Below are 72,089 nucleotides of genomic sequence, written 5' to 3' on the forward strand. Positions count from 1 at the left end.
AAATAGTGTCAAAGGCTGCACTCAGATCAAGGAAAATGAGAATAGTAATTAAACCAGAATCAGCTGCCATAAGGAGGTCATTAGTAATTTTTATAAGTGCCGTTTCTGTACATTGGAAGGGACAAAACCAAACTGAAATTGTTCATACAGATTATTTTTAGATAAATGAGAATGAAGTTGGATAGCCACTATTTTATCAAGAATTTTGGAAATGAAGGGTAGATTAGAAATAGCCAACAGAAAAGCATAAAGTAATTCATTTAGACATATAAATCATTATCATATGAAAAGGTTTGGTTGTGGACCAATTAGTAGGGAAGAAAACTTTTATGTTGAATTCTGAGAGGTAAATGGTCTGATGAGGAGGACAGATTGTCAGGAAGACGGAAGAAGAAAAAAAACCTCCAGAAAACCTGGAGGAAAACAAAAAAAACAATCTGCAGGGGTTCAAAGGTCAAAAGACCAGCCAGCACCTGCTGGCCATTTTACCTAACAGAAATATGCTTAAATAGTTCCACATTGTTTCAACAAGTTTTAATATTTATTATAACCTCGGTTTTAACCAATACAAGCAGTCAAGAAAGTAAAAGACAGTAGCATATCACCTGCATGATGCAGAAACAGGGACAAGAAATACCACCTGCACTTGAGAACTGGCAATCGACATGAAGCTAAGCATGTTTGGGCCCTGCCACTACTTGGGTGGGAGACTAGCTAGGAAAAGCTTAGGTTGATGCAGGCAGAGGAGTTTGAGGCCAGGTAGGGGCACTTATCCTGTGGTCCATGTTTGGATCCAAATGCCCCAGTGCCCAGATGGGGACACGGAGCTGTAACTACGGCACCATCCTTCAGATTTGGTGTAAAACTGAGGTCCCGAATCTCTATGGTCATTAAAGATCTCAGGAGATCTTTTGAAACGGGTAGGTGGTACCGTGATGTACCAAGTAAACTGCCCACCACAGCCTGGTCATTTTGGGCGCCTGATCATCCCTTGTCTCTTATAACCCTCAACCCCTTACCATCTAAATTCCTAATATGTGGTGAGCATAGTGGAATAAGAATGGCTGCCATGACATCATCAAGGTGGATGCTGCACATTGGTGGTGGTTGAAATGAATCCCAATTTTGAACTGCTAGAAAAGTGCTAGACAAAATGTAATTAATTATATGTATTATGTCTTTTGGTGGCGGCACGGTGGTGCAGTTGGTAGCACTAGTGTCTTGCAGTTAGGAGACCCAGGTTCGCTTGCCGGGTCCTCCCTCCGCGGAGTTTGCATGTTCTCCCCGTGTCTGTGTGGGTTTTCACCTGGTACACCAATTTCCTCCCACATTCCAAAGACATGCCGGTTAGGTGTATTGGTGATTCTAAATTGTCCCGTGTGTGTGCTATGCCAGGTTTGTTTCCTGCCTTGCGCCCTGTGTTGGCTGGGATTGGCTCCAGTAGACCCCATGACCCTGTAGTTAGGATATAGCGCAGGGCTATTCAATTGGCGGCCCGCGGAACACATGCGGCCCAGAATCAACCTCCGAGTGGCCCGCCCGTGGTTCCACCCATAGATAATAAATTAATATATATTATTCATAAATTGTTATTTAATATATATATATTATATTAATATAACTATATAGTACTGTATATTAATATAAATATAAAGTATTTATTATGTCTATGGTCCCCTAAAACGCGCATTCCTACGTAAATTACGTAGCCTGCAACACGCAAACAATGCAGAGCGTGCCGGTAGTAGCTTAGATTACTATCAATATGTCTTTCCCAACACTGAAACGTAAAATTGCCAATGAAAACCGTAAGTTTAACCCTGCCTGGACTGACAAATACTTGTTTATTTTACCGCCACATCCAAACGCCAAACCGATGTGTTTAATTTGTAATGAGTGCGTTGGAGTATTTAAAGATTACAATGTGCGGAGGCATCATGTTGAGAAACACCACACTTTTCGCACCAATTTTCCAGAGGGTTCTCAAGAGAGGGCTGCAAAAGTGCAGAGTTTGATTGCATCTTACAACCGGAGCAGTACTACCATGGTGCGGTCATTCACAGCCCAAGAGAGCTACTGCAGCATCCCTTCGTGTTTCCTGGATACTGGCAAAAAAGAAAAGGCCATTCACAGACTCTGAAACCGTGAAGGACTGTATGCTGGCTGTTGTGGATGAGGTGATAAATGACGATAAAATTAAAATGAGCGTGGTATCTGCTATAAAAAACGTACCCCTGTCAGATACTTCAAACATTCGTAGGGTTGAAATTCTTGCTGCAGATGTGTATGAAACGCTGTTAGGAGACCTGATGAAAGCTGATACTATGTCTATAGCAGTAGATGAGTCCACAGACAAAACTGATACTGCTCAGTTGTGCACATATGTCCGTTTTTTTGATGGCAAATGCTTCCGAGAGGAGCTGCTCGGCCTACTGCCGTTAGAAGGACACACAACTGGCGATATAGTCTTTGGGAAAATTTCCGTCTTTTTAAAAGACAGTGGTCTGGATATGAAGCGTGTGTGCATGCTTGTGACAGATGGGGCTCCGTCCATGACAGGGAAAGTGAATGGTTTGGCAGCACGTTGGTCCGCTGTTGCACCTCAGTTGATCTCCTTACACTGCATTGTGCATCAGGCGGTGTTGTGCGCAAAACTAAGCGGGGCGCTCAGAACGACAATGGACAGCGTTATGACTATACGTAATTTTATTCGCTCCACATCAAGCCTCCAACACCGCTTATTCCGCATGCTGCTGTCAGAAATGTCTGCTGAGCACTACGACCTTCTTTTGCATAATGACGTGAGGTGGCTGTCCAAAGGCAAAGCACTGGAGCGTTTCTGCGGTCTCAGAGAAGAGACCATAACTTACCTCCGCGGCAGCAAGCAAAAAAAGGCAGAAACGCACTTGAGTCGCATACTGGACGACAACTTCATGGCCGATGCCTGCTTTCTGAGCGACATATTCAAACAACTGAACGATCTCAATTTGGGACTACAAGGCAGAGACAAAACTGTCATCGACCTTGTGGAACAGATGCGCATTCCAAGTTAAACTGGACCTTTTCGCAAATGATTTGAGCACAGGCCGAATGCTGCATTTTCCGACACTCCGCAAATGCATCTCATCCCCGCACAAATCACGGATGTGATGACAGGTTTCATTGCGATGTTGAAAAATAACTTTGCTGGTCGATTGGATGGACTTGATCTGCCCACAGAGTTGGCCGTTTTTGTCAGAGACCCGTTCACTGTTGCAATAGAAGGGCTAAGAAACTGGTCCCTTCCATTGACGAGGGGAAATTCACACTCGAACTTGTTGACATGCAGTCATCTGTAACCATGGCACAGGAGCTTTCCACTAACGGGCCTGCAATGTTTTGGACTGATGTCAACACACATCAGTTCCCTAACATTAAGAAAGTAGCGATCGTCATGCTCAGTATGTTTGGATCAACATATACATGTGAGTCAAGTTTTTCCACACATGAACTCCATAAAAAGCAACTCTCGTTGCTCCCTGACTGACCATACTCTCCACCAATGCCTTCGAATTGCATTGACAACTTACGAGCCTAAAGTCACTGCTCTCGTTCAAAACAAAAAATGTCACTTCTCCCACTAAGTCAGCAGGGTAACTGTAGCCTACAATACATCAATATAATGTGGGATGCGTAACAGAGGCATGCCTAATCACACATGGTGATTTAAAATATGTTCCCTCAGTGTTGTTATAGTTGTGAATACTGTGCACTTTTTATTTTATGCACTTTGAGATGTTCCTGGGTCAAGTGTGTGCAAGTTGTTTATTTTGTTTCAAAAGGAAACAATGTTATTTCTAATAGCCTACTATAGTGCACTATTTTGTTTTATGCACTTTGTGATCAGATAGGTCAGATATGTAGCCTAGGTCAGTTTTTTTTTCTTTTGTAAGTGGAAAAAATACCTCAGGGCTACCTCAGATTCTGTTAATTCAGCTCTTTTTGTATGCACCTTTTGCTCTGCAAACTGACCAAAGTTAAAAGAGAAACAACGAATAAACCTTATGTTTTTCAATAAATTTGTTTGTGTTGGTTTTAAAATTTGTCATTACGAGCTGCATTGCCGCTAAAATGACTGGCCCAGCTAACCTTCTTGGTTTGACAATCTGGCCCAACTGAATTTGTAATTGAATAGCCCTGATATAGCGGGTTGCATAATGGATGGATGGATGTCTTTTGGTAGTGGTATTTAGTGCTGATAGTGAGGCAATGATTAGCACTGCTGCTACAACCAAGCAGCAAATCCCTTCCCTTATCCCCGTTTTATTTTTGAGTTTTCTCCATTTACTAGTTTCCTGCTACACCTCAAACGCATACACTTTAGGTTAACTATCATTCCTAAAATGTTCTGGTATGAGTTCATGTGAACGCGGTGAATGGGAGTATGCCCCACGATGGACCGTGGGTTCTGTTTGGGATAGCCTTTGCCATAAATCAAATTTCCTGTGCGATATTTAACAAGTTTAATCTCAAACATTTTCTGCATAATCCTCAATTTATTTACTTAATCCAGTAGCATCGGGAGAACCAAAAACGAGCACACAGCCAGTGGCCTTTCTTAAATTCAACGCAGTCTCCTCGATTCATGTGTCAGCAGCGCTAACCGTCACGCCACAGCGCAGTCCTGTGCAGTTTTTGCTTCTTCTATGTTATATTTTTATTTTTCACACAAAAAACTAAACTTTTAGAAGATCGCCTTTTGCTATAAACACACACATTTCACACTGCCATTCTGTGAGCTCTCTGAACCTCAGTCTTTCTGCACAGCCACTCTAAATAGAGCTGCATTGACATCGAGAATTGCAATGGCAAAATTAAAATGAAATAAAGCGACATTTTAGCTCCAAAGGTAAGGGTTTAAAAGAATGATATGTTAACTTAATGCAGAAAATCAGTAACAGACGCGGCTGCAACTCCTAACGGTTAAGTTGACTTTAATAAAGATATACGGCCACTGAAATCCTCTAGTAATGGGTTGGGACACCCAGAGTTATTTGACTCTTTTCGTTACGTTCTGTTCACCCGTTCCTGTCTTACATCACGACTCCTGGAACCCTTTAGCACCTGCCTTGTTAGGGCAATCACATCGCCGCTGCCCGATCTGGGTTTTTTTACTTTGCGACATGAGTCCCCATTCGAATTTGTCTGGCGAACGCGCTCTCTGATTAATTAAAATTCATTTCACGACGCTGCCCGATTTGTTCTGCGCATGTCGAATGTTTTACGACAAACGTCACTCATCAGGTTTGATTTGTACTTGTGAGTCATTTTTGTGTTGTCATTTAACTCTTAGTTTAACTCCGTCTGTGAGTGGACTTGTTACTGGAAAAGTTGGCAACTTTTGAATTTCATAACGTCATGGAAGATGTGTCGCCTGAAAAAATTAACTCCAGTCGAATGAAAAGGGAGCGAAATGAAATGCGACGTGTGTCTGTGAACTTTATAATGGCCATCTACAGCTTTTTGTAAGTACATCACTTTTAGTTAAACCACTTCGTAATCTCGTGGTTTAATCGTAAAAATCACAGCATTTTCCGTGTTTGGGTTAATGGATTAATAGATGTATGTCATTTATTTCGTAACACCCAATTAGCATTTGGTAGTGTGTTTCTTTTAACATTTGTCCACATTTTTTTTTATCTTAAAAGAGTGAACGGCGTGCTAATTATTAAGCAAAACAATGTAATCGAGGTGTCGAATTAGGAATAGAATTAGGAGTGCAGGACTGACACTCGACCGGTGTAAAGTGTGCCATCCAAAGCCATCGGTATTTTTTTATTATGTTGATATCAGATTACATCAATGCAATAGTTTTTCCATAATAAAGTTAACAAAATACAATGATGAAGGCTATATTACATACAAGAGTAGCAACAACTAAGTTATTACAAGAAAGCAGGATGAAGATAATAGCATTACAAATTGTTAATGGATTACTTTAACCTTATTTAGTAGAAAAAAATGTCATGGTTGAAAACAGGCAATTTTAAAATTTATATCCAAAGCCATCAGAGAAGTGTGGTGTGCGTCTGATGTGGCACAATGACAGGCTGGGCACCTGCTGTTGTCACATGTTGTAAGGTTATAGAAGTTCACACACATACATTTAACTGAATATAATGGAGGAGCCTTGCTCCTTAGAGATAACTTATTTCTTATTGCTGCAGTTAGAAAAACAATGCCCCTTTATTGTATTTTTTCTCTTGATCCTACAGGATGCCTGGTGGTAACCAGCCTTCCATGTGGCTGAACAGATGCCAGTGTACCCGCATTCTGAGACACAACTGGATGTCCTTTTCTTCTGCTTTTAAGATTTCCAATTCGAGATGATGTGCAGTTCATGTTAAATTTGCTGTTTCTACAGGTAAGACTACTGAGGCTTCCAGTTTCAGAAGTAATTTGTGCACAATTCCTGCAAAGCCTCCCCATATTTATTACTTGATTGGTAATATTTTGCTGCCTTAAATACTGTACTGTATGTCTGCTCACTCTGTCCAGTAACTAACACGGCTTTTAATTTTAGACAGAAAGCCTCAGAGCGTGAATCCTCACAAACACAGAGACTGAGGTGCATCAATCCCAGCAGTCACTAAACAGGGATATTGTTCTGTTTTGCAAAATAACATTTATGTTCTTAAGTTACTGTGCTTTGTTGTTGGATTTTGAAAGAACCAAGACTTAATTTTAAATTAATACAAAACTAAAGAAGGAGTGAAAAACAAAGATGTTTTCATGTAAGTAATGACACCTGAGCACATCAGATTAGAAGTTCAGATATACAGAGATTATAACACAATGTCTACTGTATGTGTAATGTAAAAGGAAAAAAATGATGTTATATACAACATCCAACAAAAAACCAAAGTAATTTAAAAATATATTATTAATTAGACTTTACTCTAAGCAGACCTTTATCTTTTGTGATGGTTTACTTCAGTAATAATTGATGTACAGGTGAACCAAGCAAGGAGACAGAACAAGAAGTAAGAGTACACTTTATTAATGTTTGAACTCTGTGAGTGAATATCTACTGTGTTTATGTTTTTAACAGTTACAGTGAAGTAGAAGAGTCCGATCGTATTATGGGGCTGCAGTTAAAGAAGAAGGACGGAGAGATTTGTGCCATGTTGAAGTAGTGGCTCCCCCTCCTGACACTTCTAGAATCCTCCATCTCAATCCCTGCTCTGATCTGCTGTGCCTTTCCCAAGTGATCACGAGGTATTGGCCTTTTTGTCTCGGCCTCATTACACTGGCTGTCTGTCTCACTTAGAGTTGATTTTAAGGTTCTATTAAATAATTAGAAGGCTTTGAGTATTTTAGACCCAGCCTGTTTTTTTGAGTGTCTTCTCCCAACATTTCTTTTTTCAAATGTTACTTTGCTTTTTATTCCAAGATCAACCATAAAAACCAGTAGCTTTCTGTACTTGTACAACAAAATATGGAGTGCTTTGCCAATAGAGAAGTGCCAGGCTACAAATGTCAAGCATTTCGAAAAACTTCAACAAGCCCACTTTTCTAATTTGGCTTTTTCTTAGTTACTTGCATTGGTTGCAATAGATTAGAAATGGTGCTGTGTACACTTTGTTAGCTCAGCACTGCGCAGTGACCTCTGCGGTTTTTCTCTGTTGTTTTTTTCCAGTTTATTCCAGTGGTGCCCCCTGCGTCTCCACCATCTGTTAAATCAACTAAAACTGCCTGTGACAGAAGAAAAGTTCACAAGACGTCCTGAAATGGAATTGTGATTGGAGTGAGGTGGCCACAATTATGTATGCTGGGATGTGCAGAGGGGGCTGTGCGAGCTTTGGCTTGGGACCCCCACAGGTTTATTATATCCAGTATCCTTGAAAACTGCAAGTTTGTCTTTGTCCCCGGCCATTTGATCAGGCAGTGTGTTTATTACAAAGGACAAAGACCCCTCCATTTGCTTCTTATTTACTTTTATAATACCTTCAGTTTTCTTTGTAACTGTATATTTTTGTGGAGCATTTTTAGCTGCTCTTTTAAGCAAAGGTGATATAGAAATATTATTACTGAACAAATGTTAAGGGACAGATCAGGAAAAATGTCAGTTTAAATAGAACAGAATTTTTATGGAATATTGCTGGATAATAGACTCTTTGACTCTGAGCAGTATCTAAAATAGCATTTTTCCTTTTTTGACGAATTTAGTGATTCACTTTTATTGTATTCAAAACCTTGGCTAACATTTTTTTTAAATACTAAGGTAAAAATCTGTAAATATATTTGTGTTCTCCTTCCCTAATAACTTTTAACACTTCCCCTTGTTGGCCATTTTCATTGTAGTTGTGTTCTAGTTAAATGCATTTCCCATTTATACATCTTTATGATTACTGAATTTTCTACTCATAATATATATACAGTACATATACAGTACATAAATATGGGTGTGTGTAATTTGTTTTTGAGAAACATTGTTCACAGATCTTTCACTTTTATTTTTAAATGTACCATTTATTCCTTCAATAAAAATATACGATAAGTGTATTGTATTTCCTTTTTTTAAAGTTATAAAAATGAACTGGCTCTGTGTCAATATGGGTGAATAAGATCACTGACATGAGACAAGGAGTCTGCACATAAACAGTGGTGTGTTATGTTAATTAAACTTGTAAGAATGAATATCACTGCCCGCTGTCCACATGGTGTTCATCATAAACTGTGAACTATTGCATGCTGTTTAAATTCTGCTCAGTTAGTGGAGAATATTTTATTTTTCAGCTGTTAAATTCAGTTCAGTTTTATTATATTAATAGGTAAGTTGGTTTCTCAGCGGGTTTTACAGAGACGCCTTGAAATAAAATTAAAAACACATCACTAAGAACAAACATATTACAAATATGAACTACAGCAACAAGCACTTACTGTAAAAAAAAAATAGATCAAATAGATTGATTCAAGTGATAACAGCGCATTTCCTTAATTTAAGTCTGTGGATATAAAGTTAAACTTTTTTGTAAGATTAATAGCCATTGGAATAAATGAGGATTTGAACTGGTGGTTTTATGCTTTTCTTTTCTTCAGCATCTGACCTGACTGCACAACTGAGAACGAATTAAAGAATTTAACAAGTGGACAGGGACAGTCGGCACAATGCCATGCAACACAGTGTTAATTCTTTTCTTTTTTTGAAAAAGGATCATGTATTTCTATAAAACTGGTTGGATACATTAGGTTTTGTAAACCTGATGCCTTAAGACAAATGGCAATTTTATTATAATAATTGATGTCTAAAGATATTTTTAAACAAACACAATTTGCACATAAGAGGGAAATTGCAACAATAGATCAAAACGGAAAGGAAACTTTATATGATGTATTACGTGAATGGGAAAATAAAAACACTACATACTTTATATAACACACACACACACATACATATATATATAATATATATATATAATATATATATATATATATATATAATATACTACTACAGAATACCAAGGCTTATGAGAGAATAGATATCTACATATACACACATATATACTGTGTATATATATATATATATATATATATATATATATATATATATACACATACATGCATATATATATACACATACATATACTTGTTTGTATGTCTCTATATGTGTGTGTATAGCTTTGGTCACTGAGTACAAGGGAAAAAAATGAAATGTAGTCTATAAGTTATTAGATAGTAAAACATTAACGTTTTAAGAAGTACAGGTACATTGAGCACTACTGGAGTGGTTTCGGGTAAACTACATTTTAAAGACTGTGTAAAGCCGCTTTTCCACTGCATAGTACGGCACGACACGGTTCAGTACAGCTCACCTTGGTTCGGCTCAGTTCAGCTCGGTTTATGCTTCGACTGCAGTTTAGTACCGCTTTAGAGTGGGGGGATTATTCACGTGTCGTTAGAGTTGCGCGCCTCTACTGCCGTGACACCATGGAACTTTTACAACAACACGAGACAACGACAACACTTTAGCTCGATGACGCGCAAGGTTAAGCATCTAAAAAAAGCACATCACTAGCTAACTTTTATCACTGTTGCAAAGCATAAAATGAACTTAACTGCCAGTGTAACATTAAAATGCTGATTCTGTATATTACAGATCTTCCACATTTTGCAAAAAGTAAGCAACAGACCATCTGTTTGGACATTTAACCGTGCTTCAGAGTGGTGGGATGTGATTGTTCCCGGTTTTACAAACCCTCAGTGGCTGGAGAACTTTCGAAACTTCCGCGTGTCTGTACCTTTAAAGAAAAGAATAGCCAGTGACGCAGTAATGACGATTTTCTCCGCCAATCAGTGACCAGCAGAGTTTACACGTCACATTTTGGTAACGGTTTGGCACGCTTGGAACCTCGGCTGAGGTGGTACTAAAAAAAGGACCAGGTACCAGGTACTGTTCCCAGTGGAAAGCCCCGCAAAAGTAAGCTGTACTGAACCGTGTCGTGCCGTACTATGCAGTGGAAAAGCGGCTTAACACAACAGGTAAGTAGTACTAACAGCAGCTAAAATGTATATGGGTCATCTCTCGGTAGTAGATCCCTTTTGAAAGGCTACATGACGGCTGTGGTATAGAAATTACATTTTCTATGTGAACGTTCAAATTTGTGCCTCTGGTAATGTGCCTTACCGGCAATTAAAGAAAATTAGTTTTGTGTCCTCTGCAGTGTTAAGAGAGAAAGGCTTTGGTTTGAGATAAAAGGAAAAAAGGTGTAAAGGAAGGAAAGTTGCCTTTTTCTTTTATATAGTACTAGCAAAATACCCGCGCTTCGCAGCGGAGAAGTAGTGTGTTAAAGACGCAATGAAAAAGAAAAGGAAACATTTTGAAAATAACGTAACCTGATTGTCAATGTAATTGTTTTGTCACTGTTGTGAGTGATGAGTGTTGTTGTCATATATATATATATATATATATATATATATATATATATATATATACACACACATATATACATACATATATATCTACATATATACATATACATATACACACACATATATACACACACACATATATAAACATATATATACATATACATACATATCTACATATATACACACACAGCTATTTATATCAGTGCAATACGCTGCTTGTTAAACGGATAACTCCGCTCTTACGTGCAAGTCTGTGGATATTATGAACTATCGTATTTGTTCAAGTTCTATTTAAATTTTAAATAGAAGGAATTTTTATTTAGTCGACAGAAATATCTTTGGTAGGAATGGTAAAACAGACAGGAATATTATTCCTGAATAAATCAACTCAAACCTTAAACAACTTATAATATTTTGCTCTCCATAAAAATATATCCTGTCTAAATTATACAAGTTAGAAATAAAGTAAACATTAAAAGAACAAACATTCAAATTTCTTTACTCTTATGTAATTTTATATAAAAAATAAACTTAGATTTTAAATATCCCAAAAGATTTTGCTCTCCATAAAAATATATCCTGTCAAAATTATACAAATTCAAATATGAACATGCTGCATAACAAAACCTGGAAATATAAATAAAATGTGTTCCTTTCAGCAATAACAAATCAAATCATTCAGTTGTCTTTGCTCATATGTCATTTTAGAGCTGGACGCCTGGCATCTTTTTTTGGCCACAGGTTCGTTTCTGTTTGGTGTGAGGTTCTGTGTTGTGGAGATTCTCAGGATGGATTGCAGGTGCTCATCAGTGAGGCGACTCCTGTGTGCTGTTTTGTTAGTCTTTATCACTGAGAAGAGCTTCTCACACAGATATGTGCTACCAAACATGCACAAGGTTCGAGCCGCATGTAGACGGACTTTTTGTTCTTCAAAGTCACCAAAGCGCCGTGCAAACTCAGTGCGCTCAGTTTATCAGCAAAGTGCGATTTGGGAACACCGTAGTGACGACTTGGTTTAACATTACTTGGCAACAGGGAAAGTGGGGCAAGGTGCACTGGTGCATTTGTGTCTCCCATAAAAGCAGCTTCACTTGAAATCACTTTGTGATTGTGCACGGGTTAAAACGTCCGCTGAAGTGTCAGATTCTTATTTAATTCTTCTGCTTTCTGTATCTTCTGCATTGCATTCAGGTTACCCTGATGTTTTGTCTCATAGTGCCGTCTTAGATTAAATTCTGTAATTACAGCCACATTAGCTCCACAAATGAGACACACGGGTTCAGTAAACATATACTCAGCCTCCCATCGGTTTTTAAAGGCTCTATTTTCAGAATCAACTTTTCTCTCCAGCATCGTGTGAGCTAGCCGCAATAACTTGCAGCATCATAAGCTAGACTTGATTAACGCGTAAGTGTTGGCAAGGCAGCTGAAGCGCTGCATTATGGGATCTGTAGTTTATTGTGTTACCAGCGCTTCATATACCTGGGCCATTAATAACAATAATACAGTATATAAAATGATCTCGCGCGGATATAATTACGCCGGGCGGATGTGGCCCGTGGCCCTTGAGTTTGACACATATGGACTAAATAGAACTTGAAAAGATATATTTTTCAAATGTGATCGCGCAATTCAGATAGAGTTGACGCACTACAGCCTGCATGCCTCAATAAGTCATCCTCCCTCGCTCTTACTTTTTTACCGTTCATCTAATGAATACACTGAGTATGGCTTTACCAAAACAATCATTGATGGCGAATAAAGTATCCATTATTCGAGTATGTAGATCGGGTTATATATATATATACATATATCCGCGTATCGCAGCGGAGAAGTAGTGTGTTAAAAAAGCTAGAAAAAGAAAAGGGAACATTTTAAAAATAGCGTAACATGACTGTCAATATACAGTATTTGTTTTGTGAGTGTTACTGAGTGTTGCTGTCATCAAGGATTTGATTATCATTATTTCTTTCAATCAGGTTCGTATTTGTAGGATGTGTTGTGTTCAAGTTACATTCCGTGTTTGTCAATCGTTGTAAAGATGACAGGTTTCATTCATCGATTCGTTTCTTACTGCATCAATAAACAGCTCGTCTTCTTCTTTATCTGAGACCTGACACACTGCATGCACGGGTTTTTTACACTGTCTTCCTTTAGCGGGACATTGACTTTTTCCACCGTGTGCTTTGTTTCCGCAGTAGCTGGATTTATGAATATGCTTATCAGATGCTTCATATTTTTGCTGCCTTTTCAATTGTGTAATTGGTTTTGTTCAGCTCTTTGGAACTGTTGCCTTTTATCTGTGCACTGCGTCAGTTCCGTGAGCCACTCGGTGTACATGCATCGAAGGTTCCCAGCTGTGCTGGTGCCATCTCGTGCTATGTCCATGGCTGTATTTAATGTTACCTTAGTCCTGGCACTTAAAACTTTCTCTCGCAGTTTCGCTGAGTTTGTGTCAAACACCACCCTGACCATCTCATCTTCCTCTCCATAAGCACAGTCCTTCACCCGTGAATATTTACCCGTGGCAGTTTGCTATTGGATTGCCGCTGACGGACGGCCTTATATGGGCAGGCACTAAATTACAAGCGCCAGCGCAGCCTGTCTATGAACTTAATTTAAAGTGTAGGTTTACATCGTGCTTTGTTTCCAGTAGCAGAACTCGCTTCTTATTGTTTCGCTGCCTTCTCAATTATATAATGCATGTTTTCTTCAGCGCTTTTGGAGGTCTTCCTGGTTTTCTATGTACTGCGTGATTACGTGGGAGGCGTGATGATGTCACACGAAACTCCGCCCCACGGCGTTCAAGCTCATCTCCATTACAGTAAATGGAAAAACAGCTTCCAGTTATGACCATTACGCGTAGAATTTCGATATAAAACCTGCCCAACTTTTGTAAGGAAGCTGTAAGGAATGAACCTGCCAAATTTCAGCCTTCCACCCACATGGGAAGTTGGAGAATTAGTGATGAGTGAGTGAGTGAGTGAGTGAGTGAGGGCTTTGCCTTTTATTAGTATATATATATATATATATATATATATATATATATATATATTAGTACCTGCCAAATAGAAAGAGTACACAGCATGTAGTTCGCCCTAATTGCGGCTCATCAGGTGTGTACACCTAAGCTTTCTCTTACGGCGATTAAACATTGGACATCAACGTTACGCCACAAAGGCTGCTTCGTTTATTTTGCAGGAAGAATATTTTCATTATGGTCAACTAATGGGGAACTAAAATGAATAAACCGTAATGTCAAATTGTGCTGCATGCACAGTTCAGATCGGATCGTGCCGTAAAGTGATTTTTTTTGTTTTTTTTCATTAAGCGCATGCGGTGTGTGTCACTACCTGGGTCCCGTTCCTCGATCTGCATGCGCGTGCGTATTGAAATGCTACGTCATCACACACTTTACGGTGCTGCCCAATCTGTTTAACGCATGCGTGAACACTTTATGGCATGTTAGGCTTTCAATACGCCTGCGCGCAGATCGGGTAGGCACGCAGATCGGGTAGTGACAGGCACCGCAGATCGGGTAGCGACACACGCCATTATTACCAGTATGAGTACGCATGCGTGAGCAGCGGCGAGGCATATATAATACAGAAATTGCGCAGCGCATTTTAGACAAACAATGCGATCACAGACATATATAGACATTCACTGTGTTTCTCAGTCGACACGATACGTCAGCGCGTCAACCTTATTGCGAGTGGAAAAAGTGCCATTTAAATTAATGCAGGTAGACGTGGAAACCGGGTTTTCTGATAAAAAAACAACGTTTAAAACAGTATCGTTTACATACGACAGATTTTGACGAATCGTTTAAATGCAATTATTTATATCCATTTATACATTAATAATGGCAATTATTAAATAATAATTATTATTATTATTATTAAATAATTCCTCCCATATAAGTAACATATTTCTCGGACTGCCTTCTTCCATTTCCGAAACATTTCTAGACGCTCTGTTCTTACGCAACACAGTACTGAAGTATTGGTTAATGTCCGAGTCACCTCACGTATAGATTACTGTAATGCTATTCTATCTGGCATCCCACAAAAACTTATCCATCGCTTACAACTTCTTCAAAATTCTGCTGCCAGGATAATAACCTGCTGTTCTAAATCCACTGAACATATTACACCTATTCTCTCTCAACTTCACAGTTCACTACTGAATACAATACAAAATACCGCTCTTAACATTTAAGGCTCTCCACAGTCTTGCTCCCCAACCCCCCACCTCACTGATCTCCTACAGACTTACACTCCCTCTCCTTCACTCAGGTCCTGTAATTTCAGAGTATTCAGTCTGGCAATATGGTGCAGCCTTAGTTTATGGAAGACAGACACAACTAAAGACATGAACATAAAATGATGGTTGTCAGCTTCAAACTGTGTTTCCTCAATGTGTTCCTTGAGAAAAAACCTGATCAAGTTTGAGAAATATTAACAGCTAACAGCAATCTACATAGTTAGTGACTAAATACGTTTAGCCAAAACGTTGTTTGGAAGCTCACTTGTGCACATAAACGCATAGCTTTGCTAGCTTAGCCAGGCGTAGCTAAAGTAAAGATTATAAAACGGGATTTTCTAATGGCCAAATATAACCAAAACAATTATTCATCCTTACCTATGAAATGTAATCCCCCGGGATCTGGTTTGGAGCGTACAGCGGTTTGTAAAATCCCAAGCAGAACATGTGCGAGGCATCTTATCCATTACTTCACTCCACATCAGTGCCACTCGCAATATGGCGGCGACATTGACGTACGAATCTGCTGGTCATGAGGCGTCTAGCTATTCTCCATCCATCCATCCATCCTCTTCCACTTATCCGAGGTCGGGTCGCGGAGGCAGCAGCTTAAGCAGAGGCCCAGACTTCCCTCTCCCGGCCACTTCTTCCAGCTCTTCGGGAGAATCCCAAAGGCGTTCCCAGGCCAGCCGGAGACATAGTCCCTCCAGCGTGTCCTGGGTCTTCCCGGGCCTCCTCCCGGTTGGGCGTGCCGGAACACCTCACCAGGGAGGCGTCCAGGAGGCATCCTGATCAGATGCCGAGCCACCTCATCTGACTCCTCTAGATGCGGAGGAGCAGCGGCTCTACTCTGAGCCCCTCCCGGATGAGTGAGCTTCTCACCCTATCTTTAAGGGAAAGCCCAGACACCCTGCGGAGGAAACTCATTTCAACTGCTTGTATTCGCGATCTCGTTCTTTCGGTCACTACCCATAGCTCATGACCATAGGTGAGGGTAGGAGCGTAGATCGACTGGTAAATTGAGAGCTTTGCCTTACGGCTCAGCTCCTTTTCACCACGACAGACCGATGCAGAGCCCGCATCACTGCGGATGCGCACCGATCCGCCTGTCGATCTCACGCTCCATTCTTCCCTCACTCGTGAACAAGACCCGAGATACTTGAACTCCTCCACTTGGGGCAGGATCTTTCCCCCAACCCTGAGAGGGCACTCCACCCTTTTCCGGCTGAGGACCATGCTCTCGGATTTGGAGGTGCTGATTCTCATCCCAGCCGCTTCACACTCAGCTGCGAACCGATCCAGAGAGCTGAAGATCACGGCCTGATGAAGCAAACAGGACAACATCATCTGCAAAAGCAGTGACCCAATCCTGAGTCCACCAAACCGGACCCCTTCAACACCCTGGCTGCGCCTAGAAATTCTGTCCATAAAGTTATGAACAGAATGGTGACAAAGGGCAGCCCTGGCGAGTCCAACTCTCACTGGAAGCGGGCTCGACTTACTGCGGCAATGCGGACCAAGCTCTGACACGGTTGTACAGAGACCGAACAGCTCTTATCAGGGGTCCGGTACCCCATACTCCCGAGCACCCCCACAGGATTCCCGAGGGACACGGTCGAATGCCTTTTCCAAGTCCACAAAACACATGTAGACCGGTCGGGCAAACTCCCATGCACCCTCAGGACTCTGCTAAGGGTGAAGAGCTGGTCCACTGTTCGCGACCAGGGCGAAAACCACACTGTTCCTCCTGAATCCGAGGTTGACTATCCGACGGACCCTCCTCTCCAGAACCCCGAATAGACTTTTCCAGGGAGGCTGAGGAGTGTGATCCCTCTATAGTTGGAACACACCCTCCGGTCCCCTTTTAAAGAGGGGACCACCACCCCGTCTGCCAATCCAGAGGCACTGTCCCGATGTCCATGCGATGTTGCAGAGGCGTGTCAACCAAGACAGTCCTACAACATCCAGAGCCTTAAGGAACTCGGTATCTCATCCACCCGGGGCCCTGCCACCAAGGAGTTTTTGACCACCTCGGTGACTTCAGTCCCAGAGATGGGAGAGCCCACCTCAGAGTCCCCAGGCTCTGCTTCCTCATGGAAGGCATGTTAGTGGGATTGAGGAGGTCTTGAAGTACTCCTCCCACCGACCCTAGCGTCAGTGAGGTCAGCAGGCACCATCCCCACCATATCACGGTGTTGACACTGCACTGCTTCCCCTCCTGAGGCGCGGACGGTGGACCAGAATCTCCTCGAAGCCGTCGAAAGTGTTCTCCATGGCCTCTCCAAACTCCTCCCATGCCCGAGTTTTGCCTCAGCAACAACGAAGCAGCGTTCGCTTGGCCTGCGGTACCTATCAGCTGCCTCCAGAGACCCACAGGACAAAAAGTCCTATAGGACTCCTTCTTCAGCTTGCGGCATCCCTCACCCGGTGTCCACCAGCGGGTTGGGGATTGCCGCCACGACAGGCACCGACCACCTTGCGGCCACAGCTCCGGTCAGCCGCCTCAACAATAGAGGCGGAACATGGCCCATTGGACTCAATGTCCCCACCTCCCTCGGGGCGTGGTTGAAGTTCTGCGGAGGTGGGAGTTGAAGCTACTTCTGACAGGGGACTCTGCCAGCCGTTCCCAGCAGACCCTCACAACACGTTTGGGCCTACCAGGTCTGACCGGCATCTTCCCCACCATCGAAGCCAACTCACCACCAGGTGGTGATCAGTTGACAGCTCCGCCCCTCTCTTCACCCGAGTGTCCAAGACATATGGCGCAAGTCCGGCGACACGACCACAAAGTCGATCATCGACCTGAGGCCTAGGGTGTCCTGGTGCCAAGTGCACATATGAACACCCTTATGCTTGAACATGGTGTTCGTTATGGACAATCCATGTGAGCACAGAAGTCCAATAACAAAACACCGCTCGGGTTCAGATCGGGGCCATTCCTCCCAATCACGCCCTTCCAGGTCTCACTGTCATTGCCCCGTGAGCATTGAAGTCTCCCAGCAAAACAGAAGGTATGCCCTCTAGCACCCCTCCAGAGACTCCAAAAGGGTGGATACTCCAAACTGCTGTTGGCATACGCACAAACAACAGTCAGGACCCTTCCCCACCCGGCGGAGGGAGGCCACCCTCTCGTCCACGGGGTAAACCCCAATGCACAGGCTCCAGTGGGGGCAATAAGTATGCCCACACCTGCTCGGCCTCTCACGGGGCAACTCCAGAGTGGTAGAGAGTCCAGCCCCTCTCAAGGAGATTGGTTCCAGAGTCCAAGCTGTGCGTCGAGGTGAGTCCGACTATATCTAGCGGAACCTCTCACCTCGCACTAGCTCAGGCTCCTTCCCTTCAGAGGTGACATTCCGTCCCAAGAGCCAGTTTCTGTAGCCGAGGATCAGACCGCCAAGGTCCCCGCCTTCGGCCACCACCCAACTCACACTGCACCCAACCTCCTTGGCCCCTCCCATAGGTGGTGAGCCCATGGGGAGGAGGACCCACGTTACCTCTTGGGCTGTGCCGGCCGAGCCCATGGGTGCAGGCCCGGCCACCAGGCGCTCGCCATCGAGCCCCACCTCCAGGCCTGGCTCCAGAGGGGGCCCGGTGACCAGCGTCGGGCAAGGGAAAGCGTCGTCCAAGTTTTATTCTTCATCAGAGGTTTATTGAACCGCTCTTTGTCTCATCCCTCACCTAGGACCAGTTTGCCTTGGGTGGCCCTACCAGGGGCATAAAGCCCCGGACAACATAGCTCCTAGGATCATTGGGACACGCAAACCCCTCCACCACGATAAGGTGACGGTTCAAGGAGGAGGTCTAGCTATTCTATGTCTATGAATGCGACCGGGAGGAAAAAACGTTCTATAAGTGAACATATCCGTCGAGAAAGTAGGGAAATCAAAGCGAGAGACTGAGGCTCTTCTGTTAGCCTAGACAAAACCAAAATTACTGTCTTCCAGAAGAAAAGACAAGAAACTGTCCCGAAAATACCATCTCATTCCCACTGGGAAATGATCCACATGCACCTATCTGTGGATGACAATCAATACTACAGGGAGTCTATTGCAATAAAAGCGAGTAGAGTTCTCTGTGCTAACAAGAAGTTATATTAGCATTGAAGATCCCACTGCTGATTTATGATAGTGTAATCTTTCCAGTTATACTGTATGACAGTGAAGAGTGGCAGTGGGTCCCAATAACATACCCAGGTTGCAACAGGTGGGAAAGCAGGCCCCAGTGGAGACCCACCACTTGGAATCTCCACAGGAGTGCCAACCACCAACAATAGCTGCGAGGATGAGCTCGGTCATACTTAACAATAGAAAAGAGAGCCCTAGAATACTGGGGCCACCTGTACAACAACAGCCCAGACTCCAACTGCTTTTAGCCACTCCAGAGCCGAGAGTCAAACAAGAAACCGTGTGCCATCATCCCCTAGCAGAGTCTCTCACAGCACCGAACTAACACTGAACACAATGCAGGCATCAGCACAAGAAGAGCAGTGGACAAAATCAAAGGACGCTATGTCACCCATTGGCAACAAAATGTACAGCAGCTAAACAAACTGGAATGCTACCTACAGTGGGACTACACTTCAGAAACGTACCTGGTCACAACAACATACCCCAAGGACAGGTAGACACTAAGCCAGTACACTTAGTTGCCACAGTCTTGCAATTGGAAGAGGCCATCACCATTAAACATGGAGGACCAGATAAGAGATGAATAGCACCTCCTATGGCAGTAGCCCAAATACAACACTCTGAAGGACACAGCTTCACCAAACTATCAAACACCATCCTAGAGTCCCCAGTAGTGGAAAAATAAAACCAAGCTGATCATTGTGCTGGGTGAGGATGCCCGGACAGCAGGAGAGCAGTTAGGGTAACTTTTGCCTACCAGAGATGAACATAAAAAACAAAAGCAAGTCCAAAATAACATGGGTATGTGTGGGATGGTGTGTTCATGGTTTCAAGTATACATGTGTGTATAATTGTACAGGGATGTTAATGTATTTATGAATAATTATTATACTGATATATTTCCTACATTTCTATAAATGTAATTATTGCAATATTTTTCTCCTCTGCCTATATCTTCATGTGTTTTCTTCTTTATCTTTATATTCTAATTTTTGTTAGCACTGCTGTTTCTGCTTTGGCAAAATATATCAATTCTTGCCATGCCAGTAAAGAGACACCTTGAATTTTAAATGACGAGACAGACAATCAGACAGACTGACAGATATTTAACATAACAGATAACCTGCGCACCTGACTGGGAACTACCCTGTTTACACCCGTAAGCTGAAATAACGGGTGGAGCCTGAAAATGAGAGTGACATACGTAAAAAGGGAGCCACCTGGACTAATGGAGACTTGGACCGTGTGGGACAGTAGGAGCGGAGCGAGTGCAGAAGATGAGCATTTTGGGGACAGGCGCTCCACGTTTGAAGGCGTCCCCCGAGGTCCTAACAATAAGACGTCAGATGATGTCTCAAATTCCAAATAAACGGTCTTGTGTAGAAGCTTAGTCGTTAACAGTGTTTCGAGGAAGGCGTTCCTCTATTCCGTGGACACTGCATTAAAAACTTAGCATTGCTATTTGGGATTTTACAACCTTTACTGTAAAAACGTCCAGTGTCGGTGCTAACAGCCTTCCGTGACTGCTGTTATGGCTTTACTTTTTAGTGATTAAGTTGACGTTTGTTTTGCCTGTTTTCAAGTTTCCTATTCGTTACAATGTCTCTGTGTCCTTAAAAATCGTAGTGCTTACAGTTTTTGTTTATTTTTTAATGGGAACCAGTTAGTGATGAGCGAGCAACAAAGTGTTCGGGTGTTCGGTCTGAACACATCGCGATGCTCGTGTGCTCTACCGAGCACCCGAGTATAATGTAAGTCATAGGGAGACAACCGGGCACCCCCTGCTCTGAAGAGGGGAGGGTGCCTGGCCCATTGGAAAAGGTCAGAAAGTGACAGAAACACCACCCAAATGGACCGGGAACAACATGGGGACGATGTCTGGATGCATCTTGGACTCCCAAGTCGCTGCTGGGAACCAGTTTGTCCGAGTTGTACGCCACTTTTACAGACTGAAAAAACACGCCCAAAACCCCCCAAAAAATAAATTTTACAGGAAAAATCACGCTCTAAAACATTATATGCCAGTGCCTGCAGGTGAGCTCGCTGACGCTCTAAAACATAAGACCGTGCCTGCATATATAGCACCCGATGACGTGTTCCGGCCAGCCAATCACTGTAATGCCAGCATCTGACATGGCTACTGGCATTACAGTAAGGGCAGTACTTACCTGCCCCTTGACTGGCTGTCTACAACCCGCGAAACGTGGTCGCTCATCACTAAAAATAGTCTTTAATGAAATGTCAATTTTTTCGTGGATATTCATAATGGATGATGGCAGATTTGTAAAATACAAGTGCGTTCATGGTTTTAAAAGGACTCAATATCACATTAATCTGCTAGTATCCTGCTATAGGTACCTTAGTATACGTTAAAGATTTCTGTTTTGTCCACATGTTAAGAACTTTTTCAGAGCCAACTTAATATTCAAAGAGACGGCAGTAGCGCTGCTGCCTCGCAGTAAGGAGACCCGGTTTCGCTTCCTGGGTCCTCCCTGCGTGGAGTTTGCAGTTCTCCCCGTGTCTGCGTGGGTTTACTCCGGTGTCCTCACACAGTCCTAAGACATGCCGGTTAGGTGCATTGGCGATTCTGAATTGTCCCTGGTGTGTGTCCCGCGGTGGGCTGGCTCCCTGCCCGGGATTTGTTCCTGCCCTGCGCCCTGTGTTGGCTTGGATTGGCTCCAACAGACCGTGACCATGTGTTAGGATATAGCGAGTTGGATAATGGATGGATGGATATTCAAAGAACCCTTCACAGAATTAAATGATTCTTTGTTATAAGCAATGGCGCTACGGGAATCATTAACGAACTAGTATTTTAAGAGTGTTCCTTATAGACTCGTCCTGTAATTATGAATGTATAATTAAGACTTTAGCAATGTGCGCGCATTATCACTCCTTGTGTTTTGGTGCACCATGGATTTAGATTACTACTGATGTATATATTCAGTATATATGTGATTTTTAATTAAATAAGTAAATAGTTTGCAATGATCGAGAAGAGGCAGAAGCTAATAATTTATATTGATTTTCTGTTGGACATTCATTGGTTTTATTAAATTAATCCACATCTTATAACGTAAGGACCACCCTTCCATTTCTGCGTCAAAAAAAATAAATTCATTTTTCTATAATCCACTTTTATCTACAAGTCCAGTCTGCTCAACTCACTTACCAGAGAATCCATGCATTGTATTAGCGTACTTGTTACGACATACGGTCATCTACATTGGGGTGTTAATCAATTGAATCAGTAGCATATGGCACAAGATGGGCACCTGGACTGGACACCAGTTTATCGAGTTACAGACGCATTTATACATTCTGCTTAAATAAATCACCGCCTGCTTGATGGCTGACATACGAAGGATTCTTTTCTCACAAGTAAATGCTCATTCTAAGCCCCAACATGTAATGTCTTGAGCACATCAACACCAGGCTTATCACAAACTATACTACTTCTTTGTGAATGCACAATGCCAGTCAATTTAAATGTAATAGCTACTTTGGTTCGAGGAAATCTGAGTTATGGACTTTCAAGTGATGGTGGCTTTAAAATCTCATAACAAAATTCTGCAACGAGCCTCATTTAAATTGTATAGCAAAGAGCGAAGAGGAGTTAAAATTCGGAGAAATGTCACTTTCACAGATTTGATTTAGGGTTATCAGCATCTCAAGTATCGGAATTGCATATTCATGAGAACACTGCCCAAGGAGGAGGGTGGTGGAGTGCGGCGATACATCGCTCGCTATATAAAAGTCAGCTGGACCGGACACCGGGACACCGCGATCACGATGGCTTGGCTTCTTGTGGCTCCACTGGTGCTCGCGATCGTTCTGACGCTGTACCTGAGAATGCGCTCTGCGCGCAGACTGGAGGGGAACAGACTGCCGAAGTGCGTCCCCGCTTTGCCCATCATCGGAAGTCTGCTGAGCTTGCGAGGGACAAAGCAGCCCACATTCTCTTCCATAACATGCAGCAGAAATACGGAGAACTGTTCGCGTTAATGATGGGTCCGCACTATACGGTGATCGTGAACAATCATAAGCATGCCAGGGAGGTGCTCCACAAAAAAGGCAAGATCTTCAGCGGGAGACCCGCGACGGTAAGAATGACACATTATGATCTGCAACGCTCTTCATTTGTGAAAGGTTATGGGGTAAAACTGAAATATAAGAAATTTTAACAGACGCATTCATGACGCCTGTAAATTTTTTCGCGCAACAGTGAAAAAATATCAGGATGAAATTTGTAGTACTTTATGCGATTTAAGTAATAGTAGTAATAATAATAATAATAATAATAATAATAATAATAATAATAATAATAATATATTTTATTAATATAGCGCTTTTCTCATGCTCAAGGCGCTTCGCAGAATCTCATAAAAAACCAGCAGGTATATGTATTCTTCTTTTTTCTCTGAATTCATTGTCGTAATCTTCTCTATTTATTTATTTGGTTTGTACAATGCTATATACTGTATACCCTGCCGTTCTTTCTTATATTCTGTGAAGCGCCTTGAGCATGGGAAAGGCGCTATATAAATAAAATGTATTATTATTATTAACATTGGATAAAGATGTTTCCATTGGTTCCAGCAGACCCCCGTGACCCTGTGTTAGGATATAGCGGTCTGGATAATGGATGAATAGATGAATGGATGGATGTTTCCTGAATAGAACACTAAAACTGATAGATACATTATATTCAAAAGCATTAAGTAGAATAATCGACAGTAAACCAGAGTAAAATACTAAATTCAATACTAAAAGAAAAGTTTAGCAGATAACATTATTATTATTATAACACACACAAAAAATATCCTGAACATTTGGACAGAGAGGACGAGGATGCAGAATGTCTTTTTTTTTTAAACGCCTTTTAAGTTTTTTTTTTTTGTTTGTTTTTTTTTAACAATGAATGGAGTCAGTTGATCTAGTTATTTTTGGGTGGTCATTACAAAGTCTTAGCACTATACAGCTAAAGGACATGTCACGCATAGAGTGCAAGTTGGTATGGGGCGCAATAAGATTTGCCAGAATCAGAGGATCTTAGTGGGTGAACAGGAGCAAAGTGATGGAGAAGGTTAATGATGTCCGGTGCAAAGCCATTACAAGGGTTGTAGGTTAATAACAGAATTTTATATTCGATCCTGTAAGACACAGTGAGTCAGTGAACACGACGCAGGATGGGGTGTGATATGTTTGCTGTTGCTGGCTCCTGTTAGGACTCTTGCAGCAGAATTTTGAAGTAACTGGAGCTGTGATTTAAAGTTAGAAGTGGCTCCTGCCAGGAGAGTTACAATAATCGATGTGGGATGTGATAAAAGCATGGACAAGTTTCTCAGCGTTAGAAAAACAGAGGAAATAGTGATATGTAGTAGAAAAGTTTCTTAATGTGGTTTATGTGGACGGAATAAGCAAGAGAGGAATAAAAAATGACACCAAGATTCCTTGCATTAGAAGAAGGTCTGATGAGATCACCGTCAAGTGTGATTGAAAACGAGTTAATTTTCTTAATTGCGCTTTAGTGCCAATTTGCAGTTGAGTTTTGTTGCATTTTAATTTTAAAGAGTTCGGCTCCATCCAGGTTTCAATTTCACTGAGGCAAGTTGTGAGCTGGGGCGGCACGGTGGCGTAGTGGGTACTCCGGTTTCCTCCCAGTGTCCAAAGACGTGCAGGTTAAGTACATTGGCGATCCTAAATTGTCCCGCGTGTGTGTGTTTGTACGTACGTGCGTGTACTGTGGTGGGCTGGCGCCCTTCCCGGGGTTTGTTTCCTGCCTTGCGCCCTGTGTTAGCTGGGATTCGTTCCCCGGAAATATGTTAAAGTTATCTGTTTTTTATCTCCATTTTATGGAGCCTTTCTTTTTTTCCAGCTACACAGTCGCAGGCAGGCTACACACACTGGCTGAAGTCGGTGGCATGGCAGAGTTAAGCACAGCTACACCTCGTGGAGTTCCTGCCACGCTTTCTCTCACCCTCGTTATCACTGCATGACCACATCTCTGTCCGCACATCACATAAGTAACAGTAGAGTTTATACATTTTTGTTGTCCCGGCGCCGGAAACTGGCGACTTCTATATGCTGATCGGACCCGCAGGTAAGAATTTCACTGTACGCTTCGCACTTGACAACATTACAAACTACGACTACTGTATAGAACTAGGCTACTGCTACACACCAGAAGACGACTGTCCTGCATGAGGCATGTTGGTCAGGAATCGAGCAGGTGACGTTGTGTTGAGAAGTAGCAGCGTCCATTGTCCATTGAATCTTAACATCCATTTTCTAACCCGCTGAATCCGAATACAGGGTCACGGGGTCTGCCGGAGCCAATCCCAGCCAACACAGGGCACAAGGCAGGAACCAATCCTGGGCAAGGTGCGAACCCACCGTAGGACACACACAAACACACACTAGGGCTAATTTAGGAGCGCCCGGAGGAAACCCACGCAGACACGGGGAGAACATGCAAACTCCACGCAGGGTGCGAACCCGGATCTCCTAACTGCGAGGCAGCAGCGCTAGCACTGCGCCACCGTGCCGCCCCTGAATCTTAACATCACCTAGAAAATCATGTCACAGTTTTATCCGTGACGTTTTGAAGTGACCAATCAACAGTGCCAGTCGACCATTTATAGCTTTGTTTCGCCGTTAAAAACTGACATAGAATACTGTAACCTTATAGATGTGGAGTGTTAAACTGGAAGTCGGAATAGATTACGATATTTTATCCATGCTGACCTGTATGAGAAATAGTCTTTAAAGTTTTCAACTAGATAAAATCGTATGCTATATATACTTCATAAAATAGTGAATATGCTGTTTTACATTCAAGTTAAAAAGTCATCTTCTGGAGTATTCGTAGCTCTTTATATAAAAATGTGTATAAAAATACAAATTGTAGAAAGTGAAAAGTTTCTTTTCTTGATTTATTTATTTATTTATTTATTTTAATTAATTTTATTGCAATCCCTACAAAGCAATCAAGTTTTTACAAAAAGAAAAATTGAGTTAAGAACAGATCGATCCCCACCCCTGAGAGAGAGAGCAAGCCAAAAGCGTAAAATTTAAGGCTTGTAAACATACCAAAATTAATAAATTCTCTGTGCTTCATGTCCTTATTTTAAAATGTTACTGATTAGATCCTGCCATGTTTTGAAAAAAGTCTATACGGACCCTCTGAGTATTTTCCAATTTCAAATAATATTACACATCGGTTTCCCACTGACTTAAAAGAGGAGAGTTTGGGTTCTTCCAGTTTATCAGAATACGTCTGCGTGCCAACAGTGTAGTCAAAGCAATCACAATTTGTTTGTCTTTCTCCACTTTAAGCCCTCTGGAAGGACATCAAACACAGCTGTTAATGGGTTAGGAGGGATTGTGAGTCCAAGACTGTCTGAAAGGTAATTAAAAATTTTGTCTAGAATAATGTTAATTTGGAGCAGGCCCAGAACATGTGACCTTGTGAGGCTGGGACTTGATTGCAGCGTTCGCAGGTTGGATCATGCCCTGGAAACATTTTGGAGAGTTTTAGGCGAGACAGATGTGCTCGATATATAATTTTGAGTTGTATAATTGTATGCTTTGCGCATATGGAGCTCGAGTGAATTCTCTGCATTGCTACTTTCCACTCCTTTTCTGATATATTAATTGAGAGATCTTTTTCCCAGTGTCCTCTTGGATCTTTGAAGGGAGGGATTGTAAAATGATTTTATATATTGTAGAGATGGTGTCTCAGTCCTTGAGATTGAATGATATTTTTTCCAGCATGGATGAGGGTACAAGATGAGGAAAATCTGGAAGGTTCTGTTTAACAAAGTTCCTGATTTGAAGATAGTGAAAGAAATGTGTAGCTGGAATGTTAAATTTGGAATGTAATTGTTCATAGGATGCAAAGACGTTGTCTATATAAAGATCTCTAAGCAAGTTAATTCCAAATTTTTTCCAGATATTAAAAACTGCACATGTTTGTGAGGTTGAAAGAGGTGGTTCACTTGCAGGGGTGCCACAGACAGAAGCTTCTCCGTCTTAAAATGCTTTCTACATTGGTTCCAGATTCTAAGTGAGTGGAGCACAATTGGGTTATTAGTGTATTGCCGATAACGTGTGTTTATTGGAGCGCAGAGCAGGGAATACAAAGAAGTACTGCAGGATTTTACTTCTATTGTGGTCCAAGCCTGTGTATGTTCTTCTATTTGTGTCCAGGTTCTTATCTTCTGTATATTTGCTGCCCAGTAATAAAACTGGAAATTAGGTAGAGCCATGCCACCTTCTGCGTTTTGTCTTTGTAGGGTCGCTCTTTTGATGCGTGGATGTTTTGAATTCCAAATAAATGAGGTTATTGTTGAATCTAATTGCCTAAAAATGATTTATTAATGTATATTGGAATGTTTTGAAATAAAAAAGGAGCTTAGGAAGAATCTTTTCTTGATTTAATCTTTGCCAATTTAAAAAGTTTTTCTTTCCTAGGAAATTCTTTCTGGTATATATCCATCCATCCATTATCTAGCCCGCTATATCCTTACTACAGGGTCACGGGGTCTGCTGGAGCTAATCCCAGCCAACACAGGGCACAGGGCAGGAAACAAACTCCGGCAGGGCGCCAGCCACCGCAGGGTGCACACACACACACACCAAGCACACACTAGGGACAATTTAGGATCGCCAATGCACCTAACCGGCATGTCTTTGGAATGTGGGTGTACCGAAGGAAACCCACACAGACACGGGAGAACATGCAAATATATATATATATATATATATATATATATATATATATATATATATATATATATATGTAACGACTCGGCAGCAAGCTGGCGGAGTGACGCATATGGGTAATTTATGTAAATAGTTTGTGGGAATTTATGGGTAATTTATGTAAAGCTTATTGTTGTGTCGAAATTAACTTAGTAACCTAATTGTCTTTCTTGTTGTAAGTGTTGTATGTGTTTGTGCTCAATCAGTGGAGTGGGTTGGGTTATCGCCGTCCGGGGTTGTTGTTATTGTAAATAGTCACCATCAATGAGAAAGATGGCTCTGTAAATGACCTTGACAATGGCTATACAATGAGTTTAAGCTTTGTTTTACTGGCTATCTGTTAATAAAAAGATACAACAGGACAGAGCTGTATCATTGCTAAGATTCTATCTAAGCAATTATTGCGAGACACTCGGAGTCGTGCGGTGTATGGGACACGAGTGCTCGTTATCTAAAGAGCTGCGTGCATAACGCTGGCAATCCGCTAGCTGACAGCTTGGGAGAGGTGCACGCAGAGTTCGCTCTAAAATCTTTAAAGACTCCACCACGGTCGCTACAATATATATATATATATATATATATATATATATATATATATATATATATATATATATATATATATATATATATATATATCTTACTATATAAAAGCGGTCGGGATTGTCCTTCCGTCCGTGAGTGCTACGCAGCGCGGAGTTTCACACATGCCCCGTCCATTTTGCAATGCACGATGGGATTTGTAGTTTCGTTTTTCCAGGTAAAAGATGATTTTCTACTCCAGACTGTGCGATATCTTCTTCTTCTTCTATATTACTATATAAAGCGGTCGGGATCGTCCTTCCGTCCGTGAGTGGAAAGCGTAGCGTATTCCGCTTATCACAGACTTACTACTTGCAGCTTGCGGTACGAAGCGACATGATGTGAGCAGAGTTCTGGTGCTCCCATCGTTCCCTTTGCTTTTGTGCGCGATGTGCTGGAAAAATAAACAAAATTATGCCTCTGGAAATAATTAATGTTGATGGAGTACAAATGTCTCACCGCGTAGTAAATATCAGGGGGGTTCAAAGGGCGACCTCAATATAGAAAAAAGTTTAAATTTCATCACAAAAATAACAGAAACTACGAGTATTAAAGTAATACCGCTCAAATGCAATATAACCAAATTAATGAGTTTGTATAAAATATCAAATTGATTTACATATTGAATTGCCTTAAGAAGTGGTCAACTTAAAAGTCGGGTCAGCCTAGTATAAACTAAGTGGTGTGTGTGCTGTTTACTAGTACACATATAGTTGTTATGCGCTAAGTATATAAACATTTCCCTTTGCAATATTTCCAAATATATATTTTTATTCAAATTAATTAAATGTCAGTATCAACTAGAATATACTACTTCCCAAATTTTATAAATACATACAAACACAAGGCCGTGCACTATTATTTATTCATTCTTATTGTGCTTTAATTTTTATTGTACCCCTCATGATTATCTGTGTAGCCGTCTGAGACCATGGTAAAGGTGCTGTATAAGTTAGTGAAATGTATTATTCTTTGTTATAATTATGATTCAGTAGAATGGGCAGGCAGTGTGATTTTAATTATGCTCGTTGTCCATGTGTTCCTTGACAAATCAATTATTCATTAAACAGTTTTTGTTTAATCAAAAAAAGAAAAACAGACTAATACATCTGCAATGTAGGATTGAAAGCACCGTTCTTTGAAGAGAAAGATTTTTTTTTTAAATTTATTTTAGAGATATATTCTTCCATTCAGCAATGTGCCACGAGTGGGATTCGAACCCTATTCCTTGCGATAATTTCTGATAGATCATCTTGCAGAACAGCAGCTATAACTCAACTAATACGCACAATCCTTGGCGCCAGTGGGTTGCGCTGCTGCCTCGCAGTTAGGAGACCCGGCTTCGCTTCCCGGGTCCTCCGTGTGTGGAGTTTGCATGCTCTCCCCGTGTCTGTGTGGGTTTCCTCCAGGCACTCCAGTTTTTGTGTGTGTGTGTCCTGCAGTGGGCTGTCGCCATGCCAGGGGTTTGTTTCCTGCCTTGTGCCCTGTGTTGGCTGGGATTGGCTCCAGCAGACCCTCGTGACCCTGTGTTCGGATTCAGCGGGTTGGAAAATGGATGGATGGATGGATTGGTTGCATTATTTGTCCTGTGAGTCTGTATGTTTGTTTTTATGTTTCTTCTGCTGTACACATCTGAATTTCCTTTTGGGACTCATAACGTTTTTCTAATATAACCTAATCAGATCGGATCACGATATCAAGTGATTAATAGAGTGCTCTGTGTGCCAAAGTGAGTGAATGCAGAGGGCACCTTTGGCTGTCAAACCTTCACCATTCTAAATACACCAAACAGGCTGGCAGAACAAGAGGTGATCTGCAATGACAAGTGTACACCTTGATCTTTTCCAAACACCATTCATCCATCTTCCAAACTAAGCTTATTCAGAGCAGGGTCAAATGGCAGGCGAAACCAATCCCAGCCAACACCGGGCACAAGGCAAGGAACAATGGCATGTCAGCCCATTTCAAGGTGAACACATACATACACACACAAGGGCCAATTTAGCCAGTCCTTGCTCTATTCTTGTAATTCTTACATGTGTCTGAGGGGTTTGTTGCAGTTTGTTTTAATATTTCTTGAGCTTCTGTTAAAAGCTAAATATCCCCTGGGTAAGTAAAGTACTATCTGTGTAATAGGAGGCATCATTAATTAACAAATCCATTTTCTCAATGTGGTTTTTCTGATGAGATTTATGAAAATAGATGAACCCCTGTTGGTTAAGGACAGTATTACTTTTAAGAAAAAAAAAATAAATGAAGGCACAGTCTGGTTTTATATCTAATTCTTTTTTCATTTTTCATCTGCAGGTCACAACTGATATTTTAACTCGAGAAGGCAAAGGCATTGCCTTTTCAGACTGCACCCCTGCCTGGAGGTTTCACAGAAAGCTTGTTCACAGTTCATTCAAGATGTTTGGTGAAGGCTCAGCCTCTCTTGAGAGAATCAGTAAGTTGTCTATTGGTATTTTATATCTGCAGAGGGTTCATCAAATCGTGGCTGAAACAAAGGTGTGAAATGAGAGAGAGAGAGAGAAAACAAGGATGAAGTTTTTAAAAATATGAAGGAAATGATTGTAGCTAATACTTTGAAAGATTTCACAAAAACATTAGAAAGTTTTTATTAACACAGAGAACTATGGGCATGGAATAAATTACAGAGTAGTGTTGTAGACAGCAGAATTTTGAGGTCCTTCAAAATCTGACATGAGGTTATTTTAGAGAAGCTGGGTGAATAAGATTGGTGAGCTTCATTCACGACATGGCCTGTTCTAGTTAACATCACCCTAATCATCGCCTATATCCTACTCAACATCCACAGCAAACAGTCCCACAGTCCCCCTGATGGCTGCTCATAGTCTCTCCCTTTCTCTTTCATGATCTACTTTGTAAGATCCATAATCACCTTAATAGGTCTGACTCAAGCTGTTGACCTGTCAGGCCCCAGAGTCTTTTAATTAACAGGATTGGTTTGGAAGTCCTAATCATGATGAAGGGCCACTGGGGTGTCAAGGCCAGTACTTTTTTGGGATGACCTTTCCAGATCCAGTGTTCTGTATTCAAATCTCACACCCAGGCCTTATTCATGGTGGTGTTGATTCCTCCTTGGCCGCTCTGGCCTTCCTGTCACATCCTCAGGGATATGCAGGTTACGTTAGTTGGTGATTGCGTACATGAGCAGAATCCTATCTAGGGCTGCTGGGATAGGCTCTACCCATCCAAGACCTTCAACTGCATTAAGCATGTAGCATTAGCAGTATTATCTGCAAAGTTCAGCAAACATCTTGCTTGTCCAACTAACATGCAACATATTGCAACTCTTCAGCTCCACAATAAACCAGAATTCATTCAAATATGGAGCTCTTTAGGTGACATGCCCTGTGCACATGAAGATGTGGGCATGGCCTGTGAGTTAACTGATAAACAATTTAGATCAGCTAATATCACATTATAATGTGACCTTGAGAGATGCTCTGAACACAGTGGCTCCCTTAAAACAAAAGTGATCAAAGCACATAGAAACTCTCCCTGGTTTAATGAAAATACTCGAGCTCTTAAATTAGAGTGTCGAAAACTGGAGCGCAGATGGAGAACAACAAAGCTACATGTCTTTCAAATTGCATGGACAGAGAGTGTAAATAAATATAAAAAAGCCCTCTTTAAAGCTCGCTCAGAATACTATTCTACATTAATAGATAGCAATAATAAAAATCCTAGGGTACTTTTTAGAGCAGTGGCTAAATTAACAAATGGCAATTCAGATCAACAGTGCAAAATACCATCAGATATTAGCAGTACAGACTTTATGAACTTCTTCAATGAGAAAATTAAAAATATAAGATCCCAGATCTCAGCATCACAGTACAAACCAAATACTAGCTTAGCAGACCCTGCCGCACATTGCATTCAGCACTTTAGTAATTTTAATCCTGTAACTCACCAGGAAGTCTTAACTTTAATTACTAAAATGAAGCCCACTACTTGTTCCCTAGATCCAGTGCCAACAAAACTAGTAAAAAGTGCAATGGATGTTCTTGCAGCGCCTATTCTAACCGTTATCAATAGTTCATTACTGCATGGCACAGTACCTGATGCACTAAAAGTGTCAGTCATTAAACCTTTACTTAAAAAGTCAGACCTAGACCCACACATACTAAATAACTATAGGCCTATTTCAAATTTACCATTTCTCTCTAAAATACTAGAAAAAGTAGTCGCCAGTCAGCTTCAGTCACACCTTACGCATTACAATTTATTTGAGAAATTCCAGTCTGGTTTTTGCACTGGTCATAGTACAGAAACGGCACTAACACGGGTTGTAAATGACATTCTGATATCCTCTGATGAAGGAAACTCCACTGTAATTATGTTGTTAGACTTAAGTGCAGCATTTGACACCATTGACCATTCGATTTTACTGCACAGGCTAGAAAACGATGTTGGGCTTACAGGCCCGTGCTCACTTGGTTCAGTTCTTATTTATCAAATCGATTCCAGTATGTACAGAAATGTGCAGACAGTACTCCATCATTATACACAGAAGTTCAATATGGTGTCCCGCAGGGCTCAGTACTGGGACCTTTACTGTTTTCACTTTACATGCTTCCACTGGGATCTCTCATTAGGAAACATAATGTTAATTTTCACTCGTATGCAGATGACACCCAGTTATACCTTTCATTTAAATCAAATGAAGTTTCTCCGATGTTGTCTTTAATTAGTTGTGTTAGTGAATTAAAGGAATGGATGAATGAGAACTACTTGTCTTTAAATACAGATAAAACAGAGATGTTAATTGTTGGAGGGAATGACGCTGATCACAGCAATATTTTGTCGTCATTTAACTCAGTTGGAATCCCAATTAATTTTACTGAATCAGCCCGCAATCTAGGTGTTATCTTTGACTCTAGCATGTCATTTAAAGCACATATTACAAAGGCGTCCAAAACATGTTTTTTCCATCTTAAAAATATTAGGAAATTAAGCGCTTTCTAAATAAACAGGATTGTGAGAAATTAATTCATGCATTTATCTCTAGTAGGATTGACTACTGCAATGCGGTGTTCACTGGCTGTTCAAACTGTTCTCTATACAGCCTCCAGTTAATCCAAAATGCAGCTGCAAGAATTATTACAAGAACAAGAAAATATGAACACATAACCCCAGTTCTTAAATCTTTACACTGGCTCCCAGTTAAGTTCAGGGCAGATTTCAAAATCCTCCTTTTAACATATAAAGCATTAAATGGCCAAGGTATGGCTTACTTGTCTGAACTTATCATGACTTACAAACCTGAGCACACATTAAGATCTCAAGATGCCGGTCTGCTTAGGATTCCAAGGATTAATAAAATAACAGTGGGAGGTCGAGCTTTTAGTTACAGGGCCCCTAAACTGTGGAATGGTCTTCCTGCTTCCATAAGAGATGCCCTTCGGTCTCAGCCTTTAAATCCCGGCTGAAGACTCACTACTTCAGTTTAGCATATCCTGACTAGAGCTGCTGATTAACTGTACAGACTGCATCTCTGTTGTTAGTCATTAGCACTATAACATAAGTAACATGATAATTATATTTGAATACTAACCCTCACCTATTCTGTTTCTTTTCTCGGTACCCAAATGTGGCAATTGGTGCCACGCCCACCTGCCAAGTTGTTTGCCTGCCTATGGTAAAGTCATCCCTGATGGAGGATCACAGGAATCATGGGAAAGAGGGTCCTTTCATCGAGCAATGTTTCAGCCGTGGCATGGCCAAATGGGAGGCAGCTTGATGGATGAGGTCTCCAGGACTCTAAAATATCCAAACCTAATTATGTCATATCATCTACTGTTAAACCGTACTTCTAAAATTTTTATTATTATGCTGTCTTAAGGATTTGTTCTGTTCTGTGTATTGTATTGTATTGACCCCCTACTTTTGACACCCACTGCACGCCCAACCTACCTGGAAAGGGGTCTCTCTTTGAACTGCCTTTCCGAGGTTTCTTCCATTTTCCTACAAGGTTTTATTGGGAGTTTTCCTTGTCTTCTCAGAGAGTCAAGGCTGGGGGGCTGTCAAAAGGCAGGGCCTGTTAAAGCCCATTGCGGCACTTCCTGTGTGATTTTGGGCTATACAAAAATAAACTGTATGTATGTATGTATGTATAAAGCTGATGGAGATCTTATGGTTGGCATCTTCCTGGCGTATATATATCAGGGCCATCATTGGCATTGCTTTGCTTTAGGAAACAACAAAGAAGTAGAGTAGTAAATTGTAGTCTCTTTGTTAATGTTTTGTTGGGTGGAAATTACAGTAAAGGGGTGATAAGTTTCTTTTTATTGTTAGGAATGTCTAGATGCAAGTAAGAGTTTCACAATACTCTGTCCACACGACAGTACTAATACTACTACAACATACCTGCCAATGCACTGAACACCTTTAACACAACCCAAACTAGCAGCTGCAGAGTTTGACGTAACCAATGCCTAGAAGTCGTGTGATCCGACATCGGCGTTATGCCCTAGTGAAGACTGAGAATAGGGCAAGAAGGAGATTTAAAGCACCTCACTTTGTCACCATCAAGCGGCCCACAGGGGTTGCTCACACAGGCCTGACGAGTAAGCTTGCTATGATAGTAAAACTAGAGGAGGATTAAACATGGGTGGGGCTCAGGGTGGCCCCCATAAGCGGATGCTAGGATTCTGAATCAGATGTAGGCTGACATGGATCAGTAATAGAAAGTTGTGGATCAGACTGGCTGTTGTGTTCTTGATGGGCTGAAGCAACTTAGCGGAGATGCAGGAATTCAGCCAAGAAATGACTGGCATTAAGGTTGCAACGTCTATTGATTATTTCTTTTGAGATCTGTCTCTTGTCTAGTTGTCATTTCATTTAAATTTGTAATCCTTAATGAAAAGGTAACACTTTAGGCATTGCAAAAATGCATACCTTTTTCAAATACTTTTAAGTAACAAGACTTAAGACTTTAACAAAGGCAACTTTTGGTCTGTTTAACACAAGGCATCAATAAAGTGTTTATTCATCTCTACATTCTGGCCTACTAAAATAAATTAATTCTGGAGTGGTTGGAGATGATCTAAGTGAAACTCCTTCTCTTTATATTGCATATTTCAGTATAAGACCTGCAAATCCTTCATATTCACAAGTCATTTTACCAGAGTAAAATAAACCATGATGCATGGAGATGAAGAATCACTTTATTGACGCTTTGTGAGTGTTGTTAAAGCCAAAGGATGGCTATGTTAAGGTCTGTTTAAGGGCAGTTATTGTAGTACTTAACCTAAAGTGTTACCAAACAAACCAAGCTTCCACCTGGACTTGTACTGCCTTTTGAATACTGTATACAGTATGTCCATAAATATGAAAAAGAAGGCAATCCCTGCAGCAGGCTTCACCAGAGCTGTTTGTTCTCCCACCATGCAATGTGCTTTTCCACTCTCTATGGAAGAAATAAGCAGCTGGAGGTGCCCCAGCGTGTTTCAGCTTGTTTTTAATTTCCTTTACTTAATCTCCTGTTCAACTTGCTTTGAGATTATTGTTGGACAAGCTAAGGAGCCAGATATCAATCCACAGGACTGAGGTTTTGGTGGGCAATGCTGGCTGCTCAGGTTGTCAGTGAACCTTCTGCTCTTAGTGGCTCCATATGCAGCTCGCAAGGCCAACCTGAGCCATGAGCAACATGGTACATAAAAGCAAATGACTTTTGGGCATTGTGAGTCCTTCATAGTTCTTGGTATGTTCCAGCTAAATCCCTAATAAAATGATTAATAAACATAAGGTTAATTCAATGTGGATGGGTGGGTGTTTGCGTAAGTGTGTCTCGTGGACGATTATGTTTTATGCCACTTGTCGCTGAGACCACCTAAACAGTCCCCGCTCTGAATTGGGTAAAGCAGTTTCAGAAAGAGATGTGTGGATGGATGGTTGAGTTTGAAAATGACCCCTGGCTAATTTAGTATTTTTAAAATCATTTCAATATAAGTACCTTGCTCTTTGAAGAGATGCACTGAAATCATCTTTGCAACCAGTTTGGCTTAACAAACTCTTTTGTGTCACGGAAAAGCACCAGCACGGTGCACGATGGTGCAGTGGTAGAGCTGCTGCTTTGCAGTTAGATGACCCGGGTTCGCTTCCTGGGTCCTCCCTGCGTGGAGTTTGCATGTTCTCCCCGTGTTTGTGTGCGTTTCCTCCCAAAGACATGCTGGTTAGGTGCATTGGTGATCCTAAATTGTACTTGGTGTGTGTGTGCCCTGCCTGGGGTTTGTTCCTGCCTTGCATCCTGGGATTGGCTCCAGCAGACCCTCATGACTGTGTTTTAGGATATAGTAGGTTGGATAATGAATGACTGACTGACTTATTTGCCTGGGATTACCTTTGTTATTTAAGGCATGTTCTTCTGGGTCTTCTGTACTTTTTGGGGATTCTTGTACTTCAGAACATTTTTGAAAATATATTTTTATTTTATAAAGATTCTTTATCTGACCTTTAGGTTTTACAAGCCAAAAGTTGACAGATCCTTCCATCTGCAACGCTTTTTGTTACAGTTTTTTTGACATAATGCTGCCTTAAAATAAAAAAATGACATTAAAAAAGAATCTGAAAACCAGCTGGGAAGGGATCCTGGCTGAAACATTGCACAGACTGTATGGACTGTTTTACCTTATCTGAGCTGCACTTTATTAATTATTATTACTATTACTGAATCTCAGAACTGCCACTTTACTGCTCCATTTCTCCACTGGTGATAGTGACTTCAACTCCTCACTTTATTCTACTGTCCTATTCTACTTTCATTTTTATCACTCCAGGCTGTATGTTGTTAGCTTTTACACAGAATATCGTAGTACGCTACAGGTTTGTATTTATTGTTCTGTATTGTTGTAGTGCTCTACGGTTACTTATACCATTAATTGTTAACATATCACTAATAATTTCACTACACTTGTACACTGCCCTCTCTCAATTATTACTTTTCGTCATGACCTGTCCAGTGATTTAGAGGCTGTTGTTTTCCCTCTTTCTCTAACTCAGTCTCCAAGGAAGCTAACTCCCTGTGTGAAGTTCTGACAGACAACCAGCATGTCTCCATCAACATGGCCCCAGAGCTGACGCGGGTCATCACTAACATCGTGAGCATCCTCTGCTTCAGCTCTTCTTACAAACATGGGGACCCAGAGTTTGAATCCATGCTCAAGTACAGCGAAGCCATTGTGACCACTGTTGCTAAATACAGCCTGGTGGACATCTTCCCATGGTTGCAGGTATTGATTCATTAATTGAAAAGATACCTTGTTTAGAAAAACACAAAGACTAATTAAAAATTGTATTAATTCATATTTGTTATTTCTGTGATATCACTGCTGGATCAATAAAGGATCTGTTGGACCACAGCATAGACAAAGACAACTTGCTCTTTTAGTTTCTGCTAACATCCTTTAATTATCTCCTGGAAAAGAAAATCTGAGCAGCCAGAAAACACGGCAAACTGGACTGTGAGATGTGTGCGCAATTGAGAAACTGTAATGAGAGTCAGTGTCTAAAAACTTAAGGCATGCTGCTGCCAAGAACAGAAGACGTAAACTGTAGGATCAAGAAATAACAGGAGCCATTAACTAAAAGAGAAGTCTCCAGAATTAAGATGCTAAAACCCTAAAACACAACAGGAATAATATGAAATGGCATCTCCGGGATTATTGTGACAGAATGAGAAACATCAGGACACAGCAACATGAATCAGGCAAAAGATCAAAAATATATTCAAACTCAAAGATACTGTAGATGACAAAGTTGAGATGAACCTAGCATTAGATGCTGAAATGAAAAAGTACTGCTAGAGATTCAAGTTTTATCCTGTTGAATGATACTTGCTACTTGCGTTATTGTCCCATAACACAGAAGCAGAATGCTGTAAGTCATGAAACAGAATATATGAAATCTTAAGAGCGCAAAGACAGAATTTGTTTGAGGGATGAATTCATAACCTCAGACAATGTGCTGAATGCCACATGGGGTTTTAAAGTGAAGCATCTCTGACGTTGTGCCTGGTCCCACCGAGCAGGCATCCTCTAACAGTAGTGCAGCACGTCCTAACAGCACACTCATCAAATGCCTAAAGTACAAAATGCTACTTGAAACTAAATGATAAGACAAACTCAACACAGATGTGTAAAGAACAGCAGGGCATGACAAGCTTGGCAAAAGCACAAAGCCTAACTTCATCCAGAAGTGGCCTGTTCTGAGCTTTTCATTTACAATTTTATTCTTTTAAAAGGAAGACAAAATTGGACTCACCTGTGAATTATGCACTTCATGCGATAGGATGCTCCTAACTGGTGTACTTTATTCCATTTTTTCCCAAAGCTCTTCCCTAATAAAGATCTACAGATTCTGAAGAAGAGTGTAACGGAGAGAGATAAGCTTCTGAATAAGAAATACAATGATCGTAAAGTAAGTAACTAAAAATTCTTCTGGAGAATTTGTGGAACTGTGATAGTTAACTATTGGGGAAGAAATGCAATAACCTGCGATTTCTTCACAATCAGCTTTGGTTTTTTAAAACCTTCCAATAATGCTCACTAGAAAACAGAGAAGACAGAATGCAGTTTTTCAAAGCAGCGTACAGTATTTGCTTTAAGTCCTCTTGTCTAGATGAGTCCTAAGGCTGATCATGGTTTGGTGTAGTAGGTAGGATATGATATTTATAGGGAAGTAGTCAGGCTGGATCCCTCAAGAAACATCCTCACTTACAGACATCACTTAGGCAGGTAGTGAAAAACTTTACATTGGCCTGCCATCACAAACATTTACATTGCACTGATGCAAACATAAGTGAATAATCGGTTATATTTCAGCTAGGGTGTCGTCTAGGGCTGCTACAAATGATTATTTTATAAACGATTAATCTATTGACTATTTTATCGAATAATGTAACCACTAATTATGTCCAAATGACTCAAACAGGCATATGGTTGTGTTCTGTATTTGAATATTTATTGATTATTAATTAATTGAATAATTTGATATGTAGAATTTGAGAATACCAGGATATGAAAAAAAATGACAAAAATAACTTCAACAAGACGACAAATAAAAAAACAATACCAATAGAATTAAATAAAAAAAGCCTAGAGAAAGAGCATGCGCTGATACAGTGCATTGCCACACCTAAAAGATATCTATATTTGATGAATAAAATAATTGACAAAACAGTTAAAGTTGAAACAAGACTTAATACTGTAATTGGGCTTTTGTTTTGTTTTTTACACCTCAGTCTGGCTCACTTCACACACATGTACAGTATTGTTTAAAATCCATCTTAAACAGAGATGTTACTCACAGACGGGTTGCTAGGCCTACTTGACATAAAGTTGGTTAATTGATTGTAAAGTATACATGATACCAACTGAAAGGCGAAGGAGAGTGGCAACTCCTATCTTTTGAAGAGAAGACTAAAAAGGTAAAAACAATTACATTTCTTTTGCAACCACAGAGCATTTAATAATTATGAGTTAAACTTTACAGTAACCGTTCATTTTTGTATTGCTAACTTTGGTGCAGCTTTATACTTTGTTCTTAAGTGGCAATTACTGCCATTATCACATTTAAAAATGTATTATTTATTAAATAGTGATGAGCAGGGCTTAAAATATGCACATAAATCCATTCAGTCATTGAAAATCTTGATGTCAAGTGCTTTGAGAGGGTATTATATGAATAAAAGTATTATTATGTTCACCAGCAACTTTTCACTTTTTCCAAAAGAAACCTACTAGATGTAGGCGACCACATAAGTGTGCATTAATAATTCAATCAAAAATCCTGTGCAAAAAAGTACTTTGTTTCAGATGTTGGAGTAAAAGAGAAAGCCTTTATCTTCTTTATCACTTCATAAGCGACATTCAGTAAAACTCGCACGTTACTTCATCAGTCTGTCTGCGGTGACTTCAGAGAGCACAGCCCAGAAGCATTTCAGTAGAGACATGCTGATATTCATACCTTCTTAATGTTAAAAACAGGATTTTGCTGAGCTGTATGGTCTGCACGACTGAAATCTACAGTGCAGTAGAAACTGCGTTTCTTTTCAAAACAGTCAACTTCCCAGTGGCAGCTCCTCTGGGCTGCTGTGCTGCAAACTCTTTCCAGTTTGGATCAGCTGAACAAGGATTTAAAAAGAAAATCCGACTGAGACAGCCTGGCCATTTATTGAATGTGATTTAAAATGTAATCACTGAAGAAAAAAGTAAAAACAACTTTATAAAGCTGACTTTTGTTTATTTAGGATGTTACTGCTGCTCAGTTTGGACAACTGTTGATAAGCAGTTTTCTTTCAGACCCACGAGGGTCTCTCTCCTCACTGCTTCTTGCTTCCTCCGTTCCTTCTCTTTTCATTTTGATCTTCTCCTCCCTAACCGACTCGCGCTTCTTTTAATTAAGAGGGGGGTCCATAGCAGCTGCAGCACATTAGCCACAGGAACAATCACGGATGTGGGTAGTCCCTCAACTGTGCACTGGGTGAGAAACGCCCACACTGCAGATCGCCCTGCGGCTTGCTACAGCCACCACGCCCCCTCACTAAGCCGCGAGCACGGTGATTATTTATTTAAAACAAAACTGCTGGCCTTTGCTGCGCGAGCTGTGGACCCATAACACCACAAACCTATATTCAGAAACATTTTACTTAAGCACACTCACCATTAACAAAAGTAGTAACAGACAAGTGCATTTAGCAGACAATTTACCTGCTCTGCCCAAATAAATACCACAGCTCTAACTTTTGTCGCAACGCTGGCCACTAGCGTGAATTTCTCAAGTTAAGCCACTTCACGACAATATAAGAACTTTTGTCAAACAGCTAAATACGAGAATAACTTATGATATTGTTGGCTTGTCCTGTGCTGTACTTCCTTAATGCTTCCTCTTCAGGCGTTCATGTATTGAGCTGATGCTGCTGTGGAACAGAACACAATAATCAAGCAACCACTTTGAGATTTTCAGGTGAAATTCACCACCACAGAGGTGAATTTTGCCCAATGTTCTGAAGAACCATCTTCCACTGAATGTCACTAAGATTAGCGTCGTCAAAAACAGGACAGGGACACCACATGCCTGTGCACAATGTGCTGGAAGGCCAGGAACAAGTAGTCCATTAAGCAAATATAACTTGACTAAAATTTTCAGTTGATTACATCAATTAGTTATGGCAGCCCTAGTTTCTTTCTTTGCTCAAGCAAAGTTTTAAAAAGTTTTATTATCTTTTAAAAACATTTTTTTTACATTGCATGAATTCTATTTATGGCTTTGTTCTTCCAGTGTTTCATCTATTGATTATTGTGTTGATAATTATTTCTGTGGCTCCAGTATGTTAATATTGTACAGTATGTGTTATCTCCATTTGTTATCTGCCCTGTCTCCTATATGTGGAGTTTAAGGAGGCAGTGATACTGGCCTCTGCACTAGTTAAGGTGATGCCATTGTTACTTGTAAGACTTTTGAAAGTTGTGTGTCATCACATTAAATATGCAACACTCTGAGGCCGGGTTTATACTTCACAAGATGCGACGTGTGCTCCAGTGGATGTTACTGCTACGCAAGTGTTGTACTGTTTATATCTGTGCGAGTAATTTACGTAAATCTGATAAATTCCAACAGGTGGCAGTGCGAGATATCATCACGGTGAGAAAGCTTCGCTGTGATGTGAATTGCCTTAAACATCCATTAAAGCAGAGGACACCCTGCCACAATATTTCTGAAATTGATGTTTAAAGATTACATCCATCAATCCAGGGATGGGCCCATTGCAGGAAGCATTGGGCACAAGACAGAAACAAAATCCCTGGACGAGGCATCAGGTCATCGCAAGGTGAACACAAGCACTCCCATACACTAGCATCATTTTAGCGTCACCAAATCCCCAAATCTTCATGTCTTTGGAAGGAAACCGACGCACACTGAGGAAGCCCACCAGGAAAACATGCCAACTCCAGGCAGGGAACACCAGGGACGCGACTCCCTGTGAGGTAGCAGCAGCTACCCCCACATGTGTAATTAACAACAGTATTCACTATTTAAATGACGTTAACGATTTAACTGTAAAATGTAACATATACTTTAATGCATTTCATCATGAAAGTGATAGCAAATATAAATCTAAGGACTCTAAATGTGCAGAGAGCTGGAATATCATAAATTTAAGATGTTCTGTGCGACAATCTATTGCTGCTTGCCGCTGCCCTCAGTTTAGGAGGGAAAACCAGAAGCATGTAGCGATTAACAATTGGGTCAGTTTTAAGATGACGTTTACGACAGTCTGCTTTAATTATAAAATAAACGACGAGGTTAAAGTGGACATTTTGAGATTAAAGCCGAAATTTCCACTTTAATCACAAAAAAGACCTTTTCACCAAGTCCTTAATTTTTTTTCTCAGTGGCTCAAATACGCTGCAGTATATTCTGATGCTGTTGTGAGACTTTTAAAATGTATTGTGTCATCACAATGAGGAATATGTGACGCTTGAATATAAAATGCACCACGAATGCCTTTGTATGTCGGCATTTTACTTCACCACATTGAAGCGCACGTGTCGCATTTATTTCTGAGGACGTGCTCAGACGATGCGTCAAGTAAATGCTGGGAACGTGTGGCAGCCATGATGAGTACGCATTCCGAGTATAAACTGGCCCTAAATGTCAGCCTCATGTGCTATGTGGTGTCCAGTATTATTGGGTTTAGACAGATATATTTCATTCTACGTGTCTTTAGGCAAAACCAGTTTCCATGTGACTAGAAAGACAGACAGAGAGGATATGAAAGGCACTATATAATAGATTGATATGAATGGCACAGACAGAGAGAAAGATACTCCTGCTTCTCTTTCTAATTAATTTAGATTTATATTCTCATTGTAGATTTATATTCTCATCCTTAAAAAGCTTTTGGAGATGTTATTTGATTCCTAAAGTCTTCCTGAGTTTTGTTATGTCTACTTTAGGCAGACTTTAACGCCGATGAAGAAAAAGACTTGATGGATTCATTTCTGCGAGCCAAGCGCAATTTAGAAAACAATGACATGCATGCAAAGGAGGTGGGCCTCTCAGATGACCACGTGCTTATGACCTTGGCAGACATCTTTGGGGCCGGAGTGGAGACTACCACTACAGTCATGAAGTGGATGATTGCATATCTGATCCACTATCCAGAGGTAAGCATGTAAAGAAGTGACAGATCACATATTTATGCAGATACTTTTTTCCAGAACAAGTAGAGCTGCGTAAAAAAATGACCTTTGTTTGGTGGACAATTGTTCGGATCAGTCTTGGAGTTGCAGAATGGCTGGATTGTGATCTTTGTGCGTGTCTGTCAAACATGATAATGCCTGCACACTAACTGGAATGTTGGCAGTGGAACCCCTCATCATAATGCCATGTTCTGCAATATAGAAATCCAAAGCTCACCCAAACAGGCTTATTGTTGTAGGGCAAGGAACAAGGCTGTTCTTGACAGGTTTAAGTCTTTGCTTTTTAAACTCAGTGGCTCTATTCCAACTGACTATAGTGACCACTAATATTAAATCCTAAAGCTTTCACTATAGCTAAATATTTCCAGAGGGTCAGGATGCTTTATTGGTGCAAGTCTGATAGTAAGAGTGGACCAGTTTCAGGGTGTATGGGTTCAAAATTCTCTAAAACACAGGAAGCAGAGGGTTATGGTGCAAGGAAATTACCAGAATGAGCGGATGTTAAATACAGAGTCCCTTAGGGGTCAGTGCTGGGACCGCACTGGAAATAGGAATGATCTGGATAGGAATATGAATAACAAACTGGTCAAGTTAGCAGAAAATACCTGACTTTTGTGAAATGGCAGATGATCCAAAATCAGCAGAATTATTACATTATGGGGGAAAAATTTGAGGCTGATGAAATTTATGGTTTATAAATGTAAAGAATGGCACATAGGAAGTATACACGTTAGGTCTGAATGCACACTTGAAAGCAACCCTCATAACAAAGGCCATGGAGTTATTTTTAATGAAAGAACGATTGTGTGGCTTGAAACGGAATAAAAATTAGAAGGACTGAAATTTCCATACTTTTACAAAAATATACAGTTCAGAGCTTGAATTTCATGTGTGGTAGATGGGAGAGTGGTCCTAAAGGTAACAACAAATGAGGGGCTTTCTATTGGCTGTGGGGGGATTTCAGAGTGCTATTTATAAAACAATGACATTATTTTGGACTATTTGATTTATTTTACTATGTGTACATTCTCAATTTATTCACTAACAGTTTTTGGCCAATACTAAAACAGTAAACATTATTATGTCATGCCACGTGTAGACATTAGTAAATATCAAAATAATTCAGCTATTTGAATTTCCACAAGCTCTTTAAAGCTGATTTTATGGTATTTAAATCAGGTTTTTGGCTTTGGTGCTGTAAGATTGCATCTAGGTATGATGGAGTTCTTTTCTGCGTAGTAACTCCTAATAAATAGTAACAGCAATTGTTCTGCACGACCTTAAACTGGATATGCAGGGTAGAAAATGCTGGAGGGAAACTGCAGACATGTTCATAACAAACCGTTATTTTATCACAGTGGTGTACGGTGCTGTTTTAAATCACTCAGCTTACTCAACAGACAGTTGGTTTGTCTGAAATTGCTTGTTTTTTTTTTCTCCTAATTCTAATAATGGCATAAAAGAGGCAAATTTTGAAAGTGTAGCAGGACTCTCCTGCTCTGTTTAGTGAAGCCATGCTTGATTTTAATGTAACAGATAGGCTTTGCTGAAATTCAAACCCTATAAGCACTTCTTGATTTGTGCAGCAACTGAGATGGCTTCTCTCTTTTTCTCTTTCCACCGATGGCAGGACATGTTGCCTACCATTTACCACACCTTTTTTTCCCATCTTTTATCCTTTCATTTCTTGCTCTGAGTTTTTAGACGTAGTGTTTGGAGCAAGTTAGTAGAAGGCCCGGCTCTTTGTTTGTAGAGCTGGAGGGAAGAAGAGAACCCTTCTGGGTTACTATGTTGGACACTCATTAGCTTTCCCCTTTATAGATTAAAGTTGGGATTCAATAGAATAAAATCAAATGCCGTTCAGCTTTCCTTGTGTATACAAAAAATAAAGTGCCAGCTAATCACGACAAAAGCATTGCAACTTGTTTACGTTTTTAATATGTAAAAGTCCAGGTACTGTAGAAGGTTTTGAAAGCAGGGGCCCAGGTGTCCATGTCTATGAAATAGGCAGTGTTGTGCGACACTGGGGTGTGCAGTAAGGCTTTATCTGTTCTGAATCAAAAGTTACATAAAGGCTCTAAAGATGTGGAAAAAACAAAAGAAAACTTTTACGATGGAACATTACAACAACTGTGATGAGAACAGGCCCTTCAGCCTATCAAGCTCTTCCGTAGCATCAAATAGATTTTTATCAAAACTAGGGGGCTTCGCTCGCCCACACTAGGCATGTGCTACGTGCCAGCCAACTTCGTGGCTCTGACACGATCGCTCCTCCGAAACCCCCTCTTAAACGGTGATACAGTGAGAAATACAAATAGGTTTTGTTTTTTTTTTAACCTCCCCTTTGCTCGATCAGCTGCTGGATTGCTGCTGCGCCATGTGATCTGCATCTCGCCAGAGAACTTCTGTCATATCACCTGTCATGTCCATATATATTCGATCTCTTTTTCGCTTTCACCTTTTCATCAATATCTCATTGAATTTTGATTCTGTGTTTGGAATTACATCGTGACAATGCAACGTATAACTGCCCATGAGTGAATAGCATTTCTTTCTCTCTACAAGAAATGTGTCTGACAGTAGCATTCACACAAATGAGAAACAATTAAACCGTATGCATGCTTGAAATTTTCTCTTGCGGGATTTGACTTGAATCAAACAATAATTCTTTTAATTCTCGCGGATACGCCTCTTCATTGGGAAGAAACACTACTTTTTTTTTTCCCCTGATGGCAACATGAATTAGACGATCAACAAGTCTCTGACTTAAAGTTTAAATATGAACAATATATTCGATCTCTTTTCGCTGTTCTGTTATTTCACCAAGTAATAATGTCCATTTGTTTGAGCTAATGCGATCTTTACTATCCTTGTTTTGAGATTTTCAAGTTTTCGTACTTCCATTATCTCTAACCTGCTCTGCATGTGTACCACACCAATGTTTTTGAATCCCTTACGACGTTCTACTTTGTCATCTACTTTTTGTCTTTTATTTCTGGCCCTGGGCGTGGCTCTCTCTCTTGGCACAAAGTCTCGTCTCGCATGACGTGAATGTATCTCTGAGAAAGTCACGTCTCGTCTCCTTCCAAACTTCCAAGATTTTTTTTTTTTAATAATAGAAAGATATTTTTGGAGAGATCAGCGATTTGTCCTTTCCAGTGCTCTTGATTTAAGTGGAGCACAGCCCATCCTCAGCCGAGTTCACACTCAACTCCTCTGTCTCCTCAGATCCAGAAGAAGATACAAGAAGAGATGGACAACATCATCGGGCTGGACAGCCGACCCACCCTGAGAGACAGAGGAAGACTTCCATACCTGGAGGCCACAATCCGGGAGGTTCTGCGCGTTCGGCCTGTGATTCCTCTGCTTCCCCATGTAGCTCTCAAAGATTCCAGGTACAGTGGAACCTCGGTTCATGACCATAATTCATTCCAAAACTCTGGTTGGAAACCGTGAACCGAAGTGTTTCCCCCATATGATTGTATGTAAATACAATTAATCCCTTCCAGACCGTACAAACTGTATGTATATATTTTTTTAAGATTTTAAGCACAAATATAGTTAATTATACCATAGAAAGCACAGCGTAATAGTAAACTAAATGTAAAAACATTGAATAACACTGAGAAAACCTTGAACAACAGAGAAAACTAACACTGCAAGAGTTTGCGCTATAGCGCTACAAACCACTCGCTAAAAACACTTTTTTTTAATGAGTTTTAAGCACAGGGAAAAAAATGAACATTTGAAAAATCCTTCATTTAATAAACCACCAAGAAAAGTAACATTGCAACAATGCATGCTACAAACCGATCACTGTAAACAGAAGTGGAGGTTAAAATCCAATAGAAAAAAGTCTTCATTTAATACAAGGTTAAAACAATGCTCGAATCTGTCTCTTTAAAAACAAGCCTTATGCATCCAGCCGTCTCTCTCTCTCTCTCTTGCGTGTGTGTGTGTGTGTTTTGTTTAATTCAATGAATAAAAAATGTATATCTGGGACAAATGTGAATATGTGCATATAGACAGCACATCTAAAAGTGTGGAGAAAAAAAAAGTAAGTTACATTCAGTAGAAGAATGGGGGCTTGTCACTTCTCTGCCTCCCCACCATATATTTATAAACCTGTAAGGCCATTAAGCTAGCTTCACTCGTCTACATTTTACAAACGCTGCCATATATGACAAGTCAATACCGTCTATATTTCTGTATCACTACCTATAAGAGGCATTCACCCCCTTGGAAGTTTTCACATTTTATTGTTACACAAAATTGAATCACAGTGCATTTAATTTGGCTTTTTTGACACTGATCAGCAGGAAAAGACTCTTTAAAATCAAAATGAACACAGAGAGGTCAAAATTAAACACAACACACTAAATAACTAATCACACAAGTATTCACCCTCTGACACCCCTACACCATCTCTGATATATCTGACTGGCCAACTGACTGTCACACATATGCACCTAAAGACCGGACGCTGTTAACAGTTGTAGATATTCTTCATGATATTGTAAGTTGATGCTTTCATGTTCTGCACCATCACCACCATCTGTTTCAGCGTAGTCTATTGATACGCATTTAACCAATTTGCCGTGTAACTGATCGACAATTTTCGCAACAATACGTTTGACTTCGTTTCTTGGTGCTAGGATTGCCTCTGTACTCATTTCTTCCGTTAATAACCTTTCGGAAGGAAATTCTTCATTAAGACTTGGACATAATACGTCTTCTTTTATTGGGAACTTAAAGTGAGGAAAATGTAAAAATTTACAAGAGCTGAGAGCACAGGAACTGGGTCTGAGAAAAGCATTCACGCCAATGAGCGGTGAGAGGACCGTGGGAGTGGGCCGTTAACCTTAAATGGTTGAGAGGAGGACGGGACCTGAAAAACACTCTTGGCAATAGTCTTGTCTCAAGATAAACGCCTTCCTAATAACATTTTAAAGGATATCTGTTTTGAAGCTCCGTCTTTGTGTACATTTTCTTTGGTTTGGGTGCAAGGCAGTCAGCCAGAGGTGTGCAGCACCAGGTCAAAATATAAAGGTCAGCATCATACACGTACTGGTTGGTCAAGTTTATGAGTACATCAAACAAAGGACGGACATTCTCATTTATGTTTCTATTCACTTTTTGCCCAAACAATTCTTTTGTTAATTGACTAAGAGTTTAATGTTATGTTTTGTTTTTGATTTTTTTGATTTCTACGCCACTTTCTTTGAATTCCAATTTTGGTTTCACGTTCTTGCCTTGCTGATTATAGCATCACTCTCCCAGGATCGACCTTTGACTGCTAATAAAATGCCAATCTGAACCTCCGATTCCATTCTTATTTAGTGAAGTCACTACATCATAACACAGTCCTCCCAAACTTCCACTTTAAAATGGCAACATGTTTTGGATTCTCCCAAGCGGGGCCTTTGTGATGCCCAGGAGGTCTTCTGCACTCTTGCCGTTCCTTCATGGCTCCTTGCTGTCTATGGCACCTGTAAGAGCTGCTGGGATTGCAGCCCTTGAGCATTCAGTCTCTCCAGCTTCCTCTCAAAGCTGTTCTGGTAACCCCAAGTAAGTTACTTCCATATCCCTTTGTGTCACTGAAGGATTTACTACCCACTGGCAGTGCCCTTCTTCTTGACAGGCATGTACATTTGCATTCCCAGTGTTAATTAACTTCTCAGCATGTTCTAGTGTTATAAGAGGTCCAACTTTCTGATGTTCCTTTAATTGAAATAAGTGTGACGCCATCTCAAGTACATTATGGGGAGACGGAAAGGAAGGATGTGGTGCGCAAAACGGACAGACAAGACGTGACAAATCAAAAGAAAGACAAAAGAAAATGAACTTTGTGTTACAGATGGCTAGCCAGTGTTCACATTTCTCATTAATTTTAACAGTCATCATCTAATTTGAAACACATTGTACTAAGAAATGAATGCTCAGCAGTCCTCCTTGCCAGCTTGATGCCAGCTCGTTGGAGGAAATGCACAAGTTTGAATTGAATTATTATTTTGTTTCTTTTCTTTTTCAGCATTGGTGAATACACGATTCCCAAAGGAGCTCGAATTGTGATCAACCTGTGGTCCATACATCATGATGACAACGAATGGCCAGACTCCGACAAATTTGATCCTGGTAAAAAAAACATTAATAACCCTCTCCAGTCTGCTATCTAACAGAATAACCAAACAAAATATGCTGACAGCCCTTCAAATGGCTCTCAGGCTCTCTCATTACGTGGCCCTCAACTGGCATTTGCTTTGCTCTCAAAGGCTTAGTTCTAAGATTTGATCTTTTGCAGGAAACACAGCAGATGCTGATATAGGGTGACATTTTGCTTTTGTATTTTAGGACACAATTAACAGTGTGTGCCAGACATTGCTCTCTGCTGGACTGGCACTTGACCTTAAGCCAAACGCTGGTGAGAGACCCTCTGTCCCTCCGTGACTCTGCCATGAACAAAACAGAATTGAGAACGTTATTATATACATGTACAGTAATCCCTCGCTATATCGTGCTTCGACTTTTGCGGCTTCACTCTATCGTGGAATTTATATGTAAGCATATCTTACAGTTTTTCTCGATTGGTTTGGCTCATTTCTTGAAACAGAAATTACATTCTTAAAACTATAAGATCATTTGGCCAAACAGTCTTACAGTTCTGCGCAACATTACAGCTCACTAGCAAAAGGTCATATCTTTCCCAAAACTGTTCATACATGCTTCAAAATAGATTCCTTTCCCATATAAAGAGTCAGTACCATCAAAATGTCAAAGATCTTTCTCAATTCGTTGGCTCATTTGCATTCACTTAGTGCGTTTTTCCAAAATAACCTGGATGGTTTAGCACAACACCATGGATCACCTGCAAAAGCTCGTATCTCTCCCAAAATAGTTTACCCATGTGTCAAAACTAAATTCCTTTCCCATTTAAATAGTTAGTGCCCCCAAAATGCATCGTCCCTTTGGCATCGTGTAAGCACTGCAAGTCAAAATGCCTAGATGTTTTGTCACTATGGCAGAGGTCTAGCCAACAGAATACAATTATGTATAAAACTGAAAAAAGGATTTTACAGTAAGAGCAGCCTCCAAAGTTTGACATCAGACACACTGCACTCCTACTTCCAAGGAAATTGTAATCATTTTTATTGACACACATAAAGTAACTTCCATACATTAGAGTACATAAAAATGTATACAGTATTCTGTACATGTACGAAATATAAACACAAACAAAAAACAAGAAAAATTATATCTAGCCTACAGTAGGGCTTACAGTAAATAAAGTTTCACAACTAAGGTAACTTTCACTGGTTGTTGTCGTCACCGTCCCTCTCCTGGCCACCATCCTCATCCTCCTGGCCATCCACGCTGCTCTCTGTTTGGCCATAGATTCTCATCCACATCGCAGCGGATATTTTCCCTTGCGATGCAGCGAGGAAGAAACGGCGAATGTCTCAACCATCCCCTACACTGATCCCCTGTAATGTCCTCACATGCAGCATCCATTGCATGGAGCAGGGATCTCTGGTCTTGAGCCTGATGTTCATAGACTTTCCACCTCCAAGCGGAAAAAAATTCCTCAATGGGATTAAGGAAAGGAGAGTATGGTGGTAGTAGCTCCATGAGCATCCTTGGATGGGTGGTGAACCAGGCCCTGATGAGCGCCCACGGTGGAAATTTACATTGTCCCACACGATCACATAGTGTGGTAGGTGAGGCCCTTCGAGACCTCTCTCATTTTCTGGGACCAGATGTGTATAAAGACGGTCCAAGAAAATGAGGAGCTTTTGAGTGTTATATGGGCCTAAACTGGGGATGTGTGTGGCCACACCATTCTCAGATATGGCAGCACACATTGTTAAATTGCCCCCTCGCTGGCCTGGGACATCCACCGTGGCCCGCTGACCAATGATGTTACGGCCACGCTCTGCCCTTGGCCAGGTTGAAACCAGCCTCATCGACAAATACAAGGATGTGAGATGTTTCATTCCCTTCCAATGCCATTATTCTCTACAATAGAGTAAAAAATCAAATCAGTCATATAGAGGAGTCATACACAACAGAAATAGAAAATTACATGGGATTGTTCTATGTTCTCCTCCACAAGTTCAATATAGCCTGCTACTGGCCACTACTCCAGTGGTTCCAAACCTGGGGTACAGGCCTATGCAGAGGCACTGCAGGGAGTATTTGACACAAAGAGGGAGAAACACTGTTGCAGTTTTTAGGCAAAATGCTGTAGTCAGATAAAGCTGGATTCTAAAGGTAAAGAGGATACTGAAAACCAAACAAATTGGGAACCACTGCTTACTGTAATGTTACTATAATAGACAACCAATAACTGACTTACATGCACATACTGGTACCGCAGCTCTTTCACTCTGTCAGAATTCCTCTCAAATGGTACCCTGTAAATCTGCTTCATGGTCATCTGATGCTTCTTCAATACCCGGTCTATTGTGGAGATGCTGATAGAGTTGACATTTTGGAATATGGCATTGTCTTGAAGGATTGCATCACGGATCTGTCTCAAAGTGAGAGCATTATTTGCAATCACCATGTTACAGATCTCTTGTTCTTGTTGTTCATTGAGAAGTTTTCTTCTGCCACCCATGTGAGGTTGTCGTCCAATCCTAGACGTAGAAGTCAAAGGACAACACTGTATGACAATTGTAATGTATGCGTATTTGTTACAGAATGAGTTACTGTACTGTAACATCATATTGCAACATCACATTGAGGTAATATATTACAGTACTGTAGGCCTACACACACACACGGAATGAAGAGTTTATACATGTCTTGCTTTACAGTATGCACAGTACTGTATACTGTAATGACTCCATCATTGACTGAGTACATACCTGTTTTCCCTCGAAAGGTTTGGATGATGGAGGAGACAGTAGAGCGAGGCACATTAGGCTGCACTCGCGCCCAGCCTCTGCCATTGTCAGGCGATGGTTAACCACATGGTCTACAATTGTGGCCCGAATCTCATCCGGGACAGCATGGTGTCTTCGTGCTCCTCGGCCTCTTCCCCCTATTCCACCACCACGCATCCTCACTCCTCCTCCTCCGCCTCTTCTTCTTCTTCCTCTTCCTCCTCCTCCTCCTCCTCTTCTTCTTCCTCGAGCAGGAGGTTGCCCTTCTTGATTTACTTGGTGAGGTACCTCCATGTTCAAATGGTACTGGCCCTAGCCAAGCTCTATATATACACGTTTGGCAGCATTCACAACAATAGACAGCACCTGTCAGGTAACTAAACAAACTGTTTGGTTGGTCATCTGAGATGTGGGAAACTCCTCCTTCGTTGGTCAAGTTCTAATTTCACCTGATTGTCAATTACTGTCATGAATTTATCAAATGTTCCAAGAAATTCATATATGGTGTTCATGGTATTATGTTCTTGACTAATTTTGACAATTGAACAGACTATTGTGCATATGATGACTTACACGATGAAATCATGCTGACATGTTTTGGAGAGAACAACCATTAGACTGAGAATCAACTAATCAGTTTAGATCAGCAAGATCTATTTATTTGGAAAATGTGCTAAATGTGGGCTTATTGTGCTAACTGCAGGCTACTTGTACTTAACCATTTGCAAAGATGCACTGAGACACTTGAGACATGTACTAAGGCATTTGCAATTTGATGAAATCAATGAGAAATGCCATTCTGTTGTGAACATTTGCAAGGTGGTTTGGAGATCTGTCCATGTTATTTTGAGAATGTCATCTCGGTTTCAAGAAATGAGCCAAACCAATCGAGAAAAACTGTAATATATAACGACGGATTTTTCGCTGCTTCGCGTGTTCTGCGGACAATGTGTCTTTTTACTTCCTGTACATGCTTCCTCAGTTGGTTTGCCCAGTTGATTTCATACAAGGGACGCTATTGGTGGATGGCTGAGAAGCTAACCAATCAGAGCAAGCAGTTAAGTTCCTGTGTGCTGAATGGCTCAGCGACGGAGTGCTGAATGCGATTCTGCGGCGTTAACCAGCAAGTCTCGTCTCACTCATTCAGCATCAACGTGTTTCGCTGTGTAAAGAGTTAACTTTTGTGCTCTTTTGTGCTTATCTTTGTGCATAGTCAAGCCGTTCATTGTGGCTCCAAAACAATCTGCTCCAGCTACTGCTTCAGGGGCCGTGCCCAAGCGCCAACGAAAGATGTTAACGATTGCTGAAAAGGTAAATATTTTGGATATGTTGAAGGAAGGGAAAAGCTACACCGCTGTAGGACGCCATTACGGCATCAATGAGGCTACGATTCTTTGTATTTAAAAAGTAGGAAAGGAATATAAGATCTACGGCCGCAGTTTCCTTTTAACCAGGGTGCAAAACGAGTTGTAAGTGGATATAATAAGGCAGTAGTCTGGATGGAATCTGCTTTAGGGATTTGGATTGAAGAAGAACAACGGCAGTGTTACACAGTCACCTGAACAGGCTCCTTTAGAAGAGCTGTAACGCTCTCCTTTGTTGTGCAGTAAAACTAAACTCATTGTTATCGGACATGTCATCGTGTCATTGTTGGTAAGTAACCATAATTAATTTTCTACTTACAGTGTTTAGTACATGTACGCACGTTTAGTGTCACTGTACACACATTTACTGTACACAATTTTTCTTGCATTGTACGTATTTATTGCTGGTGGCCTGTCTATCGTAATGGCTGTAACATATGTGATATCGTAAACACTCGATATCTTTAAAATAATATTTAGGTTTTACTGTATATAAACAGGGTGTTTACATACATAATTTCAATGAATCTTACCTAATATCTAAGAGAATACAAAGGGATTATGCTGTATAACTGTGAGGGGAATATTTATAAACAGTGTGGGAGAGTTTATAAGGGCTTAAAATATATAAAAATAACCATACAAACATATGGTTTCTACTTCGCGGATTTTCACCTATCACGGGGTGGTCTGGAACGCAACCCCCACGATTGAGGAGGGATTACTGTATGTCGAAGTTACTCGTTCAAATTTCTATACAAGAGCAGAAGTGCCAAACACTTAAACAAGAGCATTTTTTTTAAATGGGCAGTGTGGTGACACAAAAGAAGACTTAGCTGCCTTACGGTCAAATGTCTGTGTGCATTTTGAGCATTTTCCCCATGCCAGAGTGGTCTTCCTCCAACATCCCCAAAATCATGCGTGTTAAGTTAAATTGGTCAAAACCGGCAAATCAGCCAAGTGTGTGTTTGAATGAGAATGGGTCCTGTGGAGGACTGGCATGCTGCCCAGGCCCGTGTCCTGCCTTGTACCCATTACTGTCAGGACAGGCTTTGGCTTCTGCCACTCCTGCCACTTGATTGTTACTCAGTTTGATGTTTATGCCTGTTGTGTTCAAATTTCAGCAGAGACTGAAGGAGGTCAAAAAGTCACCTGTAGACGTTTGCTAATGTCCGTACTCACGAGTCTTAGGAGCACTCAGCAGAGCTCAAGGGCAAAGCCAAAACTAAACTCCAAACTGCAATCTTTTCCTAAATTGATTTTCCTTGAATTAGTTAGGATGATGCTTCCCAATCAGCAATTTTTATACTACAAAAAACCAACCCCATGCATCACATGCCCAGCAGCAGGCAGCATCTAAAAGTACCAAAATGGTGGTGGCCTACAAGATTAAACATAAAGAATGGTGGCTAGACATGATGGAATGGGAGCAACGCGTCTCCAAAATAACATTAAAGGTACACTCCTAAGTGAGAATTACTAGCATATTCCTGAGCAAACACTGAATATATTAAAGTTAGAAACAACTTACTGTAAAGAGGGGCTACTGACCATGCCACTCCATAGGGGTCAAAGTATCAAGTGCTGTGTCCCCCAGCCATCCTATGTGACAACACGAGAGCCACAGCTGAGCAGGCCAAGCATGTTGGCTTCACAGCTGCCATCAGTAGAAAAAAAAAAAAAAATGAGCAGGACAAGGGGGGGGGGGGGGTAGGTCAGGGGGGTGTGGTTTGGGTTTTCAGGACAATGGGGGGAATGGGTGGGAGACTGGGGCAGAGCACATGTGGTGGAGAAGATGAGACGTGTGCCTGCAGCTTAGTGCTTCTCACAACGAATCACCAGGAACAAAACCAATTGATCTCTCTATTTGTGTGATTAACACTGGAAAGAAGATTCACAGGACAAGTGTGTTATGATTTGTGTCAATTTTAAATGAGCTCTGATTATTACATTTATACAGAGGACTCCAAAAGTATTCAGCCCCCTTCAGTTTCTGCACACTTTACTGTGCTGTAGATTTAATTTTAAATTTCTCATTTTTACCCATCAATCTACACTCAATAACCGAAAATGACAAAGTGAAATGTTTGCAAATTTCTTAAAAATCAACACCTCGAACCTCTACACAGGTACCTTAAGTCAGCACTTTGAAGAAGACCCCTTGGCACCACTTACAGCTTCAAGTCTTCTTGTGAAGGTCTCTACAATCTTTGCACACCTGGGGCCTCATGTATAAACGGTGCGTACGCACAGAAATGTTGCGTAAGAACTTTTCCACGTTCAAATCGCGATGTATAAAACCCACACTTGGCGTAAAGCCATGCACTTTTCACCGGTACCTCATACCTTGTCGTATTTAAGTTCTTTGCTTAGTTTTGCAGACTGGCGGCACCCAGCGTCAAAGCAGTGCTACTGTTCCTGTGTGGTTACTCTTTATCTTCCTGGCGTGGCTTTATAAATACACTGAAACTAACCGCATATTGTTTATTAGTGTAATGCATCTGATTGTAATTAACTTGTAACAATATAATGGTCCAGGGAACAGCCATAGTATTCCAAATACCATAACTGCTTTAGCGTTGTTACTCTCACTGCACCTTCTTCTTCTTTCAGCTGCTCCCGTTAAGGGTTGCCACAGCAGATCATCTTTTTCCATATTACTCTCACTGCACCACTCAGAGTATTTATATCACTGTATCTGAGTGTGGAATCACAGCAGCAACTGATCGGAAAGAGAATTATCGGTATACAGCTTCAAGGACACGCTGTCTCAGCCACTGCAAAACGTTTTAAAGCCTTTTCTGTACGGACCTCGCGGTTCAGAAACAGTTTCATCCCAAGAACTATAAACGCACTTGTAGAACTGTTAGTACTTATAAGTACAATCACCCCGCTGTAAACTTGCACTATAGTTATAATATCGCACAACCTGAGCCACTTTATAAAGCGCGTATTTACATATGATGACGATATCATTTTTAAGGTGAAATGCAGCAAAATATGTTTATTAAATTATACAGATAAAACTTTAACTATATTTAAATAATCTATATTCTTCACTGGGAGTGTTGTGAAGGATAGAATAATTAAACATGTACTACGAAGATATTTCAATGTGCCTTAAACGTTTTGAAGAATCGGCGCTAAGCTTACAGATGGCTTAACTTCTATTACAGAGCTGAATGTGTGGCGATTTGGTTTGGTATTTGGGGAAAGAAAAGCAAGGACTTCAGTGGCGGCTACGCCAATATATATTGAATATAAAACAGAAATAGAAAATAACAACACAGCTAAATACGCAGCGACAAACTTCAGAAAAAGTTAAATGCTTGTGTCATGAGCACGAGGCGGCTATGCAGTGTCTGCAACGGACGTGGCCATCCACCATGTATAAGCTACCTTACTGACATTGGCGGGTGAAGGAGCCACCAATTCTTCCTCTGCCCAGTGCCACCACAAGCCTAGAGCCGCCCCTGAGTACTGCTGCAATAAATTATTTCATCGAAGGTCACACACAATCACTGCGCTGTGAAACCCATGTTTAATAATGTGCTTTAACTCTTATCATCATGAAAATGATATCACGTATACAGTATTTTAATTATTCAGAGAGCTGTAATATCACGAATGTAATTGATTCTGTGTCCAGTTGGAGAAAGAGAGCCGGTTTAAGAAGCAAGTAGTGATTCACACACATAGAGCACATAGAAGATCAAATACAAAACAAAGCATTTAACGTGCTACTTTAATTACGATGTGATTTGAGAAACTGGTTAATTAAACGATTTTAAGATGACGTTTATGATGTTCTACTTTAATGACAAAATAAACTACGTGATTAAAGTGGAAATGTCGAGATTGAAGTTGACATTTCGTGCTTTTTCCCCACCGTGTGCCTTTTGTTCTCTGTACCCTAATAATCTTTCATATGACACTCAGACAGTGGGCTACAACTCAGCTTTTCACGGCGACTTTGACTGTGACGTCTTTATTATTTCCGGCAACGTGAATGTGAGCTTTCAAGTTTCTCCAACACGCTATGTCACTCGATCAACTTCATTTTGTTGATTATACCACGGCTTATTTGAACAAATAGTATGTTTTTCCTTTGCCTCCACTTGGTATTCACTGAAATTCTTATATTTTCCCCCGTGCTTTTCCCATTGTCTTTTCACAGAAGGCTGAGCTTAAGAGCGATTTATATTGATTTGCATATTTAAAGAGGCGCAATTCTGGGAGGATTTGGGGCGTTACATAATGCGCGTGCACGAGCGTTATTTTTCACGCTGATCGGGATTTATGTAGCGGAAGAACGTGGAAGTTGGAGTACGCACAGATTCCTGCATCTGGATTTTTCTGTGCGTAAGCACATTTCGGCTTTTGTACTTACGCCATGTTATAGTGTGAGTTCTACGCTCGGCGTTATACATGAGGCCCCTGGATTTGGGCAGCTTGTCATCTTCTTTCTTGTAGAATCCTCTCAAGCTCCGTTGGATGGGATGGAAAGTGTCTGTAAACGGCGATCTTCAGGTCTCTCCACTCAAACAGACTGGTCACAAAGCCACTCCCAGCATTGTCTTGGCTGGATGCTTCGGGTCATTGTAGTATTAAAAGGTCTCGCATTTTGGGGTTACAGTTTTCTTCAAGGACCTCTCTGTATTCTATCCTCCTTCCCTCAGTTCTGACCAGGCTCCCTGTCCCTGCCACTGAGAAGCACCCCATAACATGACGCTGCCACCATGCTTCATCGTAGGGATGGCATTAGGCAGGTCAAAAGCAGGGCCTGGTCTTCAACAGAAGTTTTGCCCAAAGAGCTCAGTTTTTCTCTCATTACACCAGAGAGTCATTTTCCACAAAGCTCTCCTAGTCCTTTAAGCGGTCACGTCTTTTACTTGAGTGGTCGTCGTCCATCCACTCCCCATTAACGCCTGATTGACGGAGTACTGCCAAGATGGTCGTCTTTCTGCAGGGTTCTCACAGGCTCTGTTAAATTAATCACTTATTCCTTGGCTGGCCCTGATCACATGGTCAACTTGAAGACGACTCCTGGTGGTTCTACACTTGGTCCATTTCTCAATTATTGAGGCTAATGCACTCCTGGGAATGCGCAAAGCTTTACAAATGGTTTTAATGCCCCTGCCTGATCGATGCCTCACCACAGAGAGCCCCTTGGACTTGATGGATTGTTTTTTTTTTTTTTTTTACATGCAGTGTGAATTGTGGACCAGCTATCTGCAGGGGTCTGCCTCTGTAAATGTTTGCCACAGGTGGACCCCAATCGAGTTCTCAACAGAAGCAGGAGGCCCCTGAACACAGTCTGCCGTGCCACAACAAGGGGTCCGAATACTTCTAAGGAATGCAAGATTTCAGTTTTGGATTTTTAAGACATTTGCAGACCTTTCTGAAAACGTCTTTCACTTTGTCACGATGAGTTCTTGAGTGCTGATTGTTGGCCAAATTCTATCCATTTAAATGAAATCTTTCTTTTCTGTTCTTCAACTTTGATTTACATCTCCTGTCCCGGTTATGAACTTGTCTGCTTATTACAAGTGTGACTCCTTCAAATGCCTGCCACCCAGTGCAGCGACTATCAGAGGGCACCATCTTTTGTGCCCATGTAATGAATGCTCAGGCTGGCAGGGGTGGGCCACGTTGTCATCATCCTCCTTTCTCTCTCCCTCTCTTTCGCAGGGCGCTTTCTGGATGAAGAAGGACAGCTCATTCTCGCTCCGTCGCCCAGCTTCCTGCCTTTTGGGATGGGAACTCGTGTCTGCCTGGGTGAAGCCCTGGCCAAGATGGAGCTCTTTCTCTTCATGTCCTGGCTGCTGCAGCGCTTCTCCCTGGCTATTCCTGAAGGCCACTCTTTACCTGACCTGCAGGGCAAGTTTGGAGTCGTCCTCCAGCCGAACAAGTTTATGGTGGACACCAGGCTGAGGGACGTATGGCTGAAAAATCAACAAGTCTCCAGTTAAGAGGCATCCTCTGCCAATACACTTTTGCATTTTGCAAGTGACTCTTCTTCCTCAGCCTGTGCCATGTTCTGAAATCCTGGAAGACAATAAAAGTTACAAACAAAATAAAGAATAAAAAAAAATCTCTTGGTTGTAAGAATATAAAATGTGCCAACACAATGTGCTCACCTGACCCACTCACAGACACGTAAAAACTTTGACAGACGAGGAGGCCATCTGGTTTGTCAAGCCCACTTGTTTAGCTGAAGGCTAAGCCCTCCCAATATCTAATGTCTTCTTAAAGGTTGTTAAGCGTTTTTGCTTCAACTCCATGTCTTGGTTGTTTCTCCCCAAGTCCCACAACTCTCAGAGTAAAGAGGTGCTTTCACCAGGCTTCAGTCTTAAATGCACTTCCCTTAATTTCCACTGAAGTCCTCAAGTACGCGACTCGCCCTTAACCAGAAAGGAGGCCACCGGATCTGCTTTATCAAAGCCTTTGAGGATTTGAAATACTGCAGATTAGGTCCCCACACTGTGTTTGCTGCTCGAGACTAAACAGATTTAAATCTCCGCGTCTGTCGCAGTAGGACATGTCCTTAAGTCTCCACTGCTGCGGAGTCTTTCTTGTACCGTGGTGACCCCAAGTGCACACAACACTCCAGATGTGGACTCAACCCTGCCCTGTTTTGGTTCATTACTATAAAAGGTCACCCCCTGGTCACTTTCCAGTCTGTTTTGTGGTAAGGGAAACTGTAAATTGTCCAATTACTTTGCCCCAACTGAACCACACCTTTAAATATTTTTGTACCCCTATTGTCCTAATCTGAGCCTGACAGCCATCTGTGGGCTGCTCTCATGGCACCAATGCAACACGTTTGATAACCACGGAGTACACACTTTTGGGGGGGGTGTGGAACTGCAACAAAGTGGGTAGCATCTTATCAAGGCAAACTTGAGAAAAGGGATGTGGCAGATAGCATGATCACAGAAGCCCCCAACAGCCTACCAACCACCACAAAGGTATGAGGGTATAGAAAAGAATTGGCCCCTGTGAAAATACCTTGTGTTGCATTACAGCCAAAAATGAAAACAAATCACACAAAAATAATTTTTCAGATTTATTTACTTGATATACTACCTCTAACAACTTAGTTTGGAAAAATAATTATAAAAAAAAGTTTTTTAACTTTTTTTCACTAAAGTCTGAAGTGATAAAGGATCATCACCCACTTTCACTACTTTGTTGTTCCACCTTTTGCTTTAATGACAGCGTCGAGCCTGTTGGGATCCTCCTCTATCAACTTTACACATCCAGATTGAGGAATATTTGCCCGCTCATCTTTACAGGAGTGTTCAAGCTCAGGCAAATGTCAGATGGCTTGTGCCACCTCCACCTACTCAAAGCTTCGTGATGCTCCAACAATGATGGATGGATTAAAAGGCAGAACTCTACGTGACCATCTTCATTAAGCCCTTCTGTGAGAACCCCAAATCCAAAGAGGACTGTTTCATTTATGTTAGGTAGAATGCCCAGAGGGGACTGGGCAGTCTAATGGTCTGGAATCCTACAGATTTTATTTTTTTCTAAAGCCGTCTGGAGTTTTTTTTTCTTATTGTGTCTTTTATTTTTCTATTCTTTATTATGTAAAGCACTTTGAGCTACTGTTTGTATGAAAATGTGCTATATAAATAAATGTTGTTGTTGTTGTTGTTATGGTGGGCTGAAAATCAAACAAATCACCAGCACCAGATAATATTCACCCTCGGGTTCTTAAGGAGGCTAGCGAATCCAGATATAAACCTTTGACATGTTTAGGTAATCACTGCAGACTGGGGAGATTCCAAAGGACTGGAAAATGGCAAATATTAGCCATCCATCCATCCATCCATCCATTCTCTTCCGCTTATCCGAGGTCGGGTCGCGGGGGTAGCAGCTTAAGCAAAGAGGCCCAGACTTCCCTCTCCCCGGCCACTTCTTCCAGCTCTTCCGGGAGAATCCCAAGGCGTTCCCAGGCCAGCCGGGAGACATAGTCCCTCCAGCGTGTCTTGGGTCTTCCCCGCGACCTCCTCCCGGTTGGACGTGCCTGGAACACCTCACCAGGGAGGCGTCCAGGAGGCATCCTGATCAGATGCCCGAGCCACCTCATCTGACTCCTCTCGATGCGGAGGAGCAGCGGCTCTACTCTGAGTCCCTCCCGGATGACTGAGCTTCTCACCCTATCTTTAAGGTAAAGCCCAGACACCCTGTGGAGGAAACTCATTTCAGGCTTGTATTCGATCTCGTTTTTCTCGGTCACTACCCATAGCTCATGACCATAGGTGAGGGCAGGAACGTAGATCGACTGGTAAATTGAGAGCTTTTGACAGCTCCTTTTTCACCAAGACAGACCAATGCAGAGCCCGCATCACTGCGGACGCCGCACGATCCGCCTGTTGATCTCACGCTCCATTCTTCCCTCACTATGAACAAGACCCCGAGATACTTGAACTCTTCCACTTGGGGCAGGATCTCGCCTCCAACCCTGAGAGGGCACTCCACCCTTTTCCAGCTGAGGACCATGGTCTCAGATTTGAAGGTGATGATTCCCATTCCAGCCGCTTCACACTCAGCTGCAAACCGATTCAGAGAGAGCTGAAGATCACGACCTGATTAAGCAAACAGGACAACATCATCTGCAAAAAGCAGTGACCCAATCCTGAGTCCACCAAACTGGACCCCCTCAACACCCGGCCTGCACCTAGAAATTCTGTCCATAAAAGTTATAAACAGAATCGGTGACAAAGGGCAGCCCTGGCGGAGTCCAACTCTCACTGGAAACGGGCTCGACTTACTGCCGGCAATGCGGACCAGGCTCTGACACCGGTTGTACAGGGACCAAATAGCTCTTATCAGGGGGTCCGGTACCCCATACTCCTGGAGCACCCCCCACAGGATTTCCCGAGTGACACGGTCAAACGCCTTTTCCAAGTCCACAAAACACATGAAAACTGGTTGGACAAACTCCCATGCACCCTCCAGGACCCTGCTAAGGGTGTAGAGCTGGTCCACTGTTCCGCTACCAGGCCAAAAACCATACTGTTCCTCCTGAATCCGAGGTTCAACTATCCGATGGACCCTCCTCTCCAGAACCCCTGAATAGACTTTCCCAGGAAGGCCGAGGAGTGTGATCCCTCTGTAGTTGGAACACACCCTCTGGTCCCCTTTCTTAAAGAGGGGGACCACCACCCCGGTCTGCCATTTTAGAGGCACTGTCCCTGATGTCCATGCGATGTTGCAGAGACGTGTCAACCAAGATAGTCCTACAACATCCAGAGCATTGAGGAACTCCGGGAGTATCTCATCCACCCTCGGGGCCACGCCACCAAGGAGTTTTTTCACTACCTCGGTGACCTCAGTCCCAGAGATGGAGGAGCCCACCTGTGAGTCCCCAGGTTCTTGTTTCTCATTGGAAGGCATGTTGGTGGGATTAAGGAGGTCTTCGAAGTACTCCCCTTACCCACCCACAATGTCCCGAGTCGAGGTCAGCAGTCCACCATCCTCACCATATACGGTGTTGACACTGCACTGCTTCCCCCTCCTGAGACGCCAGACAGTGGACCAGAATCTCCTCGAAGCCATTTAAAAGTCATTGTCCATGGCCTCCCCAAACTCCTCCCATGCCCGAGTTTTTGCCTCAGCAACCACTGAAGCCGCATTCCGCTTGGCCTGCCGGTACCTATCAGCTGCCTCCAGAAAATGAAAATTTAGAGTTTAAATTTTCCAAATGAAAATTTCAGAGTTACTATTCTTGGGAAAACCACAGACTCACAGATACAAATCAAATGAAAATTAAAAGCATTAATTACTTCTCACTGAGTAATATAAATTAAAAAAAAAATCCTAATAACCAGTCTAAAAGTACTGTACTAAGTCAATTAACAGTACATTACTCCAGGTGGTCTCACATCTGCAGAACCCCTCTCATTGGCACAGAAGCACATCTTGAGGGGGAACGGCAAGCTTCACTGCAAGAGTGCAGGACCACAGTCAGGTCAGCGGTATCTTAAGAATCACGAGGAGGCAGAAGCCCCCACAGAGTACCACGGGAATATTTAAGGAAATGTACTTTTTTATATGCTTTTTCTTTTAACTAGGCCAAATATCTTGCCCCGGTGGAAATGGTTAAGACAGTTTGTAAAATAAAGAATGCATTCTAGTTAAGGATAAACTATAGTTAAAAAAATAAATAAAATTGCTAATGAGAAAGTTCATAAGGAAGTGGTGATCTCGTACTGACACACATGACTTGTGTGGGCAACTATGACCCGTCGCCTTAAAAACACACTGGAACAATAAAGAAACACTCCTTAAGCATCCATGGGGGTCCATTTACTAATAACACAAAAAATTAATAGCAAAAATCAAACTGCAGGAAGACTTGACTTGTCTTTGTTAAATAAAAAAATTAAATAATTTCTATCATTTTTAAAGTTTAAATTGTGCAAATGCATAACACTAGCTTTCTGCTGCCAACAAGCCCAATTTGAGATTTCTAGGAAAAAAATGCATAGTCAAAGTCATAAAAACAAAAAATTCAAGTAACTTTCCGAATTCATAGCCAACATAAAAGGGGCAAAAATGTCTACAGAAAACATTTCAACGTACCCAGCAATATTTTTGAACAGGTCTGCAGAATTACATATATAAAATTCACTATAGAGAAGTGACCTGAAGGCCAGTTACTCAGAAATAAAGCATTAAAAAAAAAAAAAATCAATTACAGGCTCTTAAACTAACAACACTCTTTTAATCCCATTGTCTGTATCTTTTTAATGGTTATTTCATTGAAAGGCCAGGACAATTAAATGACCCTTTTGTTATAAATGTCACACAAGCATTCAAAGATTTGCATACCACATCAACACTGAATGAACCCCCTTAATGATCAAATGTCTCGAGTATGAGAAAACCAAAAAGCTGAAAACTTTCCAAACACATTCTACTGTATTTTATACATGTTAACCATGATGTAGGATTTCCATTATTCTTTAAACCATTTTGTGTGTTATATATATATATATATATATATATATATATATATATATATATATATATATATATATATATATATATTTTTTTTAAAAACAGTGTCTTTTGGAACAGCTCTCTACAGCCGTACTCTGAAGAGTTAACACAACAAAACTCTTTAACAGCTACTAAGACTTCTTCCTTTGCAGTTTCTTCCCCATATGAGCCTGTCCTGTCAGTATGAACATGGGCACCAAGAACCCTACATGACCTGCTTCACATTAAGACAGCGCAACCCACATGCAAAGAAACACCTTTGCTTCACAAACATAGAATTACTGAGTTTCTCAGACAACAATTCCTGCATTTTTCTTTACCACAAATGTCAAGACCGTCCTGCAAAATTCACATTCACATATGGCTTAAATTTGTTCTTAGTATAATGATGGCCACAAATCAACCACAGTAGTGAACCAAATACACATTTTCCCCTGTTAAGCTTCTTCCTCAAGTCTCTTGTGCTCAGCTTTGAGGGTCACTGCTTCCATTTGGAGCATGCGGCAACTCCCGCTCATTTATGGTGTGCCAAAGCAGGCACACAGGATGCCGTGATGGCTGGGGCTGACCATTTTCTTGATGTCTCTCTGGGTAAACCATTCCTTGTTCCTCATCCCCACAAGGCTGAGATTCACAGGAATTGCAGCCTTCATAGAAGTCCATTGGTCCATCCAAATTATCATCAAGGAGCCCATCATCTTCCCTTCCACGACAAACACAAACTTCGATGCCAGAATCTCCAGTGAAACGCTGGTGTCTTCCAGGTGTTTTTCTTTATCTTCTGAAAAGCTTTCAGAACTGAAGTCTTTCAAAAGCTCTTTCTGAAAATCTTCCTCTTTGTCTGGGAAAGAAACACTATCAGCCATCTCATTGCTACAAGTAACTTGTCCATCACGTTCAATGGCAGGAGGCGGTTTTAGGATAGCCTGCTGAATGTAGTCCACTGGTGGCTGAGGGTCAAGATCACCAGGTCGTGCAGAGATAACATCTGCTACAGGTGTAGGGCTACCTTGTATTGCATGGGGATTTCTTTCAACCTGCTCTAAATTTATAACGCCACTTCCAGGTGGAGGACATGGCTGTAAGGCACTATAAGGAGGAGGAGGAGTTGGTGGCCTGTTTACCACTTCCTCATAAGCTGGTAATGTGGAAGACGAATGTTCTCTTCGTTCCCTTGTACTAATTCATGTCTGAGAAGTAAGCTTTACAAAACCATGTAATAGCATGCTTTGTTTTAGCAAACAGAAAAATGTTTGTGCAAAGGACTCAAGGTCTGAGCATTCCACACATGAGTCTGCCTTATCACGTTTTCCCTTAGCTTACATCTGAACGCCATAACAAAAGGAGCCAAGAAATCAAGTTGCACAAGGGGCGTTGAAGGGGCTAAAGGTTTGTGTATAATAAATGTGTTGACTGTTACATTTTATAATGATATTAAATTACGCATTCTAGGGGTATAAAACTGGACCCCACCCAACAGACGGGGTTCAGAAGAGCCCTGACGCTGTCATGTATATTTGATTGTCTGCTTTTCTGAAACTCTTCTCACCGTGACTCTGAAAATAAAGCTGCTTTATAACCGCACCTGCTGTCGGGTCTGAGATTTCGTCCACAGTTTTGGCAAGCGTGGGGCAGGAGGCGGCAGACGGCTCCTCGTGCAGGATCGTCCAGATGACCGTGGTGGAGCCGATTCCGGCCGGATCGGGTCCAGCTTCGGTAAATGTAGGATTGGCCTGCCTTGGGCGTTTCCTGCGTGGGAGTCCCTGACCTCCTCCTAGCCGATACAGGCACGACTTGACGGCATTTTCCATGCAGGTGGATGGAGTCACGGTGAGTAGATCGGGGGATTCCTGTTAGTTTGACTGGTGTGCTGGAAGTAATATGAATATAGAAGGAAAAGGAATAAAAAGCATATGCAAAATAAAGAATAAGAAAGCATACTGTATGGAAAATACATAGGAGTGTTCTAAGGGCTCACGGAAAGTGACTTGGGACCCTACGGAAAAGCGGCACAGTGTGAATGTTAGCTAGTCACCCCTGTGGAAAGGATTAGAAAAGGGGCGAGTGGCACGCTCCTATAATAATTTGAGGAACGGGGGTGAAAGGGCGTATTTAGAGAATGTGTGTCTAAATAAACGGGAGGTCGAGTTTTTCATCTGCTGTCTGGTCATACTCTTGTTTCAACGGGTTGCTAAGGTGACGGAGACAATACCCTGGCAGATTGACGCATACAAACCGTCTGATGAAGGGATCGGGGTAAAAACCTCCATATCCTGGACTCCACGGGGCGTATTGATGTAGGATTCTGCTGATGCAAATAACGGACACGAAGTCACCTGAAGCTGTAATCCGGGAATAGGAGCGGACGGCGGGTGGAGCGGGGTTTATCGAGGGCTGAGTCACTTTCTGCTGAGATCCTGCCACTCACTATGGGAAAAACAATCAGTAGCCAGTCAAACAGTCCCCCAAGAGTCCTAAAAACCTAACGTTAGAAGGATTATTTTCGGGGGATCGCCAGGCTCCTAGTGTGCTGTCGGGATCGAAAGGCGGGTCCCCTAGAAAGCTCATTGAAAAGAAGACAGGAATTAAAAAAAGCATGTAGGAGGTGGAATAAGGACAGTGGAGGTGGATGGCCAGTGGAAGGAACTGGAGATATGAATTAGAAAAATACTGTGCAGAAATACACAGGGTTGTTGTAATGGAGGTCCTTATCGGATGGATATTTATGACAGATGGGAATTGGTTATTAAAGACCGTGCGTTGGAAGCGGCACAAAAACGGAATGAGCTTTTAGTTGCTGAACTTAAGAATAGAAAGGAAAAAGAACAGCTGCTTATAGCTTTACAGAAAGTGTAGGCTGATACGGGACCCCAGTCTGAAGGAAGGAGGAGAAGGAGTGATAAAAAAAAAAAAAAAAAAAAAACTTTTATATCCAGTGCTTTCTTCCGCAACACTTTACCCACAACCCCTTCCACTGCCACATTCAATCATTGCCCCAACGGCTCCTGTGGTTACCGATGCCCCAGTTACTGATGATTTCTTTGATGAACAATATCAATGTGACCCCTCCTCACTTACAGATCCTGATGATGAGACTGACGGCCACTTGTTAGGGGCTATGGGAGGCTTTCTAACTTACACAAAAAGCCCTCCATTTCACAACGTGCTAGAATCAAAACCCTCAGAGATAAGACCCCTGAAAACCTTACCCCATTTAAGTCCCCTAAACCTTTAGCACCCACATTTTCATGCCCTTTAATTGAGGTTCCTAACCCCCGACACGATCCCACACTGCCCCCAGGAAACGATAACCCCACTACTGTAATGATACACGTAACTGGATATTCAAGAGCTGAAAGACGTAGTGTCCAATTGCCTGATCGTAAGGTAATCGGTGGGTTGAAGTTTGTGGAACAGGTGCAGCAACTAGACAACATATGGACCCAGGTGCTACGCAGAAAGTTGGGCACCACTTGGGCTACTGTCAATTATGGGCAGCATAATGGAGTACAGTGGCATTGGAATGAGGCATTGCCTCGTGGACAAAATAATGAGGGTCCTTTCCTTGCCAAATGGGAATCTGTGAAAACTGCAATAGCTGCAAAATATAAAAAGGGCACCGACTACCTTTTCAGCTGCCAAACAAAAGAAAGATGAGACAGTAGATGAATGGGCACACCGCATTCAGGACTTGTTGACAAACCATTCTGGCTTAGACAGCCCAGACGACCGTAACAAGGCAGGAGTTCCTCCTTTTCTGTCAGGACTCAGAAGTGATATTCAAAATAAAGTACGACGTCCTGTATTTGGATGGGAAAGTGCCACTTTTGATGAAGTTAAAAAAAGACACGCGAGCATGCTGAACGACAGACTAAACAAAAGAGTCAGACACTCAGACCAAGTTAATCGCGGCACAAATGAATTATTATGCAGGTGGAGCTCAGGCAGGGGTAGAGGACGTGAAAGACGTGGATTTTCCGAGAACAGGGGCGGCCGGGGAGAGGTAGTGGATTTTTACTTCCTAATCCGAATTCTTCATCTGCTCAGCCGCCTCTCCCCTCAGATCAAGCACCTACACATCTTGCCTGTTACGATGGGACACTTCTGCAGCAATTGCCCTTACCTGAACCTGAGGATATTCCTTTCACAGGGACCCCAGCCACTCTTTTCAGTTACCTTTGCTCACTTGCCATGCGGACACAGATCCTTTATTGACTTTGCTGAATGGCACTGAAACTGCTTTTCTAATCTGCCTCGAACGATACACTGACTGTTCTTAGTGCTTCTGGACAACCACATTTTTTACTGGTGTCTAAACCTCTTCGAGTTCAGCTTCATTCCAGTGGTTCCACTTTGATGCACCGTTCTTTGTAAATCAGCTCTGCCCTGTTAATCTGTTAGGAAGGGATGATGACTAAGCTCTCCCTCTCTATTTCTCTAACCAAACGAGGGTTTCACTGTTCTATTCCTAAATTCCTGTGCCAAACCTCCCCACACTAAGCCCTCTTTTGCAGCCTGGACCCTGAACATCTCCTCACACACCATTCTCCTAAAGCCCTACACTCTTATATTCTTTTCCCCACTTGCAAGTCCCCAACACCCTCCACTGCACTGCCCAGTACTTCCCTTCTGAAGTGGACACACCTTGGTTAGAATCTTTTCTCTCTTCAGGTAATAGCCCAGAGACCCTCCATATCCCTTGCATTTTTTTCTCATGCACACACAGCTGCTGCTGTCAGTGCACTTCACATATTCCCAAAGCGTTTTCTATTTAGGAGGTTCGGTTCCCCATGTTTTCTTTAGCCAATTATAGCACCGTTCACTGAGTTGAAATTGGGGATTGGGTGGAACAATGTTTCAATAGGACGGACTGGCTACATGTTGCTTCGGTATCTTTGATACCTCAGATCATTTGATAACTAAAGTTTGTGCTTCAACATGATTTTTTAGTACATCGTGCATTGTGTTTTTTCATTGCAAACCGCCTCTCCCTCTTGGCTTTCCTCACTTCCCGATGCACTTTGGTCCCAGGGGAAAAATGATTATGGAAGGATAGCACACTGTGAGCCACTGGTGATTTACCCAAAATCCTCCTTCCGCCCGCATCGCTCCCAGTATCCTCTGTCTCCAGCAGCAGAGGCTGGCATCTCCGCCGTACATTCCGATCTCGTGAAACGTGGAGCAGTCATTCAAGTTAAATACTCTCCAGTCAACTCCCCCGTTTTACCTGTTTAAAAGGCTGACGGTTCATGGCGTTTTTGTTTAAGATCTTCGACACGTAAATTCTGCAGTTTTTCCTAGGGCACCTATTGTTACTAATCCTTCCACTATTCTTTCTACGATACCCTCGTCTGCCTGTTATTTCTCTGTTATTGACTTTGCTAATGCTTATTTTTGTATTCCTTTGCACCCCGACTCTCAATTCTGGTTTGCCTTTACTTTCCCAAAACCGCCGTTGGACATGGACCGTTATGCCTCAGGGATATATTGTAGCCCTTGTGTATTGGATAAGCTCTTGCTCAAAATTTAAAAGGCTTTTGGCGGAAAAGACAGTGTATTGATACAGTATGTGGAATGTTGTGTAGTACTACGAAGCAGATTGTGCACGGATACTCAGCAATTGTTATTATTTAGCAGAAAATGGCCACAAAGTTTCTAAAACAAAACTGCAGTTAATTCAAACAACCGTGAAATATTCAGGTCATGACATTTCTTGTGAAACGAGAGCTCTCTCTCTCTAGCGACCGTATAAACACCATTCAAAATCTTCCTAGACCAAGACATGTTACAAAGCAACAGGTTGTGTCTGTATTAGGCATTATAGGATACTGCCGGCAATGGATTTTAAACTTCAATGAAAGAGCACAGCTTTTGCAAACTTTAGCGGTCACCCCTGATCTCCCCCTTTCTGGTCAGGTGGCATGGAAAGATCAAGCTGGGAAGGCTCTATGTGACTTAAAAAAAAAAAGTGCCCTACTGTTTGCATGCGTTGGGACTGTTGACTATCTCGTCCATTCACTCTGTTTGTGGACTAAAAGGGGGATATATGAATGCATTTTTACACAACTCCATGGAGAAAAAACAAAGGCTTAGCCTATTTTTTGAAAAAATTGGATCCAGTGGCTGTGGGACTTCCAACCTGTCTCAGAGCTGTAGCAGCCACAACAGAGGCCATGCTAGCCAGTACAGAATGTGCTCATGAGCCCCTAGTGGTAAAAGTGCCTCACGTACACTCCATTTTAGTACAGGCTAAAACCTCACATCTCACTACTGCTAGGGAAATACACTACCAAAATATACTCTGTACATTGTCAAACGTTACCATAGAAAGGTGCTCCACCTTAAATCCAGCTACATTGCTTCCAACTGAAAATCAAGGGAACCCCACAACTGTCATGATAAAATAACTAAGGTTATAAAACCTAGACCAGACCTACAGGAAACACCCTTAGGAACAGGAGAGATAATTTTTGTGGATGGGTGTTCTTTATGATTGGAAAATGGAACACCTTCAACCAGCTATGCAGTGGTCAAAGGTGACCACCTGCTGGAAGCAAACCCAAATTTCTTCAAGTTTAAGCACGCAGGCAGCTGAGTTGATAGCTCTCACCCGAGCTTGTCAGTTGTCAGAGGGAAAAATTGTAACTATCTATACTGATTCTAGATATGCTTTTGGAGTCTGCCATGATCATGGGGCATTATGGAAACTCAGGGATTCAAGACCAGTACTGGCAAGCCCATTCAACATAAAAAACGAAAAGAATCCCTCTTAGAGGCCATAACAAAACCATCAAAGCTAGCGATCATTAAATGTCAAGCTCACATAGGAAAACAGGATCCTGTCAGTAAAGGAAACAAATTACACACCAATCTTTTTATTCCAACAGAGAAATGACCAGGACACTGATAATCAAATTATTTCTTTACAGAATGCAGCCACGGACA

The 72,089-nt window shown here is 41.6% G+C and overlaps 1 pseudogene; it reads left to right on the forward strand.

Annotated features, from left to right (window-relative positions):
* Positions 1 to 23,031: 23,031 nt before the first annotated feature.
* LOC120520036 lies at positions 23,032 to 60,275 on the forward strand (annotated as a pseudogene).
* The last annotated feature ends 11,814 nt before the right edge of the window (positions 60,276 to 72,089 follow it).

This window comes from Polypterus senegalus, unplaced genomic scaffold (assembly GCF_016835505.1).
Source record: "Polypterus senegalus isolate Bchr_013 unplaced genomic scaffold, ASM1683550v1 scaffold_3484, whole genome shotgun sequence".
Taxonomy (NCBI): domain Eukaryota; kingdom Metazoa; phylum Chordata; class Cladistia; order Polypteriformes; family Polypteridae; genus Polypterus; species Polypterus senegalus.